This window comes from Scardinius erythrophthalmus, assembly GCF_964197995.2.
Source record: "Scardinius erythrophthalmus genome assembly, chromosome: 1".
In the NCBI taxonomy this organism is placed as follows: domain Eukaryota; kingdom Metazoa; phylum Chordata; class Actinopteri; order Cypriniformes; family Leuciscidae; genus Scardinius; species Scardinius erythrophthalmus.
Window position 1 is genome coordinate 62550004 of NC_138221.1, and position 67701 is coordinate 62617704.

Below are 67701 nucleotides of genomic sequence, written 5' to 3' on the forward strand. Positions count from 1 at the left end.
TAACTTAAGACAGCACTTAATAACACGTAGACAACAGACAACAGCTGGCCAATGCATATGAGTCCGTGTTGCCAGCAGAGCAGCGCCACCATTAATCAGTGTTTTCATATCTCCTCTCACTTACCATGCGAGTTATGGCACACTTAGGTCATTGTGCTATTGAGCTTCCTGTTGCTGGCATATATAACACTGTGACACTTAAAAACAGGAATAAAATTACCTTTAATGTTTGTCCAGGAAGCTGAAAATACAGGTTGTGTGAGATGCTTCAGGAAGTATATTCTTTTGTTAATCTTTTGTCAGTATCTGTTAAACTGCACAGGCTCACATTTAGCAGCAATGACTGCAGAATATAAGCCACATTCTTACCACATGCCTCTGCTTCTTGCCCAGGATGCTTCAAAGAAATGCACAAAACAGGTTTTTTTTTCCAGCTTAATTTGTTATTTTAATTTAATAATTTTTACAACCTAAAAATACACATTCACATTTTAATAAAATTGATGAATTTTCCAAAGTACTTTTTAATTTATTTAACTTACAGTAATGTCCCAAGTGTGGTACAGCTTGAGGTACTTGTTGGTTAAGCTACGCTATAGTGAGTATTATAACTGAACCACTCAAATTGGGACACTTTCACTAAGTGCCATGCTGAATCACAACTACATGTTGTATCTGCTACAATGCAACTATATGTAAACTATATGCCTGCTTGCATAAAATATTAGCTATCCACTTGTTTTATGGTACTGCCAGAGAAAACCATGCAATGTAATAGTAGTTAGAACAACAGGCAACAGCTTCATGGTGTGAGATAATAGAGATCTCAAGAGTTCACATTTGTCAGAAGTAAAAATGAATTATGTGCTCCACAAAAGCTTTTGATGTCCTTCGGATGAGACGTTAAACCGAGGTCCTGACTCTCTGTGGTCACAAAAAATACCATGATGTCTTTCGAAAGAGTAGGGGTGTAACCCCGGCATCCTGGCCAAATTTGCCCAAATTTGCTACTGTCCATCATGGCCTCCTAATCATCCCCATATATACTGATTGGCTTCATCACTGTCTCCTCTCCACCAATAAGCTGGTGTGTGGTGGGCGTTCTGGCACAATATGGCTGCCGGCGCATCATCCAGGAGATGCTGCACATTGGTGGACGTTGAGGAGATTCCCCCTTCTATGTAAAGTGCTTTGAGTGCAGAGAAAAGCACTATATAAATGTAAAGAATTAATTATTATTATTATTATTATAGTTAATGAAAAGTGGCCTTTTCTACTCAAAAGACTCAATTGATGCCTTGAAGAAAGATTTGGAAAGCTGCAAGTGAGAGGAACAGGACATAAAGCGTAAAAGAGACGGAAGAAGATACTTGTGACCCATTAGTGGCAGCTTGGGTTGAGTTGGTGCTGGTTGTAGTTGCGCTTGTGGAGCTTGTGGAGCTTGTGGCTTTTGGAGGGAAAGGGCCCACCACAGTTCTCAGGAATGATGCAAAGCTGGAGGTTTTAGTTAAGACCTGGACATCTTGACGGAGAGCAGAGCGGGATCTGTAACTTGTCAAAACAGCGGCATGGATCCACGACAGACCCTGCTTACACATCAGCGGACCCCCTTGATCACCCTGTGTGTGTGTGAGAGAGAGGCAAATCTTTACTGAATGTTACAAAATTTACTAAACTTTATATTTGTCACTTGTCGCAAATATATTTAAATAGAAAACAGCTTTTTTAAATTTGGAATAATTTCCCATTACTATTTTATCATAATAATTCATGTTACTGTTATACTTTATTTTAGATTAAATAAATGCAGCCCTGGTTAGTTTTATGGAAACAAGTTAATGAAATAGGCATCATGAACTAACAATGAACAACAATTTTTGTTATTTTATGTTTTATGTTTTTTGTTTGATGTTAATTTAGAATTTACAATGTTCATTGTTAATACATTTTTGTTCATAATTCATTAAGTAATGTTAATACAACTTGAAATGTATTAATATAGAATTTAATATGAATCTAATTTGATCTAAACATATTTTAGATCAAGTTACCTAATGCATTAAATAATAATAAACTAAACCTTATTGTAAACTGTAAATATATTATATTTCCTTCCTGTTTTAAACAGAATTAACTTGCCTGCTGTAAGTTCAAAGAACTTGTGCAAATACTGTTGCTTTGTTGTTGTAAGTTTTCACAATCCACAATAGAGGTCTTGAATTCCTGAAGAGTTTGATTCACTATAAAAGAAGGAAAACAACTTAAAATTTGGAAGACATGGAAAAAGGATAAACATTACAATAATCTAATTTTAGCAGTTAGCGTAATGTTTTAAAGCATTCACACACACACCCTAACTCTAAACCCATTACAGAAAACATTACTTATGATTTATAAACTGTTTTCCTCATGGGGACCAAAAATATCCATTTTGTATATTCCCATATCCCCAAGTAGGGTTTTCCAGGACATGCACACGTCGGGTTCCATGTATTATGGGGACTTTCCACGTACAAAATGATTGTTACTTGCATTTTTACATTTTCAAAAAACATCACTTAGTATGATTTATAAGCTGTTCTCCTCATGGGGACCAAAAATGTCTTTGTGGGGACATTTTATCCCCATTACATATGATTTACTCGAACCACACATACACACAAAACACACCTCCTCCTGCTCCTGAGCTCCATCCTGCCACCCAGCATTGAGTATTAGCGCTGAAGGTATTCTCTCCCACGTCCACACATATAGACTGAATGAAATTCGTAAGGTTTGGTGCAATGGCCAGCTGCAAGACTGCAACGTTGTCGCCTGAGGCATTGCTGATGGTGAGATTCGCCACTTTTATAGAGACCTCATTGGGGTTGGAGCCGTTCTGATTTAGACGGCCCAGGATCACGGACCAATCGGAAGCATTGTTGGAGCTGGACAAAATTAAGAATTCCATTAAATCAAATAATTTGTATTTCTCTAATCAAATGTCATTTTTTCATATTTAAGTGCCATTACCTGGTAAAACAGCTGGCAGAGCTCATGACAAACCGTTCAGCAATTAGCGTTCCTCCACAAACGTGACTGCCGTTAAACTGCAGACTGGCCATCCATGGCCATATGCCTGGAGACACAAGGGAGCTGCTTGCTCCTACACGGGTGTTCAGATTGGCACTTCCACACACTACAGCTACAGGAACAGAGAGAAAGACAATGAATGCCGGGTTTTGTCACTCAAATGTTTCTTTGATTTTTGATTATGGTTAGACTACACAGTAATGGGCTATTAGCATAGAACATATCTTATGAACATATGAACATATCTTTCGGGCCATTGTTTGTCAATTGTTTGACATCACAAACACCGTCTCCGGGTCCAAGCCTCTACACCGTTTCAAGTACTATTCATTTATAGTGCAACTTTAAGCTAAGCATTAGAAATTCCCAGCATTCACTTCAGTCCCCAGCAGAGGTGGACACTAGTGAAGTATTTTTATCCTGCTAAAGTACATTTTTCAAGTGTCTGTACTTTATCAGAGTTTATTCAGTAGTATTTCAGCATACCGTAAGTGTATATTATACAATATAATATATAGTGTTTATTATTATAGTCTGAAGTCACAAGCATAATGTTTTTTCATTAATACTTTTGAGTGGTTCATTAAAAAGAACTGGTTCATAAGTCATTTGTTTGTTCATTGTTGCATTTAGGAACTCTAATGAAATGATGATATCTGATGAAAGTGTTGCTAATGTTGAATGTTTTTTAAATTATTGTAGCTATTTTTTTTTTTTTTTTTTCGCATTGGGTCTGGAGCCCTGTGCCTATTTCACCTTGCTTGAAAATGACTACATGGATTTCCTTCACTAGCAATATAAATATGTGTTTACCTGAATTTTAGTAAAAACACTTTGAAATCAAGTACACTTTTAATCCACATGAGTCCTTGGACAAGTTGCCAAGTAAACAATGAATGCATGTTTTTTTCAGGATCTTATAACTTGAAGGAAACTCACTTGGGGCAGTTGTAGTTGGAGGGGCAGTAGTTGTCGTAATGGCAGGCACATCAGTACAGCTGGTGCTCAGGTCACTGTCAGTACCATTGGAGGTGAACGTAATGAAGCCTGGCTGGTTGGTGGTGATATGCTCATTGATCCAGTTCTGGTACTTAGAAACTCTGGCATACACACCAGGTAAGTTGGGTTTAGCACAACCTATGCCAAAGCTCACAACTCCAGACTGGATCCAGACCGAACCCTGTTTGCTGACCATAGGACCTCCAGAGTCACCCTGAAGAATGAAGAACAGGTTAGTGACATGCCAAGTAATCTGTTCTACACATCTATTCCAGTTGTAGTTAACAGCCGTAATATATAATATGAAGGAATAATGGGAAGATGACATCCTTGTTATTGCATGTTTAAAGTATCAAGTCAGTCTTATGTTAGGAAATGTCCTGAAGATTTCCGTGCTTCTATTTTTATGGACGATCAACACTAGTCATTGAAAATTATACTGTTATGGTTGAAAGACTTGTCACATGAAAACTACAACATGATCATAACCACACACACATGTATGTCTATACCAGGGGTTTTCAAACAAAAAAGTAAAGAATATTCTAGGGGGGAAAGTAAGGGGAAAATGAGGGGGGAAAAGATTTTACAAATGTAAGTAAAAAGACTTAATACAATATTTTCCAGATAATATTTTTCGAATTTTGCATTAGCTTTAGTAAACTAACAATATACAAGCAAATTATTTATTTTTGCCAACAACAAAATCACACTTTTTCTCGCATAGTATGTGGTATTATATTATTGTATGAATATACTGTATATATAGCTGTATTTATATTTAAGGAATGGGGGATCGTCCTTATCTGTTCATCTGTAAACTTCTTCATTGTTCAGTTGCAATTTTCAGTTATGAGTTAATTTCACCTAGCAGTATAAAAACCAATTATTTAATTTTGCAAACAACATGTTGCCTTTATACCACACAGTTTCTCACACAGTATACATGGGTCTTTTATGAAAATATAAAAATGTATAGCTACCTTTGGAAGGGGATCATAATATTTGGGGGCCATTGGCATTAAAAAGTTTCAAAACCCCTGGTCTATAAAACAATCTTACGTCTTCTTCATTACGGTACAAACATTAGAAATTCCATTTATTTATTCTGAATTGGGCAAAACTGGTTTGTGTGTATATATATATATATATATATATATTACATTTCTGCTTCCAAAAGTAATATAAAATATAATATACTAAGTCATTGACTGTGCAGGGAAGTTCCCTTTTAGTCGCTCACGAGTCACGTTCGATGTAGTCGTACGTTACAACTGACTGGGATCACACTTAGAGAGCCTGTCATCTTCGAGTATTGTTAAAATGAGTACATGTACATTGGCGTGCGTGAATTGCATCTCGTGCTCCGCCCCGCAGCTCGGGTATAAACATGGAAGCGGATGCACGCACCACTTGTCTTTCGCTTCGGAGCCGATCGGCGTTGATGTCTCTGAAGAGTGCTGTTGTTTACAACGAGCGAGTGTGTCGGTGTTCTTCTTGGAAGACTCTCCCAGTGCTGGTGGTTCTACAGAGCGAGTGCAGCGGTGATCGCGAGCTTTGAGCTCTCAACTGCTATTGTAACAGCATCAAATTTCTGTGTTTGTTGACGGCTGGTTAGAGGGCGAAAAAGTGAGTGCTTCACTGTTTCAGTTCACTGTTCAGTGTTGCCGCGGTCATTCCCCGGAGTGCTCCCGCAATGGTGATGGGTCCCATTTGCGTCTTTTTCAAGATGCCATTCCACCCGTGCGTTTCTGGATGCGATCGTTCCCTGTCCCTCCAAATGGACGGTCACAATAGTTGTATCACATGTTTGAAAAAATATATATTTGCAGCAGCTTTTGTGGATAGTTCATGTTCTGCGAGAAGAATGACTATCACTGCCCCAGTGCCTTTCTTTCCCGAAGTGGATGGAGAGCTTACCAGGTAGTGGACGGCACTTTTCTCTGCCAGAAACTGTCCGTATAGCTTTCCCCCCTTACTACCCTTGACAGAGGAACGGTGAAGGGTTGCGAGGCTATCCCTCCAATGGAGTGGTCTGTCGCGACACAGGTGCACCTGTGTCCGGCGGCTGCTGCCTTTTGGACGGGTGCCCCTCGTTCTACCCCCTAAGGCCTGTGAGTTCTCGTCCGTTCTGACGGGCAGAGCTTACAAAGTCTGTGGGCAGGTTTATCATGCCAGGGCACTCATGGACATGCACCCTCTGGGGCACGAGTGTCGTGGCGTGCGTGATCAGTCTGGCAATGTCTACATTAGTGGTCCAGGAGTGCTATCGTTGGCTCAGCCTGGTTGATATTGCGGATGCAGACAAGGTTCGGTTCCTGGTCTCCCCAATTTCCCAGGTTGGGCTGGTCGGCGACGTGGTGGAGAGCTGCGCCTTACTGTTCTCTGCCACCCAAGCACAGACGGAGGCCATCCGGCACTTGCTGCTGCCTCCACCCTGCCGCCATTGGCAGTTCCTCCGCCTGCTCGTCACCGAAGGCATCCCCCTGACGCCGCTCCCGCTCCCAGGCCTCAGCGTGGAGTCGGCCGCAGTAGGGGCGCCCAGCCCGCCCCAGGCACTGCCAAGCCAGGTGTCAAGCGAAAGCATTCCTGAGCAGGCCACTCAGGGATGGAGGAGGATGCTCTTGGAGTTGGTCACCAATCCACTCCCTCCCACCGGTGGAGGGCCGGGTGGAGTCTTTGTTTGTGTTTGTGTCTGTTGGCTCCCAAAACAGCGGAGCCGGAGGTACCCACACTTCAAAGAAAGAGCCGTTTCCTCTGTTCCTGGGTCCCAAGAGGGCCAGTCTGGCGGTGTGTGACCCTGTAAAGACTCTTGTATCGCCAGCCAGCAGTTGGGTGCGGTTCGAGGACCCCACCATGCCTTCTCATGCACTCTCTGCTGCCATGTAGAGACAGGTAAGAGTTGCACTACATACTCAGACCCCGCTTTGGGCCGCCTTTGGGCCTTCCGAGCTGGGTCCCTGTTATCTACCTTGCTGACCGATCCAGCCATTTCCTCTGTGCTAGCAGACTCGGCTAGATGATTCAGTTTGCCGGCGCCCTCCCATGTTCAGTGCTGTTCGTTACACTTCAGTATTTCTGAATGTGCGTCTGTCACGTGCGGGGTCATCACATTCCTACTGGCGAAGAATGCGACTGAGCCATCCCTCCAGCCGATATGAAGGCCGGCTTCTGAAAGTTGCCCGCACTTCATTGTATCCAAGTAAAGGTGAGTTAAGACCATCTTGGATCTGTGCCTCTTGATTCTGGCCCTTTTTCAAGCTTCCGTTCAAGTTACAAGCACAGAAACGCATTCTCAATGCTCCGTCCCCAAGATTGGTCTGTAGCATTTGACCTGAAGGACGCATACTTCAGATCTCTACCCTCCCGCAACGCAGGCCATGCCATGCAAGTCCCTCCCTTTGAGTCATACATAGCCAGTTGGGTCTTCAGGTTAACTGGAGAAGAGTAAACTCTTTTGGAGGATCTCTTTTCTTGTTTGGAGGTGGACTTGGTCTGAACATTCCTCACCAGGAACATGTCAGGTCATTGCTACATAGAAGTGAGAAAGGGTCCCACTGAAACTTTCAGAGACTCCTGGGGCATATGGTAGACGCAGCCGCATATAACCGGCTTCCTCCATATGATGACCGCTACAGCACTGGCTTTATGGCTGAGTCCCGAGGTGGCCATGGCAGAGTGGCACGCTCCGTGTTAACAACACCTAGCCTGCCGCCAAATTCTCAGCCGTGTTCAGACATTTTACTTCTCCGTCAGCCTGTAGCCGAAGAGAGTGGAGACTCCATCCCCAGCTGGTCCAGCTGTTTTGGGATCACTTAGCGGCCGCACAGTTACATCTGTTGCCCCTCCGAACTTGTCCCCTTGCTTACTCCCTGAAACACGGAGACACTGGCATACAGCTGACCCCAGGGCTTACACAAAATGCGTTTCCCCAGTGAGCCTTCTTGCACAAAAAACAACAACAAAAAACATTGTGCTAAGTCAGGAAGGAGAAGGAGCAGGTCTCTTATTTGCCCCGTAATGGCCCAACTTGACCTCGTTCCCCCGAAGTTATGCTCCTCTTGACAGCCCCTTCCTGACCCTTTCCTCTGAGCATCTCAGGGACGGGGCACCATTGGCACCCACACCAGACCTCTGAAAACTCCATGTCTCGTTGCGGAGGTTCAGCTATCTACCTCAAAATGTAGGGCCCTATAATTTCCGCGATCACGGAATCGCGGACGGAATCGCGGAATTGGCAAATTAACGCGGAATCTAGTGTCAACGCGGAATTTCGCAGAATTTTACATATTTGGAATAAAATTCTGTTTTTGTGTGGGAGAAAAACGTATGTTTGAGGAAAATCGCATATTAGCCTAATGAAAGAACGAGCAGAGAGAGAGGCCCGGTCGCACACGCGTCTTCAAACTGTCTTGCTCTCTTTCACTCCCTCGCGCTTATTAATCTAAATCAATTGAGAATTGACACAATGGTAAAAGATCGGAAGAACGAAGTTTCACGAGGAGCATTCGGTTATTTTTTTCCTGAATTAGGCTACCGCTGGGTGTGAATTGTGCAAAAAACAACGCGTACAAGTCTGCTAATGATACTAAGGACTAATGACTCCTTTGAACCGATTCACTTTAATGAATGGTTAAAACAACTGATCTGTCCAACACTGAATCGGTGTATAACAAAATCGGTAACCCTTTACAATAAGGTTCCATTTATTAAACTCTAGTTAACTAGATCAGTTAACATTAACTATTAATAAACTGCACTTCTACAGCATTTATTAATCTTTATTAATGTTAATTTCACCATTTAGTAGCCTACATTATTTAAATGAAAAGTTGTATTTGTTAACATTAGTTAGCCTAATGCACTGTGTGAAGTAACATAATAAAAATACAGGGTTAGGGTTAACTAAGATTAACAAAGATTAATAAATACAGTAACAAATGTATTGCTCGTGGTTCATGTTAGTTAGCTTAATACATTCATTAATGTAAACAAACCAAACCACATTTAACACCTCTTAAAATGAGAATTTTGTTTGTTACCTCAGTAAATTTAGGGTCATTCCTATTTTATTTGTGTACATTTTAATCATTAACATTAAAAAAAACTCTTTTTACGACTAAAATAACAGTAAAGAAAAAAACAAAACTGAATTCCCAAAAATTAAAACGGAAAAAACGGAATTTACAAAAATTAAAACGGAAAAAACGGAATTTGGGAAAAAATAAAACGGAATTTGGGAAAAAATAAAACGGATTTTATAGGGCCCTAAAAATGACCGTAGATACCATCACTTCTGCGAGAGCTCCCTCTAAAAAAGTAAAGAGGCTTGCTTACGACCTGAAGTGGAACCTGTTCGTTGTTGGTGTTCTTCCCACGGAAGACCCCCAAAGGTGTTTCGATCACTTCTGTGCTTCTTTCCTGCTAGATGGGTCGGAGTGAGGGCTGTCTCCCTCCACCCTCAAAATGTATGTTGCCTTTATATTAACGAGTTAAAAATCTCGTTAACTTAAAAAAAAACCCAGTTCTCCTGCTTGCTTGCCTCTATCGAGAATGTAAGGGACCTGCACACATTTTCGGTCATCGAATCGTGCCTGGAATTAGGGCTGGCCAACTCTCACAATATCTGAGACTCCGGCCTGGATACGTGCCCAAGGTTCCTACCTCTCCCTTAAGATGGGACCAGGTGGTGAGCCTGCAAGCGCTGCCCCGGAGGAGGTATACCCAGCCCTGGCTTTCTCTGTTCCTTCCGCCTTGTGGTTATACAGAACAGAATGCAAAGCCTTAGGACCTCATCCAGCTCTTGTCTGTTACGGAAACCAGCAGAAGGGAAGGCTGTTTCCATGCTGAGGTTGGCACACTGCAAAGTGGTTGCCATCATTTTGGTGTGTTAAAACCCAAGGTGCACCGTGCTCACCTGGGTAGTGAGCTCCTCCAAAGAGAGAGTTAGCTCCTTCCTGGGCATTGACACAGAGTGCCTCGCTGACAGATTTTTTAGAGCTGCGGGCTGGGCGACACCTGCACATTCGCTAGGAAAATAGCCTATGTGTCGAGCCGGTGGCTTTCTGTGGGCTCCCTTCACATGAAGCCAGCTTCACTGTTAGCCTGGTTTGTAGTGTTGGCTTGCTGCGCCATTCCCCTCCGATGGACTGGATATGTGCACCATTTGCTCCAGTTGAGTTCCCTTTTAGCAGAACCCTAAAGTGAGCTTTAGGGTTTGCTTCCCCTTTAGCGAGCCTGTGTCTTCCCTTGGCAGAGCCTGACCACTCCCCCCTGTTATCTGCTGTAGCCACCCATATGTTGTATTACCCAGCTATTCGATCAGTCCATATGTGTCATTCTCCACATGTTACTTCCCTATGGGCAGGATGTGGCTTCCGCAGCGTATGCCTTCCAACGAAAGGTTAATGCTTTCCTAGTGGGTTTGTGGAACAGCAGTGACTTTCCTGACCTAAGCCCTGTCCTATCTCCGCCTCCATATGCGGGAGGATCAGGAGGCTTTTGTCTAGGTCAGGGTTCCTCAAACTCGGTCCTGGAGGGCCACTGTCCTGCACAGTTTAGCTCCAACCCTGATCAAACACACCTAGCTGTGAGTTTCTAGCGATCCTGAAGACATTGATTAGCTTGCTCAGGTATGTTTGATCAGTGTAGGAGCTAAACTCTGCAGGACAGCGGCCCTCCCGGACCGAGTTTGAGGAACCCTGGTCTAGGTAGTGGAAGGCGGCAGCACTAGTGGCGTTTTCATTGGGATCCAAACAATATAGGCTTCATTTTTTTTACTCCAAATGTTTATTTTCGTTATGACATTATGAAATGAGATTAAAGTAATATATGATAATCAATATATTTTTCTCTAGTGCAGTGTTACTGAAGGGTTCCTTTATAATGATAGGCTATTGTTATTATTTTATGCAGCACAGCACATAGCTTATGCCTACAAGGCACAACAAACCTGGTGTTCATTTTATATATATATATATATATATATATATATATATATATATATATATATAGGCTATGTATATATGTATGTGTATGTATGTGTGTGTGTGTGTGTGTGTGTGCATTTTGTACATTTAAAAAAAAATGTTCATTCTCTTGATATCAGTCTCTGTCTTTAGTTCAGTGTGTACAATAATGTGTTTTTTTGTCATTTTTTTTGTATCTTTGGATTATGTTGTGTTGTAAATAAATCCAAACAATCAAAAAGACATTCTTTTTTAAATCTCCTCATTCTTTGTGCAAAGTTGCTTAGAATGATAGGGCCTGATAGCACCTAATAGGGCCGTTAGGGGAGTGTCTTTGTCTTTCTCAGGTGTGAAAAGCTTACATATTAATGATGTGATCACGCCTCTTCGCATAAAGCTTTCTTACAGAAAACACGTCTTACAAATCTAAAATCAATACATTGTCTTATCTGAATGAGGTGTCAGGATGATTTTCACATAGTTTTGGAGCAAATATTCCAGGCTACGTGATACAATTTTCAAAAGTCTTGTGAAGAAATAATCAGTATGGGTTTCATGGCCTTATTTCAGACCAATTTTTTTTGTATTTTCACAAACCACGCATAAATGTCATTATCTCAAAACTACAAACTTTTACACACATGCTGCTGATATATTATTGTAGCAGAGTTTGTGCTGAATACAGTGTAATCAGACTTTAGCCATTCGTTGTAAAACTGTGGACCTATTTTTCCAAACGCCTCACACCCGTACATTCTTCCGTTGAGAGCTTGAATAATAGACACTCCAGCCCACAAACAATCCCATTTCCATTTCCGGCGGCCGAGTAATACCGTACCTCACAGCACATCCAATACAAGTCAATGGAGTTGGACAAAAACTACGATAAAACCTTTTGGAAAGCATCTTTTGCAGTGATTTTTGTGTGAGCATATCAGTGAACACCCCTGACCACTCGGTGAGTTTCACGTCTTTGTAAACGAAAGTTTAATGCGTTTTAGGAAGGATTGTTCCAGTGCACCTATGCAACCATTGTGGAGGTGGGGGGGGGTGCTACCACAGAAACCGAAAATTCTCGGGCCAGCAGCATGTGTCCAAATTTCAATCTTAACCGTTCTATTTCATCAGAAACAATCTGAAAACAGGGCTTTAAGTGTAAAATACCGAACTTGTCCTTTAACTATAACTATCAGCGCCGCCGCTCCCACCACGCGCATCACGCGCTGTGCGTAGGGCACCAAGTGCTGAGGGGGTACCAAAAATAGCCTAATTAAAAAAAAAATTATAATGCCGAAATTATTTCATTAGCCTATAGAAATATTATTAGGCACATTTTAGCCATGTATATGTAACAAAAAAGGGGGGACAAGATCATTTAATTGCTCTAGTCTAGAAAGTACCGCCCCCGCTTTGGATGGTCTGTGCCGGTTGTTCGCGCGGGCGCCTTTGCGAAGGACGAACGCCAACGAAGTTTGACAGACAGACAGTAGGCAACTTTTTTGGAAATGGCCCCTAAAAGACAGCAGGAGTTAGGATCTGAGAAAAGAAAGAAGAAGAAACTGCGAGATGATGCCCGTGCATCACTTGCAGGTAAGTCCATGTTTAATCATTCTTAAATAAGGGAAATGTGCTGTATGTGCTGCTGCTAACGCGCCTCAAACTTGCTGACGTTAATGTTAGCAAACTATGTTATTATAACTTATAACTTTACTTTACTGTTAAACACTACCTATTTTACAAATACGCTGACGCCAGCTAGCTGTTACTTTCTTTACTGTCTTTCTTTAGATATTGAACAGTAGTTTATGGTTTATTTTGACGTGACGGTGGTTAATACTTTCTCAGTAACAGTTAACATTAGCAGTCAGTGCAGTGCACATGGTAGGCTAACAATTCCTGTTAAATATATAAAAAAATATAAAATGTCAATATGAATGATGTAAAGCAAACAATACTGTTTAATTGTGTGCATTATTGCACCTCATTCTATTATGCTTTTATATTATATTATATTAGATTTATCAAATAGTTGATAAATAAGGAATAAAGGGGGATAACTCCTTGGCTGCCATGCTTTCAGTTTTAAATGTTTATAATTTTTTTCCCGTGCGAGATTCTTTGTTTGAATATTTTGTCTAATAAATGTAATTTATTCAAAGTGACATTGAATTTGGGAAAAACATGTCTGGATTATTTTGATAGTTTTTTTATTTTGCTATTCTGTTTACTGAAGAAAAGTTTGCACTTTAAAATGTGTAGTGTGTGTTGGCTATTCTACATAGCCTATGTTTACAAAGTCAGCAAAGCTGTGAAGATTTTACTTTCTCTTTTTAGTGTTCTTAAGTTTTATACTGTGGTGCTGCCATTGTGTTATTGGTATTGAGTTATATGTTTGGTAATAAAAAGTTAAACTGGCAAAAACAAACGTTTTTTTTTTTCTTGGGGTCGGGGTGGGGGGCATCATAAAGGATTTATGCTTAGGGCACCAAAATGGCTAGCAGCGGCACTGATAACTATATAAACTACAAGATGGACTACAAGATGGCGGCGCGCACAGAGGCGGCTGGTGTGTCTATACAAACAACAACTGGTGCACAAACACTGCCATTATTGACAGACATTGTTCTCCTGACCTGGAGTTGTTGGCAGTTATATGCAGGCCCTTTTATCTGCCACGGGAGATGTCTGCTGTTGTTGTTACAGCTGTGTATATTCTACCAGACGCGAACGCTAATGCAGCACTCGGTTACATGTTAACAGCTATAAACAAGCAACAGAACACTTATCCTGATGGGGTATTTATTGTGGCTGGTGATTTTAATCATGTAAACTTGAAGACTGTGCTTCCAAGGTTTGAACAACATGTTAAATGCCCCACCAGCGGGGAGAACACATTGGACTGCGTCTATTCTAACATCCCCAAAGCTTTCCGAGCGTCACCCCTTCCTAATCTTGGACAGTCTGATCACCTGTCACTTTTTTTTAACTCCAGCATACTGCCCCATCATTAAGAGACAGCAAACTGTTATCAAAACGGTTAAAACCTGGCCGGAGGAAGCATCCTCACAGCTGCATGACTGCTTTCAAAGCACTGACTGGAGTCTGTTTTCAACTCAGGACCTAGACGAATATATACATCTACTGTGTTTTTTTTATATCAGAAGCTGTGTGGACAGTGTAACCATCAACAAACGTATCCGTGTCTACCCAAACAGGAAGCCATGGATGACTAAGGAGGTCTGATACAACAGTGGTGGGGCTCATCTCAAATGGCAGTGAGGCTGCCTACAGAGATGATGTATGTAGATTGCTTGAGTGGTGTGCAAATAACAACTTGTCTCTCAACATCAAAAAGACAAAGGAGCTAATAATAGACTTCAGGCGACACAGGGAGGAGCTTCAGCCACTGGAAATACGGGGTGAGGAGGTAGAGAGAGTGCACAGCTTTAAATTCCTGGGCCTCCATGTCAGTGAGGACCTCAAGTGGAACGTTAACACTACTGCCCTGGTTAAAAAAGCCCAACAGAGACTTTACTTCCTCAGAACTTTGAGGAAGGCCCATCTCTCTGCCAGACTGCTGAAGTCCTTCTACCATTGCACGGTAGAAAGCATATTAACATATTGCATTACAGTCTGGTATGGAAACTGTTCAATGGCTGAAAGAGCTGCACTGCAAAGGGTCATTAAAACCTCACAAAAGATCAAGATGGACTTCCACTGTCCCCCCCCCTTGAGGAGATTTACGGCGCTGCTGAAGCAGAGCATCTACTATCATTAAGGACAGTACTCATCCCATTCATGATTTGTTTGCACTGCTGCCATCTGGAAGACGCTACAGAGCTCTAAAGACTCGCACTTCCAGATTCAGAAACAGTTTTTACCCAACAGCCATTATTGAATTGAATTCCCTCTCCCCTGCCTCTATCCTCCCAGAGCTGCTTCAATAATTTTGAACGGACATGTATGCAATATTGTTCAAATGACATGCATAAGACACTTTAAGCTATTTTTATTGTTTTAAATTATTCTTTTTATGTATGTTTGTGGTATGTATGTTTGTGGTATATGTGGGTAATATGGATGAATACAGCTTGTTTTCTATGAGAGATGTCAAATTTCGTTGTATACCATGCAATGACAATAAAGGTAAAACTAAAACTAAACTTTGCAGAATATCAGCAGCACATTAAAACTATATGAAATAACACAAACAGAAGTATGGGAGTTGTTACCTGACAGGAGTCTTTGCCCCCTTCCAATAGTCCAGCACATATCATGTTGTCTGTGATTGTTGAGACACTATAAAGACACTTACACTGCCTGTTTCCAACAATAGGCACATCCACTTCCTGTAGAGTTTGCGGTGAAGGCAGGGGAGCTGAGAAACACATAAAATGATCAAATATACGTCAACTATTGCGATAGTACATTATCCTGTGACTCTGATTGAGGTTAGTTAAATTAAATACGTACTGTTTGAATTAATCGTTCCCCATCCTGTGACCCAGCTGGGGGTTTGGGTGAAGAACACACTGTTTGAGGAAGCCAGACAGACCGGACTGATAAAGTCAGTAAAATTCACTGGCGAAGCCAGTTGCAGAAGAGTGATGTCGTTATCGTTAGTGCTGCCAATGTAGTTTGGGTGTTTTATGATACTAGAGACACCTATGGACACCTCATCTGCATTTGTTCCTTCCTGTGTCTGTCGGCCCAGGTACAATATAAAAGCCAATTATTTATTTTTGCCAACAACAAAATAACACTTTTTCTCACATATTATGTGGTATTATAGTATTGTATGAATATACTGTATAATATAGCTGTATTTATATTTAAGGAATGGGGGATCGTCCTTATCTGTTCATCTGTAAACTTCTTCATTGTTCAGTTGCAATTTTCAGTTATGAGTTAATTTCACCTAGCTGTATAAAAACCAATTATTTAATTTTGCAAACAAAATATTGCCTTTATACCACACAGTTTCTCACACAGTATACTTGGGTCTTTTATGAAAATATAAAAATGTTTGGCTGCCTTTGGAAGGGGATCATAATATTTGGGGGCCATTGGCATTAAAAAGTTTCAAAAGCCCTGGTCTATAAAACAATCTCAAGTCTTCTTCATAACAGTACAAACAATATATATATATATATATATATATATATATATATATATATAAATTACATTTCTGTTTGCAAAACTAAAATAAATACAATATACTAAGTCATTGACTGTGCAGGGAAGTTCCCTTTCAGTCGCTCACGTTCGATAGTCGTACGTTACGGCTGATTGGGATCACGCTTAGGGAGCCTGTCATCTTCGAGTATTTTTAAAATGAGCCAATGTACACTGGCGTGCGTGAATTGCATCTCACGCTCCGCCCCGCAGCTCGGGTATAAACATGGAAGCGGATGCACGCACCACTTGTCTTTTGCTTCGGAGCCGATCGACTTCGATGTCTCTGAAGAGTGCTGTTGTTTACAACGAGTGAGTGTGTCTGTGTTCTTCTAGGAAGACTCTCCCAGTGCAGCCCGAGTGCAGCGGTGATCGCGAGCTTTGAGCTCTCAACTGCTGTTTTAACAGCATCAATGTTCTGTGTTGTTGACGGCTGGTTAGAGGGCGAACAAGTGAGTGCTTCACTGTTTCAGTTCACTGTTCAGTGTTGCCGCGGTCATTCCCCTGTGTGCTCTGGCACTGGTTCTCAGCTCACTGCCCCAGTGCCTTTCTTTCCCGAAGTGCATGGAGAGCTTAACAGGTAGTGGACGGCACCTTTCTCTGCCAGAAACTGCCCGAATAGCTTTCCCCCCTCACTATCCTTGACGGATGAAAGGTGAAGGGTTGCGAGGCTATACCTCCAATGGAGTGGTCTGTCGCGAATGCAATATCAGCAGCACATTAAAACTATATGAAATAACACAAACAGAAGTATGGGAGTTGTTACCTGACAGGAGTCTTTGCCCCCTTCCAATAGTCCAGCACATATCATGTTGTCTGTGATTGTTGAGACACTATAAAGACACTTACACTGCCTGTTTCCAACAATAGGCACATCCACTTCCTGTAGAGTTTGCGGTGAAGGCAGGGGAGCTGAGAAACACATAAAATGATAAAATATACGTCAACTATTGCGATAGTACATTATCCTGTAACTCTGATCGAGGTTAGTTAAATTAAATACGTACTGCTTGAATGAATCGTTCCCCATCCTGTGACCCAGCTGGAGGTTTGGTTGAAGAACACACTGTTTGAGGAAGCCAGACAGACCGGACTGATAAAGTCAGTAAAATTCACTGGCGAAGCCAGTTGCAGAAGAGTGATGTCGTTATCGTTAGTGCTGCTATCGTAGTTTGGGTGTTTTATGATACTAGAGACACCAATGGACACCTCATCTGCATTTGTTCCTTCCTGTGTCTGTCGGCCCAGGTACACAATTAGGCCAGATGTTGAAACACTGGAATATGGTAGAAGAGGGAGTTTTAAGCATTCTCCACATCAACTGAATGCATTTTTTAAATAATTGCAAGGGTTGGTTTATTATAATTACCCGTTAAAGCAGTGAGCTGCTGTCAGAACCCATTGATTGTTGATGAGGGATCCACCACAAAAATGGCTCCCGCTCCTATGAAGGCTGACCTGCCATGGCCAAGCCCCAGCACGTGCATTCAGTCCCCCCACTATCCTTGTGTTGAAACGTGCTTTGCCACACACTGACAATGGACAAGGTAAAGAAAACAAATTTTAGACAAACAGTTGGTCATTTTTAATGGAATTTGGCTACTTAAATTGTGCACCGCAGAGGCAGACAGTAGTGAAGTATTTTTACTCTGCTTAAGTACATTTTTAAAGTGTCTGTACTTTATCAGAGTGTTTTTCTTTGGGAAACTTTTACTTCACAACATTCCAAAGCATAATGTCATACTTTTTACTGCACTGTTTCATATTGAATTTCATTTAATACTTAATTACACTAGAAATCTAGTTCTTTCTTTTTTTCTCAAGTAAAAGCAATTGAAATTTTTACTTGAGTACAAGCCAGAAAGTACACAACTTCTAATGTTCTTAAGTATCAAAGGTAAAAAAAAAAAAAAAAATTAGACCATGGACTTTTATTTATGAAATGTAGTGCAGTAAAAAGTGTGACATTATGATCTGGAATGTTGTGAAGTAAAAGTTTTCCAAAGAAAAACACTGATAAAGTACAGACACTTGAAAAATGTACTTGACTAAAGTAAAAAATACTTCACCACTGTCAAACCTCTAGTCCCCAGACATCAGTATTTAAATGATACAGAAAAGATGAATCGCTGTCTGGCCAACTGATATTTCAGCAAGGAGGTGAAGGTTAGGATCATGAATTTTCAGTAGTATTTCAGCACACCGTATATTAAGTGTATATTATACATTATAGTATATAGTATTTATTATTATACTAAGTCTGAAGTCACAAGCATAATGCTTTTTCATTAATACTTTTTACTGGCTTATTAAAATGAACTGTTTCATAAGTAATTTGTTTGTTCATTGTTGCATTTAGGAACTCTAATGAAATGATGATATCTGATGAAAGTGTTGCTAATTTTGAATGCATTTTAAATTATTGTAGCTATTTTATTTGTCGCATTGGGTCTGGAGCCCTGTGCCTCTTTCACATTGCTTGAATATGACTACATGAATGTCCTTCACTAGCAATATTAAATATGTGCTTACCTGAATTTAAAGGGGAACTTGGCAACTATTTTTCAACTTAATAAAACCGTTTAGAAATCATTTGGATGGTTAAATAACCTGTTCTGGTGAGAATGGTGACTTTCCCCGCTCCCCCCAGCGTTCCCAGGCGGAAAACCAACCTTGCAACATGGAGACTAATGTGCCGGTAAGTTGGAAATTGGAAGTCTCGTGAGAAGCGGGAACGAGCGAGAAACACGAACTGCTTTACGGCAATTCGACATAAACACACACGCCCCCCCCCAATACCGGTAAGCCACACCGGCTAGCTATAAGAACAAGCGACGATGGATCACTCTTCAGATGTTCCAGCGAAAAGACCAAAGAGACGGTTCTCGGTCGGAGGAGGTGAGGGAGAGGAAGATAAGAATAAGCGGCAATGTTTGCTAGCTTCATCCGCCCACCCCCTGTTACGGCTTATGGTTGATAACACAATACAAAATGTACATGTCAATGTTCTATGATACTGTGTATGATGTATTACACACCTCGGTAGACATAGCTCCACACGATAAATTTGGCCAGCTCTGATAATAACAAATGCACATGAGAAGCGGTAGAAAGGGGGAGGAGGGCGCCGCAAGTGAGTTTTTTTTTTTACGACAGTGTTGTGAAATATACACCCCAGAGCTTTAGGTGGAGCTCACTGAGAAAACAAGCGACAACGAAAGTGAAAATTAGCCAAGAAATGGCTAGAGTTACCAAGTTCCCTTTTAAGTAAAAACTCTTTGAAATCAAGTACACTTTTAATCCACAAAAGTCCTTGGACAAGTTGCCAAGTAAACAATGAATGCATGTTTTATTCAGGATCTTATAACTTGAAGGAAACTCACTTGGGACAGTTGTAGTTGGAGGGGCAGTAGTTGTCGTAATGGCAGGCACATCAGTACAGCTGGTGCTCAGGTCACTGTCAGTACCATTGGAGGTGAACGTAATGAAGCCTGGCTGGTTGGTGGTGATATGCTCATTGATCCAGTTCTGGTACTTTGAAACTCTCGCATACACACCAGGTAAGTTGGGTTTAGCACAACCTATGCCAAAGCTCACAACTCCAGACTGGATCCAGACCGAACCCTGTTTGCTGACCATAGGACCTCCAGAGTCACCCTGTAGGATGAAGAACAGGGTAGTGACATGCCAAGTAACTTTTTCTACACATCTATTCCAGTTGTAGTTAACAGCCGTAATATATAATATGAAGGAATAATGGGAAGATGACATCCTTGTTATTGCATGTTTAAAGCATCAAGCCAGTCTTATGTTAGGAAATGTCCTGAAGATTTTAGTGCTTCTTTTTTATGGACGATCAACACTCGTCATTGAAAATTATACTGTTATGGTTGGAAGACTTGTCACATGAAAACTACAAAAAGATCATAACCACACACAAGTATGTCTATACCAGGGGTTTTCAAACGAAAAAGTAAAGAATATTCTAGGGGGGAAAGTGAGAGGAAAATGAGGGGGGAAAAGATTTTACAAAATGTAAGTAAAAAAACTTAATACAATATTTTCCAGATAATATTTTTCAAATTTTGCATTAGCTTTAGTAAACTAACAATATAAAAGCCAATTATTTATTTTTGCCAACAGCAAAATCACACTTTTTCTCACATATTATGTGGTATTATAGTATTGTATGAATATACTGTATATATAGCTGTATTTATATTTAAAGAATGGGGGATCGTCCTTATCTGTTCATCTATAAACTTCTTCATTGTTCACTTGCAATTTTCAGTTATGAGTTAATTTCACCTAGCTGTATAAAAAACAATTATTTAATTTTGCAAACAAAATATTGCCTTTATACCACACAGTTTCTCACACAGTATACTTGGGTCTTTTATGAAAATATAAAAATGTTTGGCTGCCTTTGGAAGGGGATCATAATATTTGGGGGCCATTGGCATTAAAAAGTTTCAAAAGCCCTGGTCTATAAAACAATCTCAAGTCTTCTTCATCACAGTACAAACAATATATATATATATATATATATATATATAAATTACATTTCTGTTTGCAAAACTAAAATAAAATACAATATACTAAGTCATTGACTGTGCAGGGAAGTTCCCTTTCAGTCGCTCACGTTCGATGTAGTCGTACGTTACGGCTGATTGGGATCACGCTTAGGGAGCCTGTCATCTTCGAGTATTTTTAAAATGAGCCAATGTACACTGGCGTGCGTGAATTGCATCTCACGCTCCGCCCCGCAGCTCGGGTATAAACATGGAAGCGGATGCACGCACCACTTGTCTTTCGCTTCGGAGCCGATTGACTTCGATGTCTCTGAAGAGTGCTGTTGTTTACAACGAGTGAGTGTGTCTGTGTTCTTCTAGGAAGACTCTCCCAGTGCAGCCCGAGTGCAGCGGTGATCGCGAGCTTTGAGCTCTCAACTGCTGTTTTAACAGCATCAATGTTCTGTGTTGTTGACGGCTGGTTAGAGGGCGAACAAGTGAGTGCTTCACTGTTTCAGTTCACTGTTCAGTGTTGCCGCGGTCATTCCCCTGTGTGCTCTGGCACTGGTTCTCAGCTCACTGCCCCAGTGCCTTTCTTTCCCGAAGTGCATGGAAAGCTTAACAGGTAGTGGACGGCACCTTTCTCTGCCAGAAACTGCCCGAATAGCTTTCCCCCCTCACTATCCTTGACGGAGGAACGGTGAAGGGTTGCGAGGCTATAGCTCCAATGCAGTGGTCTGTCGCAAATGCAATATCAGCAGCACATTAAAACTATATGAAATAACACAAACAGAAGTATGGGAGTTGTTACCTGACAGGAGTCTTTGCCCCCTTCCAATAGTCCAGCACATATCATGTTGTCTGTGATTGTTGAGACACTATAAAGACACTTACACTGCCTGTTTCCAACAATAGGCACATCCACTTCCTGTAGAGTTTGCGGTGAAGGCAGGGGAGCTGAGGAACACATAAAATGATCAAATATACGTCAACTATTGTGATAGTACAGTATCCTGTAACTCTGATCGAGGTTAGTTAAATTAAATACGTACTGCTTGAATGAATCGTTCCCCATCCTGTGACCCAGCTGGAGGTTTGGTTGAAGAACACACTGTTTGAGGAAGCCAGACAGACCGGACTGATAAAGTCAGTAAAATTCACTGGCGAAGCCAGTTGCAGAAGAGTGATGTCATTATCGTTAGTGCTGCTATCGTAGTTTGGGTGTTTTATGATACTAGAGACACCAATGGACACCTCATCTGCATTTGTTCCTTCCTGTGTCTGTCGGCCCAGGTACACAATTAGGCCAGATGTTGAAACACTGGAATATGGTAGAAGAGGAAGTGTTAAGCATTCTCCACACCAACTGGATGCATTTTTTAAATAATTGCAAGGGTTGGTTTATTATAATTACCTGTTAAAGCAGTGAGCTGCTGTCAGAACCCATTGATTGTTGATGAGGGATCCACCACAAAAATGGCTCCCGCTCCTATGAAGGCTGACCTGCCATGGCCAAGCCCCAGCACGTGCATTCAGTCCCCCCACTATCCTTGTGTTGAAACGTGCTTTGCCACACACTGACAATGGACAAGGTAAAGAAAACTAATTTTAGACAAACAGTTGGTCATTTTTAATGGAATTTGGCTACTTAAATTGTGCACCGCAGAGGCAGACAGTAGTGAAGTATTTTTACTCTGCTTAAGTACATTTTTAAAGTGTCTGTACTTTATCAGAGTGTTTTTCTTTGGAAAACTTTTACTTCAAAACATTCCAAAGCATAATGTCGTACTTTTTACTGCACTATGTTTCATATTGAATTTCATTTAAAGGGCACCTATTATGCAAAATTCACTTTAACATGGTGTTTGAACATAAATGTGTGTTGGCAGTGTGTGAGCAAAACCACCCTAGAATGATACAAATCCACCCAGTAGTTTTTTTACTATCTCAATAAATCACAAGCACTGTCTCAGAACGCCCTGTTCTAAGATTGCCCTCACTGTGACGTAGAATTGCGCTTAGCCCCACCGACGTGTTTGATTGACAGTCTGGTTTTGGCATAGACCCCGCCCTCGGTGATCTGTTCTGTACACCATCGCCATTGTTTGTTTCAACGACAGCCGGTAATGTCTCCTAAGAAGTGTAGGTGTTCTGTTGTGGGATGTAAGAATGAACATACTAGTCTTCACTGACATCAGAGCCACTGAAAACGCAGCGGATGGATTTTATTTATGAAGAAAAAAAGGCAACCCCTTAAACTTCCTAAATACAAGAATCATTTTCTGACTGACTGTTTAGTGAACGAGGGTCAAAGTTAATCCTTAAGTGTGGATCGTTGCCTACTGTTCGCGATCCAACGTCATCTCCAGAAGAAGTAAGTGTATTTTATTATTTTTGAGCAAATAGTCATCAATCGATGTCAGCCAGTTCAACAACAAATGCGTCTAAAGCTATTTATTGTCGTCGTCATAGGATGTCTCAACAAACAACGTCAGACAGTTTTATGTCATGTACATTATTTTTTGCAGCAATAACAAATGTAAAATGAAGACCTCTATCTCCATAGACAGTATATAAACGTCTATCTCCTGCAGCATTTGTTTTCTGGTTCTGTAACGTTAGCCATCTTCTCATATTTGCCACATAAGCGTGTGTGTAAGTTAGTTTCAAAAAATTGCGCGAAAGTTATCACAATTCGTTTGTGTGGTTGTGTGTGTGTGTGTGTGTGTGTGTTGCACATCCATAATTGCAAAGGGGACACGGTTAAAACTCTATAAGTACATACATGTATCAAAAAACCATTCCGAGACGTTTAGTCCATTCTCATTCGTGTTTATTCTGTGCCGGAGTCTCTTCATCATCTGGGTCCAGCAGGGCGGGGATTATGCAGCTCATTTACATTTAAGGTGGTACACACCAAAACAGCTCTTTTTAAAACAGGCCCCAAAAATGACATTTTCAAATGGTTATAATAAATTAACTGTGGGGAATTTTGTGCTGAAACTTAACAAATACATTCTGGGGACACCCAAGACCAATATTACATCTTGTAAAAAGCGGCATAATAGGTGCCCTTTAATACTTAATTACACTGGAAATCTAGTTCTTTCTTTTTTTCTCAAGTAAAAGCAATCGAAATTTTTACTTGAGTACAAGCAAGAAAGTACACAACTTCTAATGTTCTTAAGTATCAAAGGTAAAAAAATAAAATAAAATTAGACCATGGACTTTTATTTATGAAATGTAGTGCAGTAAAAAGTGCAACATTATGATTTGGAATGTTGTGAAGTAAAAGTTCTCCAAAGAAAAACTCTGATAAAGTACAGACACTTGAAAAATGTACTTGACTAAAGTAAAAAATACTTCACCACTGTCAAACCTCTAGTCCCCAGACATCAGTATTTAAATGATACAGAAAAGATGAATCGCTGTCTGGCCAACTGATATTTCAGCAAGGAGGTGAAGGTTAGGATCATGAATTTTCAGTAGTATTTCAGCACACCGTATATTAAGTGTATATTATACATTATAGTATATAGTATTTATTATTATACTAAGTCTGAAGTCACAAGCATAATGCTTTTTCATTAATACTTTTTACTGGCTTATTAAAATGAACTGTTTCATAAGTAATTTGTTTGTTCATTGTTGCATTTAGGAACTCTAATGAAATGATGATATCTGATGAAAGTGTTGCTAATTTTGAATGCATTTTAAATTATTGTAGCTATTTTATTTGTCGCATTGGGTCTGGAGCCCTGTGCCTCTTTCACATTGCTTGAATATGACTACATGAATGTCCTTCACTAGCAATATTAAATATGTGCTTACCTGAATTTAAAGGGGAACTTGGCAACTATTTTTCAACTTAATAAAACCGTTTAGAAATCATTTGGATGGTTAAATAACCTGTTCTGGTGAGAATGGTGACTTTCCCCGCTCCCCCCAGCGTTCCCAGGCGGAAAACCAACCTTGCAACATGGAGACTAATGTGCCGGTAAGTTGGAAATTGGAAGTCTCGTGAGAAGCGGGAACGAGCGAGAAACACGAACTGCTTTACGGCAATTCGACATAAACACACACGCCCCCCCCCAATACCGGTAAGCCACACCGGCTAGCTATAAGAACAAGCGACGATGGATCACTCTTCAGATGTTCCAGCGAAAAGACCAAAGAGACGGTTCTCGGTCGGAGGAGGTGAGGGAGAGGAAGATAAGAATAAGCGGCAATGTTTGCTAGCTTCATCCGCCCACCCCCTGTTACGGCTTATGGTTGATAACACAATACAAAATGTACATGTCAATGTTCTATGATACTGTGTATGATGTATTACACACCTCGGTAGACATAGCTCCACACGATAAATTTGGCCAGCTCTGATAATAACAAATGCACATAAGCAGCGGTAGAAAGGGGGAGGAGGGCGCCGCAAGTGAGTTTTTTTTTTTACGACAGTGTTGTGAAATATACGCCCCAGAGCGTTAGGTGGAGCTCACTGAGAAAACAAGCGACAACGAAAGTGAAAATTAGCCAAGAAATGGCTAGAGTTACCAAGTTCCCCTTTAAGTAAAAACACTTTGAAATCAAGTACACTTTTAATCCACAAAAGTCCTTGGACAAGTTGCCAAGTAAACAATGAATGCATGTTTTATTCAGGATCTTATAACTTGAAGGAAACTCACTTGGGACAGTTGTAGTTGGAGGGGCAGTAGTTGTCGTAATGGCAGGCACATCAGTACAGCTGGTGCTCAGGTCACTGTCAGTACCATTGGAGGTGAACGTAATGAAGCCTGGCTGGTTGGTGGTGATATGCTCATTGATCCAGTTCTGGTACTTAGAAACTCTCGCATACACACCAGGTAAGTTGGGTTCAGCACAACCTATGCCAAAGCTCACAACTCCAGACTGGATCCAGACCGAACCCTGTTTGCTGACCATAGGACCTCCAGAGTCACCCTGAAGGATGAAGAACAGGTTAGTGACATGCCAAGTAACCTTTTCTACACATCTATTCCAGTTGTAGTTAACAGCCGTAATATATAATATGAAGGAATAATGGGAAGATGACATCCTTGTTATTGCATGTTTAAAGCATCAAGCCAGTCTTATGTTAGGAAATGTCCTGAAGATTTTAGTGCTTCTTTTTTATGGACGATCAACACTCGTCATTGAAAATTATACTGTTATGGTTGGAAGACTTGTCACATGAAAACTACAACAAGACAATGACCACACACAAGTATGTCTATACCAGGGGTTTTCAAACGAAAAAGTAAAGAATATTCTAGGGGGGAAAGTGAGAGGAAAATGAGGGGGAAAAGATTTTACAAAATGTAAGTAAAAAAACTTAATAAATTATTTTCCAGATAATATTTTTCAAATTTTGCATTAGCTTTAGTAAACTAACAATATAAAAGCCAATTATTTATTTTTGCCAACAACAAAATCACACTTTTTCTCACATATTATGTGGTATTATAGTATTGTATGAATATACTGTATATATAGCTGTATTTATATTTAAGGAATGGGGGATCGTCCTTATCTGTTCATCTATAAACTTCTTCCTTGTTCAGTTGCATTTTTCAGTTATGAGTTAATTTTATCTAGCTGTATAAAAACCAATTATTTAATTTTGCAAACAACATGTTGCCTTTATACCACACAGTTTCTCACACAGTATACTTGGGTCTTTTATGAAAATATAAAAATGTTTGGCTGCCTTTGGAAGGGGATCATAATATTTGGGGGCCATTGGCATTAAAAAGTTTCAAAAGCCCTGGTCTATAAAACAATCTCAAGTCTTCTTCATCACAGTACAAACAATATATATATATATATATATATATATATATATATATATATATATATATATATATATATATATATATATATATATATAAATTACATTTCTGCATGCAAAACTAAAATAAAATACAATATACTAAGTCATTGACTGTGCAGGGAAGTTCCCTTTCAGTCGCTCACGTTCGATGTAGTCGTACGTTACGGCTGATTGGGATCACGCTTAGGGAGCCTGTCATCTTCGAGTATTTTTAAAATGAGCCAATGTACACTGGCGTGCGTGAATTGCATCTCACGCTCCGCCCCGCAGCTCGGGTATAAACATGGAAGCGGATGCACGCACCACTTGTCTTTCGCTTCGGAGCCGATCGACTTCGATGTCTCTGAAGAGTGCTGTTGTTTACAACGAGCGAGTGTGTCTGTGTTCTTCTAGGAAGACTCTCCCAGTGCAGCCCGAGTGCAGCGGTGATCGCGAGCTTTGAGCTCTCAACTGCTGTTTTAACAGCATCAATGTTCTGTGTTGTTGACGGCTGGTTAGAGGGCGAACAAGTGAGTGCTTCACTGTTTCAGTTCACTGTTCAGTGTTGCCGCGGTCATTCCCCTGTGTGCTCTGGCACTGGTTCTCAGCTCACTGCCCCAGTGCCTTTCTTTCCCGAAGTGCATGAAGAGCTTATCAGGTAGTGGACGGCACCTTTCTCTGCCAGAAACTGCCCGAATAGCTTTCCCCCCTCACTATCCTTGACGGAGGAACGGTGAAGGGTTGCGAGGCTATACCTCCAATGGAGTGGTCTGTCGCGAATGCAATATCAGCAGCACATTAAAACTATATGAAATAACACAAACAGAAGTATGGGAGTTGTTACCTGACAGGAGTCTTTGCCCCCTTCCAATAGTCCAGCACATATCATGTTGTCTGTGATTGTTGAGACACTATAAAGACACTTACACTGCCTGTTTCCAACAATAGGCACATCCACTTCCTGTAGAGTTTGCGGTGAAGGCAGGGGAGCTGAGAAACACATAAAATGATCAAATATACGTCAACTATTGCGAAGGACAGTATCCTGTAACTCTGATCGAGGTTAGTTAAATTAAATACGTACTGCTTGAATGAATCGTTCCCCATCCTGTGACCCAGCTGGGGGTTTGGTTGAAGAACACACTGTTTGAGGAAGCCAGACAGACCGGACTGATAAAGTCAGTAAAATTCACTGGCGAAGCCAGTTGCAGAAGAGTGATGTCGTTATCGTTAGTGCTGCCAATGTAGTTTGGGTGTTTTATGATACTAGAGACACCTATGGACACCTCATCTGCATTTGTTCCTTCCTGAGTCTGTCGGCCCAGGTACACAATTAGGCCAGAGGTTGAAACACTGGAATATGGTAGAAAAGGAAGTGTTAAGCATTCTCCACATCAATTGAATGATTTTATTTTTTAAATAATTGCAAGGGTTGGTTTATTATAATTACCTGTTAAAGCAGTGAGCTGCTGTCAGAACCCATTGATTGTTGATGAGGGATCCACCACAAAAATGGCTCCCGCTCCTATGAAGGCTGACCTGCCATGGCCAAGCCCCAGCAGGTGCATTCAGTCCCCCCACTATCCTTGTGTTGAAACGTGCTTTGCCACACACTGACAATGGACAAGGTAAAGAAAACACATTTTAGACAAACAGTTGGTCATTTTTAAAGGATTTTGGCTACTTAAATTGTTGAAAAACTAGTTACCATCCAGTTGTGCGCCACACCCTAGAAAATAAGAAACAAAGTTTAGTTACCGATAACTTAAGTGGAGAAAAAAAGTGGGTAACACTTTATTTTACATTGTCCTTGTTACATATGTTACATGTTTTCTTACTATACAGAGGTGAAAAGTAACAAATGACATTTACTCACATTATGTAATTGAGTAGTTTTTCTGTATGTACTTCTACTTTTTACTTCTACTGTGTGTGCTTCTTCTATAATTTTACTTTTACTTAACTATGTTTGGTTTGAAGTATTGTATTTCGCTACATTTTAAATCATATCCGTTACTGAGTAAAAAAAAAAATACAAGGGGGAAAAAAAATCGCTCTCCGGAAACTATTGCATTGATTGAAGGGTGGGAAAACAAACGTACAAAAAGGTGATGCAGACCCAGCTGAAAGCGAAACGCCATCAGACCCAGCTGAAAGCGAAACACTATTTTATGAAGTGAACAGTATTGCCAGTATTGGAATACTTTGGATGTAGAAACAAGGTTGTCCTTGAGGATAGGTATCCAATTAGCAAAAAACGTGAATGCAAAGTGGATGCAAAAGGAGGAAACAGAGAACACCATCCCTCCGTGCAGATGTCCCGTTTATAACTTAAAGCAGAATGAATTCCGTGATGCAGAGGAATCCAGTCATTAAAATTGAATTTAGCCTAAATAACGCAGATGTCACGTAAAACACGACAAGTGATGGATGGATGGATGAATAAATCGAAAGTAGAGATGTGCAATAAATCCAATCGCCACATGGTCTGTGAATATTAAAGCACAAAAAATACTGCTATGTAAATATATAATCAGCTTGTTTTGTGTGTCTGTATGAATGAGCTGCTGTTTCTAGCTACATAGGCTACTCAAGTACACAACGCGCTCATGCTGTTATCAGCATCTCACAAATAATATGATGAGTATCCTACATGAACATTTCCAGAGCTGCTCTGGGAGAACCCCTGAACATTTTCATAATTTTATTTGAGAAAATGTCAAATACACTCTGAGACAGGTCTTCACTACAGCTCGTCAAAATGAAAGTTTGGTTTAGCTAGGAGAAAATTTTGAATGACATAAAATTTGAATAGGCATGATGTGAAGAGGCTCTGGCTTGGAGGGTACTGTGGTCTTGCAGGGCTCCTTGTCCGCAAAACCCACAGTAAACTTTGAGTTTCTTCACGTCATGCCTGTCAAGCCTGAGTCTCTTCACGTCAAGCCTGTCAAGCCTGAGTCTCTTCACGTCATGCCTGCCGACTCCGGGTCTGAATCTGTTCACGTCATGCCTGCCGAGCCAGAGACTGTTCATGCCAGGTCAGCCGTGCCTGTGTCTTCGGACTAGATCGTCGCTGCGCCTGAGTGAGCTCCAGAGGATGCAGCACTTATGATAATCGCCACAGCTATTTCAACGCATTCTCATCCTAGGGCGTCACATACTGATGCTTTTTACATTTCGTCTACAGCGAACGCACATGGCACCCTTTAGTGTCAATATGACACGCACAGAGCTTTGTTCGGTTATGGGTAGGTTTAGGTCTGGGGTAGGGTTAGGGTTAGACCGCTATGAGGCGCCTTCTGGCCCATATCTATCTGCGTCTCATATTGACGCTAAAGGGTGCCATGTGCATTCGATGTTGATGAAATGTCAAAAGCGTCAGTATATGACGCCTTGGGATGAGAATGGGCTGGCTATTTTGTGTGTGTGGGCAGGTGGGGGGTTGTATGTCACGATTTGGTTATGTTTCATGTTCCTGTTTAATGTCTGTCATGTGATATCCTGCTCAAGTAATGTGATCCTGCCATGTGTTCCCTTGTCGGATGTGTCATGTTGTCCTCGGTTCATTGTTTCATTGTTCACAGGTGTCCCTTGTCTTGTCATTAGTCTTGTGTGTATTTAAGCCCTCATGTTTGCCATGTGTCTTTGTCAAGTTTTGTTTCACTGTAACATTTAGGTAAGTGTCACGTTCATGTTTATGTTTCTACCTTGAGTTTTATGCCACGCCATGCCTTTGTTTTAAGTTTGATCACATTTTGTAAATAAACTGCACTTGGATTCTAATCTACACTTGCCTCCAGTGGAATACATTACAATGACTCTATTATTCATAAAAATGTATATAAATTAACAATGTTAAAAATAAGTTTTTAATCTAATTCATTATCAATGATCGAATTTAGTTGATTAGACATGTTTTATTGAACAAACAAATGGTTTCAAGTTTGTTATGATAAAAGCATTTGTTCAACCAAAAAAAAAAAAAAAAAAAATCTTCATTTTCATCAATTTTCATTCATTTAACTGATGATTTAATAATACAGTTTATTTATTTAATAATTCATTAATACCGTAAACCGTGATATTTTCTGAGATGGTTATCATACTTTGAAAATCTCATACCTTTACAACCCCACACAGGAGAGTCCCCCACCCCACCCCTGCTGTTAAAGGAGAACTCCGGTCAATTTTTACATTGAGCTCATTTTTTTTGTAAATTTGGAGTGCTGTCAATACAGAGAACAACGACAAAAATCGGTGTTGCCTACACCGTGTTATCCTCTTTTTAAAATGTGCACCCTGTTGACTTCAATGGGGCAAGTTTTAAACCTGCTTTTAGCCTCTTAACATCCTTGATGTGTCATTACAAGTGCACAGCTAATGTGAGTGATTCCTTCAGAGTGAACACGAGTGGATCTGACTGCAGTAGATGTGAAAGATATGAAAAAAAGTGACTAGGTAACTAAACCTCTGCGCGTGAACTCGACAATCGACTACTGTGGACTTCGACCGAAAACAGGAAGTAAATACAGGTATGTGCGCTGGCTGAATTAACATCACTTTTATTCATATCTTTCACATCTACTGCAGTCAGATTCACCGTGTTCACTCTGAAGGAATCACTCACATGGCTGTGCACTTGTAATGACACATCAAGGATGTTAAGAGGCTAAAAGCAGGTTTAAAACTTGCCCCATTGAAGTCAACAGGGTGCACATTTTAAAAAGAGGATAACACTGTGTAGGCAACACCGATTTTTGTCATTGTTCTCTGTACTGAAAGCACTCCAAATGTACAAAAAAAGTACATTTTATGAGCTACTTTTTACTTTTACTTGAGTAGAATATTTTTTACTCTTCCCACCTCTGCTTAGTAATTAGTAAATTAGTAAATTATGCATAATTACATTCAACTAACCCTCAACCAAACCCTAATCTAACCCTATAGTAAGTACATGTAGTTGCTTAATATTACTTAGTACTTAAATATATAATTACACTATAACAATGACACCTTAAAATAAAGTGTAACCAAAAAGTGTACATGCAATATAAAACGTAGTTGCATAAAAGTAAGCAATAGTATGTTAGTCAAAATGAATTATTAGGCATCCTAAAGTATCAATTATCCAACAAAAGGTCTTACCACTCATTAGAAGAGAGACGACAAATGCTACACAGAGTATGTGGATCATCTTCATCTTCATCTCTGACAACACGGACACCTGCAGTCCTGCTCTTAAATAGTCCTGCTAACCTGTTTCCAACACACACACCCACACACTCTCTCATCACATTTTAACGCCATCATTGTTCATAACACCCTTCATAACGCCTATTCAGGTTTCTAATTGAGCAACCGGTATATGTCTGAAAGTGTAATAGGGACATTCTCAGTCATGCGTAATTGTCACCTGAGCAAACTCTGAAATCTAAACTTGTAAAAAGAAAATACGATTTTTGTTTCTGGTGACTTTTTAATGTTGAGTAGATCGAAGAAAGTTCATGAGGTGCTTTTAGTATTTCTGAAAATAAAACTATTTTATGAGGTTATGTTTTCATATGAGTTTGTGCCATGTGATGCATACGGAAAAAGGCGATAATCCACCAAAGTGTGAGTTATTAAATGAGGAATATTTTGATAGGAGACACCACCTAGACGGGGCTACATTGACCACTAGATCTATCATCAGGCATGCATAACATTATACAATATAAAAAAACAACAACATACAAACAGTAATAATACACAACATGTACTGAGGAAATGCATGTTCATTCATTATGTGATAAGTCAGACCTATCAAATTACAGGCATATTTCAAATCTGCCCCTTCTTGCTAAGGGTTTGGAATGTGTTGTTGTGGCACAACTCCACTCACACTTGTCATCCAATGAGCTTTTTGAACCTTTTCAGTCTGGGTTTAGAACGGGACACAGTCACCTCTAAAAATCTCTCGGAGTGTGTGCAGGAAATAAAACCACAAAAAATCACAAAATCTATGTGGGAGAAATCTTTCTTTGTTGCTGCACCCAGGTTATGGAATGCACTTCCTTTTATTGTTAGAGATATTCCCACATTACGTGAGCTTAGAATTATAAGGTTCTATCTCCACTTTTGGTCGAAATTGAGTTTTTGACATAATCTGATCCATTAGGTGTTTATTAATGCCTGTGTGGTGTTATTTTTGTAAAAAAAAATATTTTGTTTGTAGTTATTAATAAAATAAAAAGGTTCCATCTCTCCATTGCCAGCTGGGATGTAAAAACTTTGATGCTCAATATCTCAGAACTACCCTAAACGGAGATAGAACCTTATAATTCTAAGCTCACGATTAGCCAGTTTCAAGAAGTTGTTAAAAACGTACATATTTTTAATATTGCTTATGTATACTGTAATACAGACTGTCATAATTATTTTTGTATCACTCTTGTACTTCTGTATTTTATTTGCTTTTGCTGTCTGTAGTGCTTTGAGTTTTAGAAAAGCACATTATAAATAAAATGTATTTTTATTATTATTAGGCAGATTTGTCAATGTATTAGTGGAGAGAACTTTTTTTAAGGGAATTCATTGACAAATCTGTACTGTTCTCTCATTGAGAACAATCAGATGTCCCAAGTGTCTTTGAAGTGTGTGAGTGGAGCAAAAGGGTGATAATTCACAGTGGGGCAGACATCAAAGAGTCATTCTGGATGATGAGTTGTAAAGATTAAGTTGATTTTACTAACTTATTTTACTGTTTACTGTGAAACTACAGAGATGCAATAGCTTAAAGTAAAGCCCTAGTTCAATGGGGCAGCTAATGTGGCATCAGAGAGTGGGGTGCGGGATGGCACCCTCAGCAGAAGTCTTCGAAGTGCAAGGCCGATCTGCGGAACGTTCTGCTTGCGAAGAAGGCTCAGGAGCCCCTCAGGAGTGGAACAGTGTTCACCTCATTACACGGTGCCGTTCCACCCCGGGTTTATTTTTTCAATTTATTTTTTTAAAAGTGTATTTATTTGCACCTTATTAAAAATATATTTTAGGTATATTTTAACTGTGTGCTGGAAATGATTATTGTAACAATGCATTGAAAGTATACTTTCAAAATACATTATATACAATAGTATTTTGTTCAAAGTATAGCTAAGTTTTATTTGTCTATTAATGTACATTTGTTATTGAAAACAAAGTATACAATTTGTAGTGTTTGGAATAAGCCAAAGGTATTAATGACTTTATACTTTTTACTGAAATATATCACATCACAATAGCCTCGTGGGAAAGTGTGCCGACATGTAGCGCCGTTGTGCTCCGGGAGACCTGTGTTCGAGTCCCGGCTCGTGGACCTTTCCCGATCCTGTCTCCCACCTCACTTCCTGTCTAGCTACTGTCCTATCCTAATAAAAGGCAAAAACGCTAAATTAATATATAAACATATATGTGTGTGTGTATGTTATTGTATATTGCTTGTATGTTTCGAAGACATTTGTAATAATTTTGTAATGTACTTGTAACACAAATAAAGTACACTTTAATATCACTAATCAAGTATGTAATTTGTCCCTACACAGGCATATGCTTAAAGTCTACTAAGTATACTTGAAGTTGATCCAATTTAGTACACAAAAGTACACTAAATGCACTTAAAGTTATGCTTTTCTACAATTTAATTACAACAAAAATATGCTTAGTACAAAATTAGTTGTTTGAAAATAGCACACTTCAAGTTAACTAATCATTAACACACTTGAAGTATACTGATAATTAGTCTGGCTGCAAGTATACTTAGCATATATATATATTTTTTTTTTCACCGGGGAGGTTTCTTTACAAAGTTTTTGCATAAAAAACAAAAAAAAAAACAAAAAAAATTAAAATCAAAAGTGTTTACTTTTTACTTTTAAATGCATTTGTACAATATATTATGGATACCTTTATTGTTTTAGGTGGACGTAGTTACACGTTACTACATGTACTTACTGTAGTAATAACAGTAAATTATGCATAGCTACAAGTAGCTAACCCTAAATCAAACCCAAACCCTAACCCTAACCGTAACTCCATAGTAAAGTACATGAAGTTTATTAAAATTACTCAGTACTTATGTGAGTAAGTACAATGTAACTGTCACCTTAAAATAAAGTGTAACCAAAAATTTTAAGTGAGTAAAATTTGTTACGAGGTGGCTGTGTAGATCATACAAAGAAGCAGGAGAAACAAAATAGTATTTAATAGTAACTCTAATACGTAAATACACTGGAGATCACTGGAATCTAAGCATAAGACAAATCATTAACGAGACTGGACACAGAACTGAACTAAACAGGGAGGTTTGCTTGGTTCAGTTGGTTTGTTTGGTCCAGACCAAAAAAACAACAACATTTAGTCCTGGCTCGCTTAGCGTTCAGTTTGGCCGAACCTAAAGATACCTAAAAGGTATCGGGATATGCTCAACCTGATTGGTCGGCTTTTATGATGTATATGTCATGGGATGCACACACAAAAAGGTAAGGTCCAAGTGCAGTTTAATGGGGTAATCCTTACTCACAATCCAGCCAGGCAAAAGGTCAAAAATCCATACAAGACCGTCCGATAAACCAAAAACAACCAGGAGTGGAACAGAGAAGTGCAAAAAGACATTAAACAAGGAATCCACAACAATCACAGAAACAGACAGGGTATAAATAGACAGGTACAAACAATGTGAGTGGAAACAGCTGTGTGCAATGATCAGTGATGAGTTCAGACAAAGGATTATGGGAAATGCAGTTCATGAGTGAATGACACCGTGGGGGAAGAGGACCTCTAGTGGTTACCCGGGGATACACAAAACCAGACACTGTGACAGTATAGGGTCTTTTTAGGGTCTCATCTTCCTGTTTTTGGTTCGTTTACATATATATTGTCCATGTTGCATTCATATTTAATCCGAAGCGGACCGAGACCCATTTTTTCAGTGGTCTTAGACCACTTGTTTGGTGCGCACCAAACCCGATTAATGATTAACTAATGGGTAGCCATATAAACTAACAAAAACTCAGACAGGCACAAGGAACTAAACAAAATAGAACTAAACCGAACATGACTGTGACATGTACATCTGTACTAACTTAAGTACAATTTCTGAGTATATTGTATACAACTTGAGGTTTGGAGTAACATGAGGGTGAGTAAATGATGACAGAATTATCATTTTTTGGACGAACTATGTCTTGGGCATTGTTGAATTTAACACAATGAAATTATTTCTGAAGAAAAAAGCTTGATTTTATGTTTCAGAAAACAGAGCTGAGGTTGCTAAACATTCCTGTAGATCACAAAGCACAACAAATAAGAAAGTACTGTTTGTATCTCTGTACCTCAATAGTTCAAGTGGAGTAAAGTGGCTCATTGTGTGAAAAGTGGATTTATTTTACAAGTTTGTAAACATTTGTCTTTTGTTACAATGGAATGCACACGCACTTGCAGATACACATTGAACCTGTTTGTCCTGTTAAACACGGGAAAAATTAAAATTGTACAACACCAGCTAAACAAACACATTTTTTTTTTTTTAGATCAATAAAAATGTCATGCCAGGGCAGTGTTTCCATGAAACGACGTCATTAAAACTTTTTTTTGAAAAGGACTGTTTTTGTGTCACAGTAAAAAAACAATGAGTAAAAAACTTAACACAGCAATAAATATGTTTAATATTATCATGTAAATAAAATGAAAACAAATCAGACAATAAAATGAGACAAATATAAGGTAACACTTTATTTTGATAGTCCGTTTGTTGAGACTTTACTAGTTATTAGTAGCCATTCAGTAGCTTGTCAACAGTGCATCAGTTGACATTCAACAACACTGTTTCAACAGACAAGTAACATACGTTCAACTGACTGCCTATAGACTATAAGGTACAATTCAAGTGTTAATCTACAGATTTTACAAAAAAGTGCCTGTTGACTGTCAATGTTATTTTGCAACAGGTTATTAACCAATTGGCGACTAACTTTCAATTGTCAACTAACTTTCTGTAGAGTACCAACAACTCAAGATCAATCTGTCAGTTAAATGTCAACAGTCATGTCAGCATATGAAGTATATGATACTGTATATCCTACTCAAGGGGTCTCATGTGCATCAAATTAATGATTATTTTATCTGATTTAAAACTGTTTTTAAAAATGTTTTAACCATTTGTAGATAATCTGTTGATAGTCAACTAAAGATTACATGTAGTTGCTTATTTGTTGCTTGTCAACAAAGAAATTGTTTATGATCAGTAGACTATTAATATATATTCTCAACTAAGCGTTAGTAGATACATTTTAGGACTATCTAATTAAATTGAAAAAGAGTTTATATCAGTAGAAAGTCTATAACCTATCAACAGATTAATATATGATCAGTAATAGACATTCTCAACTAAGCGTTAGTAGATATATTTTAGGACTATCAGCACATCAGAGAAAAAAAAAGTCACTTTTATTAGCTAAATACATTAAAAATAATACAACCCATTATTTACTAGGATATCACGATTACATCTGAACCATCTGATTATGTGAAAAAAATTATATTGAGCATTCCAAATGAGAAAACTCTCAATAGTCTACATCATTTCAAATGCCTGAGGCCAAGATCAAAAGTTATAAACAACAAATAACAATAATTATTAATTAATACATTTAGCATTTTATTTTATTAAATGCAGTTTAATGTTATAACAGTTACTCATTTAAGAAATAATCTCTGTTCCTGCTGCAAACTCGCTTCGGAGGATTAACAGACACGACTATAGTTTAAACCCTTAACAATACCTTCTTTAATCGTTTAACCATTTTGTAACATTTAGTTTATTTAACGTTACGGTGAGACACAAAAGGCATTTTCTCCTATAGAACCATAAAACACCAAAACACAATATATTAACAAAATACATAATTTGTATTAGCTAACGTAACGTTAGATGTAATCCAAATCTTTATAATCCATACGCAAGCAAGAAACAGATCCAAATTCAGCCCTTCATCGACATCCAGCGATCTCCATCTTCTCAGCAGCGACCGTAAATGTCAAATCCCGCGCTCGCGGCTCGTGATGAATTTAAATTCAAAAATTGCGCCCTCAAGAAGCGTTACGACATGTTTTACGGCAGTGATATCAAACGCTCATTGGGGGGACGTTGGGATCGCGGAAGTAACCTTTTTTGTTTCGGCTTTCAACAAGTTTCGGAGTAAAGTTATATTCTTCGGAAATATTAGGCGGTGGAGCTCGACTGCTCCGTGAATGGATCAGAGGAAGGTAGGGGGGAGAAAATGGAGAGTAACGAAGGAAGATATGATGAATGGGGGGTGGTTAAGAGGGGAAGATCGAATGATAAAGATAAAAGAAATAAAAGAGTAAGAAGTGATAAAGATGAAGATTCTGAAAGTGATGAAGAAAGACAGGAGACTCTTTTTAAAGAAATTGAGAAATATGAGGTTGTAATACGATTTAGTGAAAAGAGCCAGGCAATCATGAAGAAGGTTAGCCCGTTTGTGCTAACATCAACTCTGGCGTCTAAAATAGGGGAAATTGAATTTGCAAAAATCCTTAATGATGGGAATTTATTTGTGAGATGTGCCAATGCAGGACAAATGGATAAAGCTCTGAAAATTAAGGATATAGCAAAATGTAAGGTGGAAAACTCAGGAAGGATGGGAACAGGGAAAAAAGATGGAAAAATAGGAGTGATTACAGGGGTACCATTGAGTGTAAATATGGAGGAATTAAAGAAGAATATTAAGGGAGCAAAAATTCTGAGTGTACAAAGAATGAAAACAAAAAGGGATGGAGTGGTAAAGGACAGTGAAACGGTGTCAATAGAATTTGAAGAAGAGAGTGTGCCAAAGAAAGTATTTCTGGGGTTTATGAGTTATCCAGTGAGGATGTTTGTACCAAAACCAATGAGGTGCTTCAATTGTCAAAGGTTTGGCCACACAGCAAAAAACTGTAAAAGGCAGAAAAGATGTGCAAGATGTGGAGGGGACCATGACTATGGACTGTGTGGTTCAGGGATATCTCCAAAATGTTGCAATTGTGGAGGAGCCCACAATGTGGCTTTTAGTGGATGTGAAGTAATGAAAAGGGAGACAAATATCCAAAAGATAAGAGTGGAAAAAAGAATTACTTATGCAGAAGCTGTTAAAGTAACAAGAGAGAGGGAAAATAAAACGCACAAGGAAGTAGATATGGTTGTACAAGAGCAAAAACAAAGTGTCTCTGAAGGAGTGTATGTCAAAAAAATCGAACTGGTTACTTTTATTGCAGGTGTAATAAATAGTACAGCAGAAGTAAAATCCAAAAATGAAAAAATCCAGTTGGTGGTCAAAGCTGCAGTGAACCACTTAGGATTAGTAGGACTGACATGGGAAGAGGTGAGGGAAATCCTTACTAATCAGTCAAGCCAAGAAGTGTCATGTATTGGATAATAATAATAATGGTTCTAATATTACAATGGAATGCCAGGAGTTTATTGACCAATGGACAGGAATTTAAACATTTTTTGAATGAGTTGGATGAAAAGCCAGATGTAGTGTGTATGCAAGAAACTTGGTTGAAGCCAAATTTAGATTATAAAATACATGGATATACAGGAATAGAGATAGGAATACTGGAGAAGGAGGAGGGGGATGTGCTATATTCATAAAGACAGGAATTCCATATAGAATACTGGAGATAGGGGATGAACAGGAGTACATAGTGATGGAGATGTGGGAAAAGGGAGGGGAAATTAGTATTATTAATTACTATAACCCATGTAAAAGATTGGAAATAGACAACCTACTAAGGATATTAAGGCAAGATAGACCAAAAATAATATGGTGTGCAGATTTCAATGCGCATAGTTCAGTATGGGGAAGTATACATACAGATGCTAATGGTAAGGTAATCGAAGAATTGATGGATGAAAGAGAATTGGTCTGTTTGAATGATGGGAGAGGAACTAGAATAAATGTATCAACAGGGAAAGAGTCTGCATTAGACTTAACTTTAGTGTATAATTCACTGGTTGGAAATAGTAATTGGGAAGTTTGGACATCTACTACAGTGGGGAGTGATCACTACCCTGTCTTTTGTTCAGTGGGTCAAAGATTGGAAGTAGGTCCAGAAGAGATAATTCCTAAGTGGAAGTTTGGGAAAGCTGATTGGGATAAGTTTAAGAATTTGAGTGATGATTCCATGACTACACTGTAAAGAGGTTGCTGTAAATTTTACAGTAACTTACTGGCAGCTGGATGCCAGTAAGTTACTGTAAAATGTTTTACAGTATTATTACTGTACTTTCACTTACAGTATACTGTACCATTTACTGTAATTGCATTTACAGTATTATTACCGTATTTTCATTTACAGTATTAGTATTGATTTTTTTGTATTTTTTTATTTTCATCATTTAAATTTTCTTTTTTTAATTTATGATTACCCCACCCCCCAAAAAAATCACAATAACTCACAAACATTTGTCCTTATAATATTCTTTTTAATCGTTGAACATTTTGTTTTAGAAGTACAAATTACAAATCTTGACCTTTAGGAGCCACTAGCTGAAGAAAAAAAAAAGGCAACATCTCCAAAGTCCATAGAATTAATCTCCTGGTGACCATTTATATCTGTAGCATGGCAAAAACGTACACACACTGAAAAGCAAAACAGGCCTTAAAACAATAAAATACAGTCAAAGTCAGTGTTGTGTTGTTACATTTCAGTAATTTTGCCAGTCAAAGTTGACAAGCTCTCTGATGAGAAACACTGAGGGTTTCAGGCTGATGCTTTTCTTTGGACCTTTCCAGATTTCCATCTGATCTGTGCCTTTGGTGTTTGGTGCCATCAGGGTTGACTCTCAGAATGAACCTGCAAACACAAGCAGGGAAAAATATATAATTTTTTCAGACCGGTGTTGGCAGAATTTCCCCTAACCCTCTAACTTGATGCTGCATGTACTTTGGCGTTAATAAAAGCACTACATCTGATTCTGAATCCACCTACAGTAGTGGTGGGGGAAAAATCGATTCTGTTCAGTGTCACGATATTTTGCGCACGCAATTATATTGATACAGTAGCGCAAAGTATTCCAATATAGGTTATAAGGCTGTGACGGTGGCAGTTTTTTTTACCACTGCGGTGGTAATGGACCAACTACCTGCAGTGGTTGGGGGGTTATTATGAAAATTGAAATAAAAAAATGTAGTTTATTCGAGCAAAAAAGTCTTTATTTGAGCAATTCCGTCAAAGAAGCAACACAAAGCCTGTAAAGCATTCAAATACATATCAGTAAATATTAGAAACTTACATAATAGAAAAGTTAAATCTATACAAAAAAAAAACCTTTCGTTTAATACTTCCACACAAAGACACGTGATTCCACATGAAGCTCTGTGCTTTGAGAGGGATGACACGAGGAGGAAAGAGACCATCGATCTATTTTCTGATATCTTCATGTTTTCTACTTGTTGTAAAAGGTATGAAAAGTGAATTTAATCTTCCACAAGGGCAAGACATTTAAGCTATGTTTGAAATTGCGCTGCCAAAGAGAGCGAAACTAAAAATCAAATAAACTTGACGCGCCGTACATGTCTAATAACAAGCAAAAACTGTGTTGAAATGAATCTGACGTGCAAGTAAAAATGTAGGCTATCTGTCCTACAACGTTTTTCTACTTTACCACAGTAAAGAATGTGAATGTAATAGGCCTAAATAAAAGCGAACCAAGGAAGAAACGTTTATAATCCCCTTCGAAAATCGAGACCTAAGTGAAGATTTTGGGAAAAAAACAAGGTATTACATGCAGGGATGAGTCACAATTTTTGGATATTCGATTAGTTTATTTAATTATAGAATTATAGTATATCGAATAGGTTGTGTAATTATTCTCTAAAATAAAATCTCCATGTTTTTGGTGCTAATGCGGTGGTGACGCGTTCATATAATTACGTTCTGTAATAAGGTCCTGTGTCCTGAATGTTCAAGGACAAAGTTTTTGCACTAGCCTCCAGTAAATGTGTAGAAGATGTTTACAGATTTAATGTGACATTTGAAGTGAGTTGAGCAGTCTTATTTTTTGTAATGTCTTTGAATAATATGGGGGACATGAATCGCAATATATCGCAGAATCGAATCACAATACTTGCTGTATCGCAATGTTAGGAAGCGCAATAATATTGAATTGTGGCCCAAATAATGCAATACTATCGAATCATCAAATTTTTGCCAATTTCCTAACCTACAGGGATGGTATTACCCCATAATACATTACATTCAAATCATTAAAGCATTTCAATACATTCCTGTATAGCTTAGATTTCCAGGGAATGGATAATTTAATTTAAACTTAATACAATGTAAGTTGCTTTGGATAAAAGTGACTTCCAAATGCATGCATGTAAATGTAATGTAATGTAAAAAAAAATATATATATATATATATATATATTTTGGTTTACCTGATTCTGCATTCGACAAAATAGACAGCTAATACTGAAGAGTCGTCTGTTAGCAGTTGTAACTGGATGATGATTCTGCCCTTCATTGTCAGCATCCATGTTTTTGCTTTGAGAACAGACTCTCCTGAAACAGACAAAGTCACAGCAGCCTTTTAGTGTTATAGTTTACAGAAAAAAAACTAAAATACAATAACAGAACTTATTACTAACAACAACAACATGTGGGGTGAAGATGAGGTAAGATATAATGTTGTATTGTGTTTATAGTTTTTAATCAATTAAACAACATTAAAAATATTAGTTAGCAAAACTTTGCTATATTGATAATGGTATATTGCTAACCCTTTCCTCCTCCTTCTCCTCTTCCTCCTCCAACGTCAACCCGTTCTGTGTATTAGTGGAGAGCGTCAGCAGTGATGTACAGTCCGGAGGGAATGGCCGCTGCAAATTCAAAATAAAGAACAGAAAAGAACATGTTTGCCTTAACTAATGCATACTTCAGCTAATTTAGTTGATGTCATCTTACTCACCTGTAAATGTTATCACCATTACGAAGGCAATCACAAAAAAGACTCCAAAATACACCTCCGACATTTCAGACGACATAATTCAGACCACAAACTTGAAAATAAAACAAAATATGAAATTAACAATGGTGTTGGATAAAGGGTTAGTTTACTCAAAATTGTAAATTCTGTCACCATTTACTCACCCTCAACTTGTTCATAACTTCCATTGAATTATTTAATGTGCTGTATACAAAAGAAGATATTTTAAAGAACATGAGCAACCAAACAGTTACTGGTCCCCATTGACATCCAAAGTATTTTTTCTATTATAGAAGTCCATGCGGACCAGCCACTATTTACTAACATTATTCAAAATATCTTATTTTATGTTCAGACGAAAGAACTTCATGCAGGTTTAGAACACGTTGTGGGCGAGTAAATGATGACATACATAATTTTCTGTTTAAGGTCTCTGCTACTACGTTATCCCTTTAACTTAGTTTTACTCAGTATTTACGTTGTACATCTGCCAAAAAGTTGTGAAAGAGGAGACAGAACATACCAAAGTTATTATGCTTCTCTGTTTAATAAGTTTACTTCGGCTAATTTAGGTGAAGTTGACCATAACGTTACATACCAGTTGATGTTATCACAATGAAAAGGCTCCAACACACTCCATCGTTGCAGATGGCATTATCCAGATCACAAACCTGAAAATAAATCATATAGGCCTACGTGAAAATATTGTTTAAAACCCGCACTTTAACAAGGGTTTCGTCTATCTCACTTTACCTCAGTATTTCACGTTGAGTTCGCTGTTAGCTCGGTTAACGTTACCGACGACTCCGCCCGCCTGATGAGCTAACTTGCGTTAAAGAGGCAGAGGAACACACAACCATTATTTTTTATAGTTTTAACTAAAGAATATTTCGGCTAATATAGGTGAACTTAACTTACTCACCAGTTAATATGACAGCGACCCGGCCGACAGTCAGGAAAAAAGACAGTAATAAAGGCACCAAAAAAACCATTCTGACGACAGTCAGGAAAAAAAGGCACTAAAACCATTCAGACGAAACCAAAACGATACATCATGTTAGTTTGCTGTTAACATAAGTAAAAACATTTGAAAATGTTTGTTTTACATAAAATAGAAATTATATACTAACCTTTTTGGTGAGTTACATGATCTTTTGTCCGTGCATTAACTGCCACTTCACCCCTCAAAAAAACACTTGAAAAGAAATCCCTCTTGCCATTGGTCAGTTTTTCGCGGGCAAGTTCACTACTGTAAATTGATTTACAGTAGTGAAGAATTACAGTAGTGACCCTATATTTTCCCATAATCCTTTGCTGTTTACAGTAACATACTGTATACATATTTTACAGTATCTTACTGTACATATTACAGTAAAATACTGTTCAAATTACAGAAATCTGTTACAGTGTAGGGTTGAGGTTTCAGGAAGTATAGATGATGTTAACAATCAGATAACTACAGCAATAATAAAGGCAGCAGAGGAAGCAATTCCTAAAGGGAGAAACAGGGTAAATCGAAAATTGGTGCCTTGGTGGAATGAAGAGTGTTTTCAGGCGGTAAGAGACAGAAACAAAGTTTTCAGGGTGCTTAAAAGAACACATTCTATGAGTAATTTAATTCAGTATAAGAAAGCACAGGCAGTGGTTAGAAGAACAATTCGACAAGCAAAGAGGACAAGTTGGAGAAATTTCTGTGATGAAATAGGAAGAACTACACTGGTGGGAGAAGTATGGAGAATGATTAAAAGGATGGGGGGAGACAGGAGGCAGTGGGATTATCCAGTTATGTCTTTTGAAGAGGAAACAGCAGTTTCTAATAAAGAGAAAGCAGAAATTATGGCAAAATCATTTATAAAGGTACATAGTTCTGAAAATTTGGAAGAAGAAGGAAGAAGAAGAAGATTGGAAACATTTAATAAGCATAATCATAAAATAAATAGAAAGGAAGATACTAAAAATGAAATAGACTAACCATTTTCCATGGCAGAGATGGTAAGAGCAATAAAAACAGCAAAACCTACATCTCCAGGTAAAGATCAAGTTTGTTATATTATGTTAAAACAACTGGGGGAAAAATCAAAGTTGAAGCTGCTGGAGGTGTATAATAAAATATGGAAGGAGGGAAAGTTACCAAATACATGGAAAGAAGCGGTAGTGATTCCGATAAGGAAACCTGGTAAGGATCCAACAAAACCCACTAGTTACAGACCGATAGCGCTAACTTCTAATTTATGCAAAATTATGGAAAGGATGATAGTAGATAGACTGACCCATGATATTGAAAAAAGAGGATTATTGGCTAGCTGTCAGAGTGGTTTTAGGAAGGGAAGAAGCACAATAGACTCTGTGGTAAGAATAGAGACGGAAATAAGAAAGGCACAAGCAAATAAAGAGACCTTAATAGCGGTATTTTTTTTACATAGAAAAAGCCTACGACATGATGTGGAAGGAGGGGTTATTAATCCAAATGAATAAGATGGGTGTAGGAGGGGAAAATGTTTAACTGGGTAAAGGATTTTCTTTTCGGACGGAAAATACAAGTGAGGATAGGAACAGACATGTCAAATCAATACATAGTTGGAAATGGTACACCACAAGAGAGTGTGATAAGCCCATTACTCTTCATTATTATGATTAATGATATATTTGAAAGAGTTCCAGAAGACATCGAAAGGTCTTTGTTTGCAGATGACGGGGCGTTGTGGAAGAGAGGAAGGAATATAGATTATGTAGTCAGGAAAATACAGGAAGCAATTGATAAAGTGGTGGAGTGGGGCTATGATTGGGGATTTAGATTTTCTGTAGAAAAGACACAGTCTGTCTTTTTTACTAGGAAAAGAGTTCAGGAAGCCGTAAAACTAAGAATGTATGGAAGAGATTTAGATAGGGCTGGAACTTTTAAATTTTTAGGAGTAAGTTTGGATTCACGATTGACATTTGCAGATCATATCAGAAAAATGGAGGAAAAGGGGGAAAAAGTAATAAATGTGATGAGATGTTTAAAGGGAAGAGAATGGGGAGCAAGTAGAGCATCACTGAAAAGAGTATATGTGGCATTAATACGATCAGTGCTAGATTATGGAAGCGTAGTAATTGGATCAGCAGCAAAGTCTCAGTTAAAAAAGTTAGATGTGATCCAGGCTCAGGCTCTGAGAATATGCTGTGGAGCTTTTAAAACAACTCCTGTAGCAGCCATACAGGTAGAAATGGGAGAATTACCACTAGAGTTAAGGAGGAAACAGTTAATGGTAAATTATTGGGCTGGTCTACAAGGGCATAATAGTACTCATCTTACTAAAGCAGTACTACAGGAAAGTTGGGAGTATGGGAAAAATTTAAAGGAAAATTTTGGACGAATTGGAAATGATATAGCCAAAGAATTAGAAGTGTATAATTTGAGGATAAGTCCCACGATAGTGTATCCAGAGATTGCTCCATGGAAGATAGTTTGGCCTGAGATAGACTGGTTTGTGTTACAGGAAAAAAGGAAGGATCAGGAGGATATTAATTTACAAAGAGTGTTCAAAAATCGGTTATTGGAAAAATATAATGAATATATCCAGATCTATACAGATGGAGCTAAGAATCCAGAGACAGAAGCAACAGGATTGGGGGTGGTGATACCGGATAAAGGAACAGGAATCAATAGGAGAACATCTAATAAATTAGGGGTATATACAGTGGAAATACTGGCAATATTAATTGCATTACGATGGGTAGAAAGAACGGGACAGAACAAAGTTTTGGTATGCTCAGATTCATCATCAGTATTAACAAGCTTAAGGTCATTCAAATCCAAAAGTCGTCAAGATATTCTGTTTGAAGTACTCCAGTCAGTAACAAGAATAGTAAATCAAGGTAGACAGGTAAAGTTTAAATGGGTACCAGGACATGTAGGGATAAGGGGGAATGAATTGGCAGATAAATTAGCAAAAAGGGCATTAACAAAGGGAAATATAGAAATGCAAGTTAGTATTAGTAAAGCAGAGGTTAAAAGTGTGATATGGGAGAAAATAAATCAAAAGTGGCAAGAAAGTTGGGATAGAGAGGGGAAAGGGAGACACTTATATCAAATTCAAAGAGAAGTTAAAGATACAAGGGTTGGAAGTGGAAATAGGAGAGAAGAAATGGTGATATCTAGATTAAGATTGGGACATTGTTTATTAAATAAAACGCTTAAATTGATAGGGAAACATAATACTGGACTATGTGATGGATGCCAGGAAGAGGAGTCAGTAGAGCATATTGTTTTGAGATGTAGTAGACATGGAGCTCAGAGAGAGATGATGAGGAATAAGTTGAGGGAGATGGGAGTTCAGAACATTACATTAAAAGGGCTATTGAGCAGTGATGGGGTTCAGACTAGAATTCTTATGACTTTCTTAAGAGAAATAGGGGTTTTTAATAGGATATGAAGAAATGTAGTATTGAGGAGGGTTAAAAGTATAAATATTGCTGTTGTCATGATTATAATAATAATAATTATTATTATTATTGTTTTGCAGAATGACTGGGAAGTGTGTGTGTGTGTGTGTGTGTGTGAGTGGGGAAGGGGGATTTAGTCTGTAAACCTATTTTCTGGTTCACACTCCGGAGCAGAAGGTGGCGGAAATGCACCAATAAGCTGGATGCCAACCGCCGTTAAATAGTAACAAGAAGAAGAAGAAGAAACGCTCATTGGCTCTCGCCTGCTTCGTCACAGATTGCAGCATGCCGTGTTTCAGTTGAAACAACATTGAAATGCAGAAGCGCGCGCGCCGTCTTCACGCAGAGGGAAGCTGGGTTAACATTTTCATGGATTAATAACTTAAATTCTGATCTGTCCCTTATACAAAACTATTATATACTGCCAGAGAGGACTGCAACACATCGTTATTTGAGCGACTTTTGGTACCGATTTACATTTTCGCGCAAAATTGTTATGATTACACATCTGTTGTTTTTCTTCATAATTTTAGCCTGCATAGTTTTAAGAAATGGTTATGGGTAGGTTTAGGGGCAGGAGTAGGATTAATGTTAGTGGCTCAAAATATATTTTAATGCTATTAATAAAACTGGCATTTCCCTACACATCTCTGTCCATAAAGTGTTTTATTCTTTTTATATTCTGTATAAAATGAGTAATTTATGTTTAGGTTTGGGAGTAGGTTTAAGGGAACTTACATTTATCTATAAAACAGTATAAGGGAAATGATACAGATATCTTTATGATTCGTAAACGTTTTGTAGCTGTGAATTAGTAATAATTCTACGTTGCAGACATGTCTGTATCATACGTTTCAGCATCTATCCAAACGTACAAAAAAAGTATGTTTTCAATCTGTTGATAGGTTATAGACTTTCTACTGATATAAACTGTTTTTCACTTTAATTAGATAGTCCTAAAATGTATCTACTAACACTTAGTGGATAATGTCTATTAATAGTCTACTGATCATAAAAAAATTATTTGTTGACAAGCAACAGATCTAATCTTTAGTTGACTATCAACAGATTATCTACAAATGGTTAAAACATTTTTAAAAACAGTTTTAAATCAGCTAAAATAATCATAAATTTGATGCATATGAGACCCCTTGAGTAGGATATACAGTATCATATACTTCATATGCTGACATGACTGTTGACATTTAACTGACAGATTGATCTTGAGTTGTTGGTACTCTACAGAAAGTTGGTTGACAATTGAAAGTTAGTCGCCAATTGGTTAATAACCTGTTGCAAAATAATATTGACAGTCAACAGGCACTTTTTCGTAAAATCTGTAGATTAACACTTGAATTGTACATTATAGTCTATAGGCAGTCAGTTGAACGTATGTTACTTGTCTGTTGAAACAGTGTTGTTGAATGTCAACTGATGCACTGTTGACAAGCTACTGAATGTCTACTAATAACTAGTAAAGTCTCAACAAACGGACTATCAAAATAAAGTGTTACCAAAATCAACCTATGGTCCTTTGCACCATGACCTCGAGCCAAACACCCCCCAGAAGCTTTTTTCCCTTGGTCGAACATTATTAAAGTTAGAGCTTATTTAGAGATATCAGCCGTATGGCTTAGTGTAGGCGCTAATGGATCCAAGGATGTATGTTGTAAATAACTCCATCATCTCCTACAAAATATAAAAGAAAAGAACAATCTGTGCTTAATAGAGGCAGTGTATCTGGTGTATCACTAAACAATGTACCTCTTAAAGGTAGCTTCATTGTATCTTTAAGTTTTTTTTTCTTTTCAGAAACACAAGTTTGTCCACACTTTCACTAGTGAGGGTAGATCTTGTGGCAGTGACTGTGTCACCTGCCATTGAAAAAAACCCTCTCACTTGGGATGGAGGTGGCAGGTACTGCCAAGTAGCATTTGGCCAACTTGGCTAGATTTGGAAATATTGTTTCATTGGACTTCCACCAGCCAAGCGGGTCGGATTCCAAAGAAGTGCTTTCCTTGGCTATGTAGACATATACCTCCTCCTTCACCTTCTGCTTCAAATCAGGATGGTTCCTCTGACCAGTTGCAAAGAGGGAGCCAAAGACTTCTGCCATGGCTGATGATGTCTCAGACTCTGGCATCTCTGGTAAGGAAGTAGCCTGTGAAGTTGATGGCCTGTCCTGTGTTGTCTCTCAGTCTGCAGTATTATACAACAAAGACAACAGTAAATGATTGGGTTTTATCAGTGAACACTGTAACAACAATATGTTCAGTTAAGAAATGACAGAAGTGAGGAAAAATCAATCAAATAAAAAACAACCTTAGCATTAAATAAATCCCTGCTCTGTTCTGCTCAGAGCTTCTGTGATGAGATCTTCAAAGATGTTCTGGTGACAGGCAGGATCCAAGTGAGGGAGCGATTTGAACCTGGCGTCCAATGCAGTTCATTTATTAAATAAATCCTGGAGATCTGGGTCAATGTATCAGATTTACATGTTCTCTCTGATGACATGCTTCATTTCCCTAAAATGAAACTTCATTATCATAGTTTTGAATGGTAAGATCATTGAAACCGGCGCTGTTGTTTCAGTGCTCACAATTGTAGAGATGGTCTTCAAAGGTTTCATAATCTTAACCACACTCTCTGAGAAGCTCACCTCCTGATCTGACAGATGTGAGGCGTCCTGCTTGTTCTTTACTGACTTGTCTGTTAATGCAGAGTACAGTAAATGGCAACTTGATGTTCCAGATAGCGCTCGACCATTTCGTATCTGGAGTTCCAGCGTGTCGACACATCATGTATGAGGCAGTGTTTTGGCAAGTTGAGGATCACCTTTTTTCACCCCGAAACATATGCAGCCGTCGTGCTACGATGGAAAAAAGTAACAATCTTTCTTATTTTTCCTAATAATCGAGATACCTGGTTGACTGCCAGTGCTTTTTGTGCGGTTAAATTTAGAGTATGGGTAAAGCACGCATGCAGACCCAGCCCTGCTTCTCTGACGGCATTAACAATGTTTTTTGCATTGTCTGTGGTCACTGAAATAGTTGTTCCAGGTCTCTCTAGTTTCCACTCTGCCACGACCTCCTGTAGGTTCTCAGCTAGGTGAGTGCTTGTGTGCTGCTCATACAGGGGGCCGCGTCTGTAGAACTGACGCTTTCATTTCCCTCTCAGAGTCAATAAAATGAGCAGTCACTGTGAGATAGCTTTCTGTAGTACGAGAAGACCAACCATAAGTCGTTAGTGAATCGGAGGGTGCAGCTGACAACTCGTGCTCCATCAACATCCGGGTCTGGTTGTATATGGAAGGGACTACAGTTTGCCTCATATGTGGACGGGATGTTGTAATGAGGTTCGAGTACATACAGCAAATACTTGAAGCCAGTTTCCTCTACGAGTCAATACGGGCGCATTGAAGACGACATGTAAATTCCGATTGCTTCAGTGATTTTTTTGGCCCTATTTGTATGTGTATCTAAAGGCTGGTTAAGCACTGTAGGTGGAGAAGTTGGACAGTTTTTTTGTCTCGTTCCAGTGATTGGCACATCTGGGTGATGGCGTTGGATATGCGTTAGCATGTTAGATGTATTTCCACTCACATACCCAACAACTGTTGAACAACAGCGACACACAGTCCTCATCTCATCCATCACTCTCTCGCCTGTACTACTGTAACTGACTGGGAAACCGAAGTTTTCCCAAACTTCTGATCTTAAAGAGGCCGGCGGGTTCTCTAACTCTTGTGGGTCGCCACCACTCGCCACACTCGTCCTTAGTGCTGCTATCTCTGACTCACTCACTGGACCGTCGACCTGACACAAAACTGCATAGTGCATACATAGGCGGAGCTCGGCTACATAGGCGCCAATCAGGCGGGGCTACAGATTAGGTGTCCTAAAGAACCTGCGTATCTAACAGAAGATCCACATTACATTAATTAATTTGCACGCAAGTTTTATTTTTTTTCACACCGTGTATTCTCTGTGTAAATTCATGCACCGAACCGTGACGCCTGAACCGTTTCAGTTCAATACGAATACATGTACCGTTCCACCCCTACTAGACTTGCATTCATACTAGAATTAAAAAAAAAATTTTGGGTAACACTTTACAATACGGGTGCACTAATCTGCATTAATTCATGCTTAACTAATACACAGATAATCATGTGTTATGACTCATGAAGAACTAAACCATTAATTAATGATTACTGCATCAGCAACTAATAAAGATTCTATATGATTAATAGATTAAGTAATATATGAATTGTTATTAATTAAATGTGTCATAATGTATTAATTCCTTAATAACTTATTTTATTAACTAAAAGTGTAAATTAATGTGTTAATTACCACAGGTGGTCAAACCCTGAACCCTGATATATCTCCGATTTCATTTCCGGTATGCAAATTTTTCCGCCATTTTGAATTTTGTCAAAAACCTACTTTTGCGAACTAGTCCTAGGTTTTTCGTCCGATCGGAACCAAACCAGTGCAGAAATGTTCTCTGGAGTCTGAATATCAATAATTATCGAAAAAAAGTTGAAATTTCGATTCACAGTCGCTAGGGGGCGCAAAACTATTGTTGTGGGAGGAGCCTATTTTACTAAAAGGGCTATAACTCAAGATGTAAATGAGGTATCTTCACCAAACTCGATCCACATGTGTAGGAGTTCAATTTTGGGTCACAGTAAAAAAATCGCGACGATTGAACACTAGGTGGCGCTATAACATGAAAAAAACATGAAAAGGGCTATGACGACCTGACCGTTAGTCCGATTGACTTGAAAATTGGTATGCAGTGTCTTGGTCCAAGGTGCCATCTATGTCTATGAGGACATTGGCATATCTCAAAAAACATGGCCGCCATCAGCCAATGAAATTTGAGCACCTATTAGACAAGGTTAACGGAGGCTGATCGGAACAAAACTCGGTAGGCATGTTCGACTCATGGCCCTAGAGGTCTGTAAGAATTTTGAAAGAAATCGGCCACTAGTTGGCGCTAACGAGTTTTACAGCTCCGTAATCATGTGGTGTTACAAATATCCACACAATATGCATATCATTTGATAGACCTTCTCATGGAGAACAACTTTGCCTCAAGAACCATTGCTGTCAATCAAACCGTTCATTAAATATTCGTAATTATGTTAAAAACCTACTTTTGCGAACTAGTCCTAGGTTTTTCGCCCGATCGGAACCAAACGAGTCTAAGACAATTCTATGGACTCTCTAGATAAATAATTATCAAAAAAAAGTTGAACTTTTGCATTTTTCGCATGGGTATATTGGGTTATAAAGAAAATGGGTGTGGTAAAATGCACTCAAAAGCCTATAAATCCTAAACGAAAACACAGAACTTCACAAAAATTGATGTGCATATTTGTCATAACATGCTAAAGAATCCTGGAAATTTGTATGGAGATCGGACCAAAGGTAGCGCTATAACTGTTAAAAAGCTTTAAAACCATATATTTCCTATGGTAAATTGCCTGTATTGGCTGTGAATGGTCTTTTCCAGTGCCGGCCCGAGCCTTTTGGGGGCCCTAAGCAGAATTTGATTTGGGGGCCCCCTCCCACCACGCGGAGTCACCTGTGCTTGACGATTATTGACACAATGTCACTCTATAATGTTACATTATAAATTAATACAATGAGGTTATGTATTAATACAAAATAAATAGCCTACTTAATAAAAAATAGATACTTAAATAAAAATGTTTTAACTTTTTCTTTACTCTTTTACTAACTCTTTGAAACTTCTGAAAACAAACTGTCAAAAAACATATAAAAAAAAATATTTGCAAAATATCCTCCGACGTTTTGCAACCCTTTGCAGTTTGAATGATGTCTTATATGAACATGACGGAGTCCTATGTGTTTATGTTTCCACTGTTCATTCGCGCCCGCGCCTCGCACACACACAACATATTCCAGCACTGCAATCTTGACATCGCAGCCTGTTCGTTATAGCCGTAATAAAATATAATAATAAAATAGTCAAACTAACATATAAAAATTACACTGCTCTTTTTAAATAGTCAGTAGTAGCCTACAATTCGTACCATTCAGCGCTGCGAAGCCTAAGCACCGCTCCACTGTGATGTTTCCAAGCACATTTTTGCGCATGTGAAGGGAATGATTTTTTCCCTCGATATTGGATTTCAAGCACATTTTTGCGCTTGTGAAGAGGATGATTTTTTCCCTCGATATTGGAACGTGGGTGAAGTACAAAGAAGCCTATAAGAAAGCATAGTTTACCATCCAAATCCATCGCGAATGTTGAAACATTTTGATTCTAATGAGAGAGATCCGCTTTCACGTTCGCTTTAAATTATTTCGTTTTGGCTTGTTTATAGTTATTTTTTTATTCTTGTTCTGTTCTGAATATCATTAAATTTAAAGGATAAATCATTGATCAAATCAAATTTGTGTGAAATGGCTTAACATTACCGTGCCTTTGCGCACGAATTTTCTATGCACGCGAGGTTATGCGCATATGACTCAATGGCAGACACAGCAGCAGTTGTAGGCAGGTATATTGATCATGAAATCAGAATTTTCTTGTCTTGAATTATTAATCCATTCATTAATTTATGTCACTTGTTTAATTTAATTAATATGTAAAAAAAAAAAAAAAAAACTCGCTTGGGGGCCCCCTGGTGGCGAGGGGGCCCCAAGCAGCCGCTTAGTTCGCTTATGCCTCGGGCCGGCCCTGGTCTTTTCCTATGAAAAATTCCTATTCCTATCTATGCTCATATAATTTTCATATAATAATGTTCATGACTCTTAATTATATAACATGTCATTAAGCCAATAAGTGGTATTTTACTGCCCCCTGCTGCCATTTCATCATACTGCTCCCTAATATTGTCATATAATTCATATTTAGACTTTATAAAATCATTATTTTAACATTGTCAATCATATTTTGTCAAAACTCATCTATTGGAGTATTACTTGACAATTGTGTCACATTGAGATATGGAAATGGACGAAAGTAAATGAATGAAATGAAACAAAAGTAAAACGGGCATTTAAGCCACGCCCCCGAATACAAATTCACTAATAACTCGAAAACGGAAAGTCGTTGCACATTAAATTTTGATGGTAAGGTCCTCTCCAGGCTCTTGATCGAAACGTGTCGTCGGGGGCCTCCGTGGGCCTCCGTCGAGGGCTCCTCGAGCACTATCTATGCTCTGAGTTTGAGAATTTTTCGCGTTCTGGTTAACGAGATATAATTGAAAAACCAAATTCCCATTCATTCACTCATTCATTCAAACACTTCAATTGTAAAATGCAAGCTGTAATACCACTTTTGTCCACTTGAGGGAGCAGAAGGATTGCACATTACCTTTTCATTAGCTTTCAGTATTGGGAAACAAACAAATGCTTTAAAAAGCAATCTTTTTTTATTATGATAGGGCTGTAGCTTTCGATTATTTTAGTAATCGAGTATTCTATTCAAGTAATCGGATAAAAAAATTGTGGTAAAAAATAGGTTCAAGTTAACAACAGCCTTTAAAATGACTTAAAATACAAATATATAATAACAAGCAACAATAATTGGTTCAAGTAATGTATCAAAGTAAGTAATTATATTGGTTTTATTGAAGAACACTGTTAAAATATACCCATGTAAAAAAAATTATATAAACTAATATAAACATAACTTATGTACATAAATATCAAATGCCTGCAGAGGGCGCCAGCTGCCTGGTTGTTGTTACACTAAGCCTGGCATTATCAAATCCTTGTTTAATATTGTCCAAACAATTAATTCAAATGTCAACTCAACCTTTAATATTTGGCCACTTCTGTACGATAGAAATGCTACAGTCACTGTAATTTCTTGAACGAGAACATGTGCACATCAAAACATGCAAACTCAGAGCAAGATAACTTATATTTTGAAATCGCAATGTTTAAACTTTTATTTTGAAATCGCGATGAACAGCAGTTTGAGAAACCCAGATGTGCTCCACAAATGATAACAGTGCAACTATGAAACACAAACTGCGTCCGACTTGCGTTCCCATATTTGCACGTTATTGGAAACCTAAACAAACAGCACTGCAGAGACTGAGTTTGCTTGGAGCAGCATTTACTGTGGACGGAGCTGAGGTAATTTTAACATGTAACGTTAGGCTAATCTGCACTCATGTAATTAAAGCGTCTTCTCTGTGAAAAAAAAACCCCAAACAAACAAAAAACAGAGGATATATTTATTTAACTGAATCACAGCCTTTGTGATTTCACAATGGCACTATGCTATATTATGACTGTAAATGGTTTTAAATATCGCGTTGTCTTAGAAAACTGTGTAATTCTGCGGTTGTTGGATTCTCGTCTGTGGAACGCACCACTTTCGGTATTTTGCCAATTACTCGAGTGGTAAATTGCAATCAAGGATTTTTTTAAATCGAGTACTTTACTATAATCGAGGAATCGTTACAGCCCTATACTGGTAACATAGTTTTATATTATTAGATCACAAAGAAATGCCTATAGACAAATACATATATTTTCTAAATAACATATCCAAAAAACATATTTGTGTGTGTGTGTGTGTGTGTGTGTGTGTGTGTGTGTGTGTGTGTGTGTGTGAGCATGCATTATTGAGTTAACATGGAAAAACTGGTTTGATTTAGTGCAGAAAACTGGTGCAAATCATTAAGTTTAAAGTGAAAGTGAGCCAATAAGTGGTCTTCTACTGGCTTCTGCTGGCCATTCTACTTATTAACTCTTCGGAGTCTTGGGCTATTTTGGCCGTTTTTGAGTACTTTTTACACAGCACAACATCACCTATATGAACAGACAATTAGTTTTTCACTTTGATGCACTTTATCAACATACTGGACCCAAAATCACACAAAAAACACAAAATCCGAATAGAAAAATTATAGTTTTTTACTACAAAAAACCACAAACATGCTCAATGAAGCATTTTAAAAGGTTTAAAATGTTAACACAAGTTGTAAATACAGGTACAATTCAGATATAATCAAGCTATATACAAAAAAAAAAAAAAAAAATGATTTACAAAAAAAAGCAGGTGTAGCCATGGGCTTTTTTTTTATTTTTTTTTTTGCTTTGCCACTTTTTAAAACAGTTCATGCACACAATTATACAGAGAGCTATATTTAAGGCCTTGCATTCCCAGAGTATGAGGGTTCCCAAATAGTGCAAATACAACATAAAAAAGGTAAAATTGAGATAAAATCAAACTATATACAGCAAAAAGCAGGTGTGGCAATAGGGTTTTTTTCTTTTCTTTTTTGCTTAGAAACTCTACCAAACACAATGTACAATTACACAGACAGCTACATTACAGGGCTTTCATGAGCTTGAGTAAGAGGTGTTCCTAAAAAGTGAAAATATACCATACAAAAGGTAAAATGAATACAAAATCAATATCAGGATCACTCTCGGTTTTCCAGGGCTCAGAGCTGTGGTGTGGCTGTCCTGACTTTGCTGGAGATCTTGATCTGGTTTGACTCTTCCTTCCACCCCATCTCTTTGTAGGCCTCTGTCTGCTTGTTGTCAAAGTGGTAGATGACCCAGGCTGCTCATCATCTCTGTACATGTCAAGACACACGCAAAAAGATTAAAGATTGTACATCAAAGTTCAAGATGCTCATTGGCACATATGCACAACAATTACAGTGAAGCAGTCATTGGCAATGAAATTCTTGTTCACACACACACACACACACACAGACAGACAGACAGACACACACAGAAACACACACGCACGCACAGACAGACAGACAGACAGACACACGCACGCACGCACGCACGCACGCACACACACACATGTCTGGTTCACTATCTTTGTGGGGACTCTCCATAGACATAATGGTTTTTATACTGTACAAACTGTATATTCTGTCCCCTTACACTAACCCTACCCCTAAACCTACCCATCACAGGAAAAATTCTGCATTTTTACTTTCTAAAAACAACTCATCCTGTGTGATTTATAAGCCTTTTGAAAAGTGGGGACCGCTGGCTGGTCCCCACAATGTAGGTGATCTCAGGTTTTACTATTCTTATGGGGACATTTGGTCCCCACAATGTAATATAAACAAGGGCACACATTACACACACACACACACACACACACACACAGACATACAGACAGACAGAGACACACACACACACACACACACACACACACACACACACACAGATAATATAATATACAATAAGCTAAAAGTTTGTCTCACCCCTCGTTGTGAACCACAAAAGCCGAGTCGTCAATCTCATCATCGCCACTTTCTGATTCCGTCGATGAACTGTAAACAACATCGTCCAGTTGGTAGAACAAGTCGAGGGCTTGTTCAACCAAAAATTTTCCTTCCACAAAAAATACCTTAACTATCTACACTACTCCTAAACTACTCTCAAAATCTACTCAAACTCTTCCAAAAACTAGCAATAACATCTCTGTCTTTCTGTCTATTCCGTCAATATCCCGTCGGCGCCTTTCAATTTCGCTTCTTTGCACAGTTCTTCTCCTCCACTCCGTAAAATGTGCAGCATGAAGAGCAGAGTCAGCAGATTCACACATTTTTCTCCGTTTTGTTTTATGACAAAAACCGACAAAGTTATTGGAAAAAATGCAACGCCTGTCGCATCCCATCGTGCGTTCTTTTACGAATGCGTCAATATTTTCAATATTTTTTTTATATAAAGTTTAAATGATCATATCTCCGTTTTTACTTGGTCTAGCAACACAAAACAAAAAGTAGAATAGAGTTTCAAGCCATCACTTTCGACAGAAGTGGACGGCAGCGCTCAACGTGACTTTGTTTTTATAATTCAACGTCTTAAACCTGTCATGTGATTTGATCACGCCGGCGTGATCGGCGACTCGGAAGAGTTAATGAAGTCTTTTCACATGTGCTTTTGGATTCACTTGTATAACAATAACTATTATAACACAATCATATTTTGTCAGTGTTTATCACTTCATTTGCACTGACACTTCACATAATTGCTAGTAATGTGGTAAATCATGGTAAATCACGCTAGAAACATGGTAAGTCATAGTAAATAATAGTAGAATGTGGTGTATCAAGATAGATCATGTAAGAATCCTGGTAAATAATTCTAGAACGTGGTATATCATGCTAGAACATGGTAAATCATGGTAAACTATGCTAGAACAGGGTAAATCATGGTAAACCATGATGAATCATGATGAACTATGGTAAATCATTTTAGAATGTGGTATATCATGATAAATCATGCTAGAGCATGATCTTTTCCATCTATGATGTCAGTGGTTACATGCTTGCTAAATAAAACTTAATAACTTTTGATGCTTTTGTGCTTTAAGGCCTTAAAGGCCTTAATTGCTTGAACCCCGATAAATGCTGCTTGCAGCTTTAATTTTCATTGTGAAAGTGTGGACCTGCTTGTAAAGAAAGGAGAAATATTCACCAGTCTCAAAACAACCTGTAACAAGCAGGTCAAGCTGAAAATAGACACTGGAGCTAAATGCAATGTTATGTCTGTATCCACATTGCAGCACGTTGACCCCAACGCTCAAATTGATCAGTCAGAGTAAATCTGATAGCCTATGGTGATCAAACAATTCAGACATTGGGCACCCTAGTTCTTTCAGGGGGAAACTGCATTTCCACATAGTGGATCTAAATGTTAAGAGCCTTTCAGGCTTACAGACAGCATGAGGTTAAATCTCATACAACTTATCCCAGAAGTAGATGCTGTACAACAACAGGCTCCTGAGATGAGTGATTATGAGGACTTGTTTCGCACTGACACGGTTGGGAAGCCATCTTCATATTTTGAGCAAAGATTATTAAACGACAACTTGCACGGATGAAGGTTTACTACAAGACTACAGCAACAAGCATGCACATCTGCTCCTGCATGAGAGGAATGACTGTCAACACCAGCAGGAGGCAGCAGCGTTCATCACTCAAAAGCAACTGGAACTTGGACTGCGGTTATACCAAGCGGCAACCACCCCGTCTCTCTCTTGAAACCAACACGGAAGTGAGTTAAACTGCAATTCATTGACTGGCCGCTTGAGGCTGGCTGCACAAGTGAGTCAAATCTGTATCTCCTCCATGTTAAAATTACCAACTTTACAGCAGAAAAAAAACATGTTTACAGCCTGGTTCTCTCTGTGGCTTTGGTCTATACAGCTAATTTTGCCCTTCATAACAACTGTGAGGGGGGTGAATTTTTTTATAACTCATCCATTTAGTTGATTAATATTTAAAGTTCTGTATAATTAAGGGTGTGTCCACTTTTGAGTGACCGGTGGATTCCCGCTGATGTCAATGCTAGCCGTTTGTCTGCTGTTAGCCGCGTCACTACTCACTTTACCTCAGCAATTTTAGCTGCTGAACTTGCCATCTCTGCAGTGTTTGTGCTTTTTTCGGGATTATTTCATACAATTTAATACACCCATTACTTCACCCACGGCTTTGGATTCCGTCGTTGTCGTCGAGTATCATTCGAGAGAACAACCAGCGCTGTATTTTAGTTATTTTCCTCTGTGAACGCACTAATGGATGTCTGACAATTTCGTTGGTTTCTGGAGTTTTCAGATTTAAAAACGTGATATAAAGGCTCGTTCGTTCTTCTCTTACGGCACAGATTGATTATAATATGCTTATGTATCGTCAGATGAAATCCTGCAGGTGTCGGCGCTTTCTCCGTCCATGCAATAAATGCACATCCTTGAATGAGCGCGGATTTTCTAGCGCATTTACTTGAACTTCATAGGTAATATATCTATGATTTAACTCATTTGAGAGGCAGTCAAAGTCAGAATTTAAAATGGACTGAATAAGCTCTCTACGAACTTGACGAGTGATGCCGCGCTGACGGATAGTCTATAAAAAAAGAGTGACTGACATGTATGCACATAAATCACTGTCACACACACTCTCAGAGTAATAGTTACTGCATAATACATTTTCAACTTGCAGAATAGTACAGAATCACGATACACAGTCTCACTTGTAGCCATGTCTTTTAATAATATTTCAAAGGGCAAAAACAGGAACTTTTAATTAGCTTTACATCATCAACTGTCACTTTAGCGCGAGGCCCTGTGCAGTCGCAGACTTGGTACTTATAGGGTACTTTCAGTAGCATATAGCATTACCTCCCAAGCCTGAGCTAACTCAATCACGTCGAGCGGTGACGGTGAGCGTGGTTTCAGATAGCCAGGCTCCTCAGCTCCACTCACGCCCCGCCTCTTTGCCCATTTTCTGTTATCCGAGAGTGACGCAAGGTGACGAGAGGCCAAGAAGGTTGACGGCCAACTCCGCCCACTTTAGGCTTCAAAAATGCTCTTCAGAAACCTACAGGTGACGTCACGGACACTACGTCCATATTTTTTTACAGTCTATGGGTTATACAAACCATAAACAAGCAGCGCCTGATTCATTTTGATAACTTAATCTTCACTTTCTTCATTTCAAGACGACATGGCATTCATGAGAACATGCTTGTTTCCTTAGCTCACTCAGGTAATCAGAAAAAAGCCCTAATATTCTGAAATATTTAAAACGCGTAATAAATCAGTGTTAGAAACAGTGAGAGGCAAAAACACACGTCACAAATTTCATTAACTACTATATACAGTATTTTAAGCTCATTTTGTTTTTTACTTTTCTTCTTGCCAGTATTCTTAATTCAGTTATTGCTCATTTATTACTGTTCATGTACAGATGAAGATTCCCTGATCATTTGCTGTTAATGCTCGTGTGGTTGAATGATATAAAGATATAAAGAGCACAGAAACTGATGATTTACACAGAGCTGATTATAACAGCAGGAGTTTCCTGTGTGTCAGGACTGAAGAAAATCTCCACCGGTCACTGCATCTGCTAGAAGACAAACTTCAGCATGAGCTTTAAAATCCAGATTCACATGATGTCGGATCATATGAATGTCAGGCCAACAGGAGCATTTTATTTCTCGTAGTTTAGATCGTAACGTTACTGTATCAAATAATAGTCATTTGTCATTTGCCATTGAGTCACTCTAGTTCATTATCAGTCATGTGATCTTCTCAGTCTGCATAATCAACCATATTCAGACATTCATCTCTGCTGTGCTCTTAACAAATGATATTTACTAGCAGTAACACTGGTTTAATTTGCTCTTTCCACTGAAGATCAGAGGTTTCATATATTTTAAAACTGAAGACATGGTTTATGTGAGTATTTACACAATGATACTACTTTCATTATTCGTTTTTATTATTGATTGTAGAAGTGAAAACTGACTTAGTAAGGAAGTAGTTCATATATTTTGAATGGTTAAATGCTTTATTTCTCTACAAAAATAAAAATCAATAAGAAAACTTGTTGTTTAACATAATCATCTTACATCCGCATTAAAGCCAGAATATTGTCTGCAGAAAATGACACAGTTCAGGCATTAGTTACATTCTTGAATTATTTTTAATAGTTTCTATATTCATGATTTCTATTACACTACGTCAGAAGATATTATTACTCGTTTGATTTCTTGATGTTTGTGCTGGTGATTTGAGGCAACAGACGCTTCACATGTCAGATCTTGGTCTTTGTCCCACTCTGAGCTCTCAATGGTTAAATAACTGCTCATCTTGAGTTTCTGATCAGGCTGCTGTTCAGCAGAGCCGGTGAAGACGTCTGTAGTAACAGAGTTCCCTTTCACAAGCCACCATTAAGGAACTGATACTCTCTCTCCGTAATGCATCTGATGTCCAGGCGAGTGCAAAGTTGATTGAGGTCCACTAAGGGCATGTCTGTGACTCTAAGCGCATCATGAAATGAGTTCCACCTTGTAGTTTCAGGGACCAGCAACTTTCTTTTGCTGAATTCCCCCAGGATCTCTGATGCCACAGTTGATCGACTAACTTCTGACAACAAGGCTGAACACTTTCCAGTTGCACTCCTGTTCACTGCTTTGCAATCTACCTTCACCAACACAAATATAACTACATCGTTCGTGCATATAAGGTTAAGAGTGTGGGATGCACATCGGTGATGTGGAGGGAGAACATATCTTTCGCTGGTCTCACTGTCATCCTGTAAAACTTTGTGCAAGTCCATAAATATGACCTTGTCTTCATTATTCTCTGATTCATCATCATCAGCTTGAAACATTCTGAATGCTTTTACAAATGTTTGCGCCATTGTCCGTGACAGTGGCAGTTATCTTACCACAAAGAGCAAATGTCTCTCATTAAATTGTCTGCAGGCGATTGCAGCTTTTTGGCGATGCAGAGTAGCAGGATCGATCCAGAGTACAGTAATTCCCAGAAAACTTTTGTTCTGAGTAGTCCATAGATCTGCAGTGGTGGAAACATATTCCAGGTCGGCAAAAGTTTTCTTCAGGTCTGTCTCCATTTACATATGCATCGTTCAAAAAGCTTGTAAAGGTTTTGCGATCAGACAGCACCCACCCGTCCTTTTGCCTGTCACTGAGATTTTGCTGATGATATTTTGAAATGTTGGAGCCTCCACAGTTGGACAGTGGCTGCATCTCCTCAACAATAAAAGCTGCAACCAATTTGTTGAGTTCAGTCGAACTAATTGTTGTACCTGGTGCCGGGGTTACACCCCTACTCTTTTTCAAAGGACATCCTGGGATTTTTAATGATCAGAGAGAGTCAGGACCTCGGTTTAACGTGGAGGTGGCCTCACGAACACCTCTTTCAGCAGCAACCTGGTTTTTCTCAGGAGGTCTCCCATCTATTTACTGACCAGGCTCATCCCTGCCTAGCTTCAGTGTGCAACCAGTCTTGGGCTACAGAGTGAAATGGCTGCTGGCATCATGAGTCTGTAGTGCTGTGATTTTTTACCTATACATAATCTACACTTAACGACAATTCCCTTCTCCTTTTCTTCAACGATTTCAAAATAATAAGAATACTTCCATCTCGTCACAAGATGGCCACCGCCGTGTCTGAGCCCTCGTTCAAGATGGCCACTGGCGCACCATATGCCCGTACTGCCGGCTCCGCCCTGGTCTCCTGGACCGCTGACTCCGCCCTGGGCTTCCCCCTCCTCGTCAGCCTCCAGGGCGCCCACCCTCCCACCCCTGGGAAGTTACACGTCTTGAGGACGCACCTTCCGGGAGGGGGGGTACTGTCACACCTGCACCTCATCATCACCCTCATCACTGCCACTATAAATGCACACACCTCACCCCAGCTCCTGGTCCGATCTCGTTTATACGAAGTGGACTACTCACCTTCTGTCTCCAGCGATCTCCCTGTCTCCAGCGCCTCGTCCTTCCACCGTGTCTCCATTCCTACCTGTGTTTATCTGCCTTGTCACCCACAGTATCATCCATCATCCTCTGCTGTTTTCAATAAACTCATTGTTACCCTTCTATCTTCCTCTCCTTTTGCTTCCATAACAAATTTAATTCGATTAACTGATCCAAATATTTATATATCATATTAACTATAACGATTTATGATTCATTATTCATATTTCCCTTTTGAGCTATTTTGCTACATATTAAAAAGTCATTTTTTTCCAAGCTTTAGACATGTAGAGCGTGTCAAGATGTTAAACTTTCACAGTTTCCTGAAACTGTGAAAAGTTAAATTCAGCAGAAGCTGCTTTTACAGTAGTTTGACATTTGAATATGAAGCCTAAGTTGCACATTTCCGGGTTCACAGAAGTCATGATAGAAACATCCATAGAGGTGAATGGGAGACAACAGATAACATGATTAATGCGTTCCCATTTGCTCCAATAGCAAAAAAGACAAAGTTTCCACTACTTTTCAAAACAGGAAAAGAGACACAGAGGGACTGATTACAGCAGAAAGAGAAATGTCCAATTTACCATCATTCCCTCAGAGCTGTTTATTAGAAACACTTGCAGAAGCGTTCATTAGTTTGTTTGTTTTGTATGTTACACGTTTAAAGGGGTGGTTGATTGCGATTTCACTTTTTTCATTTTAAATAGTGTGTACTGCTGCTGCTGGTGTATTAACAGTATCTGCAAAGTTGCTGCGCTGAAAGTTCAACGTAAGCAGAGATATCGTCTTTTAAAAATCAGGAAGTTTAATGCCTACAAAAACGACTCGAATGGGACTACAACGAGATACTTCCCGGGTTTTATACGTAACTAACCCACATCAACCCCCCCTCCGGAATATGCAAAAAAGGGGGCATGGTCATATTTCTGCGGCTTTGTCGAAGAGGAAGCGTTATAGTGGAGATCTGTAGCCATGCCGTCGAAAGTGTGTTATTTTCACCCAGCTGTCAGGTCTTCTGTGTTCGGGCTTCCTACGGACGCTGTAGTTCGTCAACAATGGCTAAAATTTATGTTTGATTATGTTCCTGAAAATTACAATCGTAATTTAGCTCTCTGTGCTGCGCATTTTACGGAAGACAGCTTCCAGAATCTCCATGAATTCAATGCCGGATTCAACAAGAAACTGTTACTAAAACATGAAGCAGTTCCAACTTTAAAACCAGAGGCAGCAGTTGTTGGGCCACAACCTGTAAGTAAGACTTAATAATTGTAAATGTATTTGCATGTATAATTTCAGATGTAATGTTTTAGTTTTATCAAGGACGTAAACAAATGCCAGCGCTGGCTTTAGTAGCCACTTAGTTATGCTAGTTTGTGTCTATGACAAACGCGTACAAACATTTTGGACCTGAATTTGTAATTATGTACTAATTTTGTAAATGTATTTTCCATGTATACTTTATGACGTAATTTTTCGATTTGATCAAGAACGTAAACCAATGCCAACGCTGTTTGTTTATAGTAGCCAGTTAGTTTGATGCTATTTTGTGTGTATAAAGTTAAAAAAATTATATGTAATCGATAAAACAATAACTTTAAAAAACGGTATTACTCAGTCATGTATTCAGTTATATTAAATGTTTAATCAGGAGAAACCCGTATCTCAAAAGCTAACAAGCAGCAGTAGCATTTTCAAGTAACAGAGTATCGAAATTCTTATATAATAATAGTAGAATAGAATATAATAATAATAATAATAAAATTTACCATTCAGAAACGTTTTGTAAGAGCTGTGTTTGCGGAGGTTCTGCTTGACTCTCTTCATTGCCGCTTTCTGGGTCTGATTCTGGCTCAAACTGATACGGCAGTATTGACACCATTATATACATTTCGCCCGTAAAGGTAATGGGCGTGAAGTTTCCGGACAACGTGCACTACGCAGTTTAGCCAATTACAACACACCGGCCCAACTAACCAATCTGAGCCCATTGCCTGTTTCTGAGGGAGTGGTTTCATAGACTCAGGAAGTCAACCGGTCGTTCAAATGACAGAGGAGAAAGCGGCTTACAATAAAGGTGAAATTTATGAAAAATAAGGCTTACAAAAAAAACAACAACACGAAGACATGTTATATTGCACCCCATAAACACAATCATGCAAAGAAAAAAAGCAGTAAACCACCCCTTTAAGTTTGAAATCATTATGATTTTCTTAATGTTTTTGAAAGAAGTCTCTTCTGCTCACCAAGGATCACAAAAACATTTAAAAAATCATACTGACCCCAAACTTTGGACCAGTAGTGTAATTTAATGGCAAGATAATAAAACACAAAGTACTTTGTTATAAATGTACATTATTAAAAATGAAAATACAAATGCCTGTGGAAACATACTATCACAGTCAATGAAAAGAGTACATTGTTTACCAATTTGTGTTTGCTGTCAAGTCAACAGTGATTATATCTTAATATTAAAATGCATCCCTCTTTGTTGTGAAGCGTCTCATCAGCAGAGCAAGGACTAATGACTTTACCTTGTCATTCTGTTATAGTCTCTTGCCTCACAATCTCAGTTTGAGGCTTAACAGGGAAGTTTGCCTGTTCGTCAGTGTGTTTTCTAAGGGGAAAGACACTTCAGTCAGATTAAAGTAATTCAGACGAAACACATCAGTGTTCACAAAACTGCATTTGAGTTAAAGATCCACTAAATCAAGACACACAGAGTTTATTAACTGATATGATCAGAGCAGCAGCACCATCATTAAATTACTTATATCTGTAACATGTACATCTTGATGTACAATATACAATATAAAAGAATGAGTTGTGTTGATACTATATTTCTGGTAGCCTACAAGCGAAAGGATCGGAAGGTAATTCAGTTGCTCAGTGTTTGTTATTGTTTATGAGACACTGGCAGCTAGTGTGTGTTAGCATTGTTTTCATAGCTTTAAACTGATGCTGACTTCACACGCAATCTAAGCGAATATACAGCGAATGCATCGCCAAACATTCAGACTAATGTTCACACAATGGAAAACGCATAAATTGAGAGTTTCAAACCTGTCTGTTTGTTTCTCTTTCTTTTGCTATGTCTGTATTCTGGCCTGGCTCGGCCGAAACGTTGCTAATGCCAACCAATTATTTCCAGGTCAGCCGAACAAGCCGAGCGAGAAGCGCATGCCCGAACAGTGGTAAAATACGTATTTTTTATTTAAATGGTTAGTTCACCCAAAAATGAAAATTACGTCATGATTTACTCACCCTTAAGCAATCCTAGGTGTGCATGACATTCTTCTTTCAGATGAATACAATCGGAGTTATATTAAAAAAAAAATGTCCTGGCTTTTCCAAGCTTTATAATGGCAGTGAATGGCTGTTTCTGTTTTGAAGTCCATAAAAGTGCATCTCTCCATCATAAAAGTGCATCTATTCATGATAAAAGTGCATCTCTCCATCATAAAACTGCATCTCTCCATCATAAAAGTGCATCTATTCATGATAAAAGTGCATCTCTCCATCATAAAACTGCATCTCTCCATCATAAAACTGCATCTATCCATGATAAAAGTGTGTCTCTCCATCATAAAAGTGCATCTCTCCATAATAAAACTGCATCTCTCCATCATAAAAGTGCATCTATCCATCATAAAAGTGCGTCACTCCATCATAAAAGTGCATCTATTCATGATAAAAGTGCATCTCTCCATCATAAAAGTGCATCTCTCCATCATAAAAGTGCATCTATTCATGATAAAAGTGCATCTCTCCATCATAAAACTGCATCTATCCATGATAAAAGTGTGTCTCTCCATCATAAAAGTGCATCTCTCCATAATAAAACTGCATCTCTCCATCATAAAAGTGCATCTATTCATGATAAAAGTGCATCTCTCCATCATAAAACTGCATCTATCCATGATAAAAGTGTGTCTCTCCATCATAAAAGTGCATCTCTCCATAATAAAACTGCATCTCTCCATCATAAAAGTGCATCTATCCATCATAAAAGTGCGTCACTCCATCATAAAAGTGCGTCACTCCATCATAAAAGTGCATCGCTCCATCATAAAAGTGCATCTCTCCATCATAAAAGTGCATCTATCCATCATAAAAGTGCATCGCTCCATCATAAAAGTGCATCTCTCCATCATAAAAGTGCATCTATTCATGATAAAAGTGTGTCTCTCCATCATAAAAGTGCATCTCTCCATCATAAAAGTGCATCTCTCCATCATAAAAGTGCATCTATTCATGATAAAAGTGCATCTCTCCATCATAAAACTGCATCTATCCATGATAAAAGTGTGTCTCTCCATCATAAAAGTGCATCTCTCCATCATAAAAGTGCATCTCTCCATCATAAAAGTGCATCTATTCATGATAAAAGTGCATCTCTCCATCATAAAACTGCATCTATCCATGATAAAAGTGCGTCTCTCCATCATAAAAGTGCATCTCTCCAT

General features: G+C 38.7%; 2 protein-coding genes across 2 annotated transcripts; both read right to left on the minus strand.

The window, feature by feature from the left end:
* Positions 1–2638: 2638 nt before the first annotated feature.
* LOC308696381 (transmembrane protease serine 9-like) lies at positions 2639–24706 on the minus strand (the record flags this gene model as incomplete). Its single annotated transcript, XM_081375082.1, has 11 exons — positions 2639–2927; positions 3013–3184; positions 4012–4285; positions 16981–17126; positions 17222–17490; positions 17584–17746; positions 19598–19871; positions 21537–21682; positions 21778–22046; positions 22140–22302; positions 24697–24706. The coding sequence occupies 11 exons, from the start codon at positions 24704–24706 to the stop codon at positions 2639–2641; spliced, it is 2175 nt and encodes a 724-aa protein (XP_081231208.1).
* Positions 24707–25206: 500 nt separating this feature from the next.
* LOC308696385 (serine protease 27-like) lies at positions 25207–49122 on the minus strand (the record flags this gene model as incomplete). The annotated part of the gene is made up of 6 exons (XM_081375087.1): positions 25207–25220; positions 25408–25681; positions 27394–27539; positions 27634–27902; positions 28000–28162; positions 48879–49122. The coding sequence occupies 6 exons, from the start codon at positions 49120–49122 to the stop codon at positions 25207–25209; spliced, it is 1110 nt and encodes a 369-aa protein (XP_081231213.1).
* Positions 49123–67701: the final 18579 nt, after the last annotated feature.